The sequence below is a fragment of the Annulohypoxylon truncatum genome (genome assembly GCF_022578515.1).
Source record: "Annulohypoxylon truncatum strain CBS 140777 unplaced genomic scaffold F4807scaffold_14, whole genome shotgun sequence".
NCBI lineage: Eukaryota > Fungi > Ascomycota > Sordariomycetes > Xylariales > Hypoxylaceae > Annulohypoxylon > Annulohypoxylon truncatum.
This window is the reverse complement of record NW_025953800.1, coordinates 378234-439181: the sequence shown is the minus strand read 5'-3', so window position 1 is coordinate 439181 and position 60948 is coordinate 378234. Positions and strand designations below refer to the sequence as shown.

Genomic DNA, 60948 nt, shown 5'->3' with positions numbered 1-60948 from the left:
GATTGCTCCGCATAGAGACCATTAAGGGGCATTCCTCGGTCATCGCAACCCAGGCTCGCCCGAGAGTTGTCAAGCCGATGCTAGGGATATTAATATGATGTCGTCCGTGTTTGCCCAAAACTCCGTCGGTCACTCGTAATAAACGCATTCGAGACTTCGCGCTTACAATCTTGCTCCCTTGCTTCAACCTCTCTTAGCATTCTTGACTTATACCTCGGCCATCAACTCTCAGGCGGAGGTCCTATGGCCAATATAAAATTACCTTTTGGAGAACGCTTTGCCTATTTTTACTTTGACTTATAACGTCGTCTAACCTAAAAATGTATCAGCAGTACGAACACGTGCCAAAGCACTATGCGCTAGATGCTCAAAATGAGAGCAGCTCGACGCCTTCAGTAAGTCTCACTGCCGCCGGCAGAGACGATGATGAGAAATTCAATTTCGGCTTCGAGGCATTGCGTCCGAATTTGTTTCGCACCACTTTCACCACTGCTAAACACCCAGTGCCACTGCACCCTAGCGCCAAACGTCCGGAACCTGCTTTTGGGAGCACCAGTCCCGAAGTCAGCCTCGACAAGGATGGAAACTCTCAGACGATCAAGGTCGGGAACGTCAAAGCAGTTGTCGAGTGGAAAAATGGACCAGTGGTCACAATTTACTTAGACGGCCAGGAGAAACCACTCCACCAAGACTTGGAATTCCGATCATATGCTCTCGATGGTACAGGCATTGCACACTATACAAAGTATAAGCAAGATACCCTGCACGTTGGCCTCGGAGAGAAAGCCGCGCCGATGGACCTCAGCGGCCGTGGATTCAGCATAACCGCCAGTGATACCTTCGGATACGACGCTTACCGTACAGACCCCCTATATAAGCACATCCCCTTTTTGATCAACGCCACTCCTACGGGCTGCATCGGAATTTTCTCGACTTCTCATTCTCGAGCAATCTGGAATGTCGGATCCGAGCTTGATGGTATGTGGGGCCACTTCAAGGTGTACCGCCAAGCTCACGGGGGACTTGAGGAGTACCTCATTGTTGGAAAGACCGTGGCCGAGGTCGTACGGTCTTACGCGGAGCTAGTAGGTTTCCCGATACTTGCGCCTCGGTATATGATGGGCTACATCGGCGGCGGAATGATGTACAGCATGACAGACGATCCGCCTGGAGGTGAAAATGTTATCAACTTTTTCAAGAATTCTGAAAAGCATGGTATGCCGTGCTCGGCGTTCCAAATGAGTTCGGGTTACACCGTAGCCGAAGTCGAACCCAAGACCCGAAATGTCTTTACTTGGAACCGACACCGCTTTCCGGATCCGCGGGCGTTCACACGTGAGGCCCACAAGCACGGTGTCCGTTTGCTAGCAAACGTCAAACCGTACGTCTTGGCAAGCCACCCCGCATATAAGGAACTTGTGAAATCAGGAGCTTTCTTCAAAGACGCGAAGACTGGCGCTGCTGCGGTTGCGCGATTGTGGAGTGCCGGCGGAGGGACGAACGGAGAAGGTAGCCACCTTGACTTCACTTCTAAAGCAGGATACAACTGGTGGTACAAGGGGGTCAAAGATCTTAAGGAGGTTGGAATTGATGCCATGTGGAATGATAACAATGAGTACAACACTCCCGATGATGATTGGCAATGTGCGCTGGAGACCGTCACCGTACCGGAAGGCGAAACGCGCAAAAACATCGGTCTCTGGGGTAGAGCACTAAATACCGAGCTCAATGGAAAGAGTTCTCATGACGCGACGATTGAAGTTGAACCAGGGGTTCGGCCCTTCATCCTCACTCGCAGCGCGACAGCAGGAACTATGAGATACTGCGCCAGTTCATGGAGCGGAGATAACGTGACTAGCTGGGAAGGGATGAAAGGAGCGAACTCGTTGGCGCTAAACGCAGGTTTCTCTCTAATCCAGGTAAGCATTGATCGCACCCTTCTATATGTGAAGGCAATCAAGCTCACTCATACAGTGCTACGGTCATGACATTGGTGGTTTCGAAGGACCCCAGCCAACTCCGGAGCTTCTAGTTCGTTGGATCCAACTTGGCGTCCACTCGCCACGGTTCACCATCAACTGCTACAAGACTAGCCCCGACGACAATCTTATCGGAGAGGTCATCGAGCCATGGCAGTACCCCTCCGTATCACCCGTTATCCGCAAGACCATAGATCGTAGATACGAATTAGTGCCATACACGTACTCACTCATCCTCAAGTCCCACCGAGAGGCCATCCCTCCTCAGCGATGGACCGGCTGGGGCTACGAGTCGGACCCCACGGTCTGGACCAAGGAAATCATGAAAGGAGAGACGCAGTATTGGTTCGGAGACTCGCTCCTCATCTCAGGTGTCTACGAGCCCGGCGTCGAGACCGCGAAGGTCTACCTCCCAGACGCGAGCGGCAGCGACCCGGGCTTCCTGAACCTGAACGCGCCGTATCAGTTCCTCAAGGCGGGCGCGTGGCACGAGGTCTGGTCAACATGGCACACGTCGATTCCCGTGCTCGCGCGCATCGGCTCCGCCGTGCCGACCGGCAAGCCCAAGCCGACCACCAGCGTCGCCGCGGACGACCCGGAGTTCCCGAACCTGGCGAAGGATGACGTGCGCGCCGTCGAGATCTTCCCGCCGCCGCTGGAGCAGTACCCGCACTGGCCCAGGGAGTGGGGCCAGAAGAAGAAGGCGCCCGTCAGCACGGAGACCAAGTGGTTCAGCTACTCGTGGCTCGAGGACGACGGCCAGAGCCCCGAGGACAAGGCCGACGCGGTCGAGGTTACTGTTAAGTACGGCGTGTCTGGTACCGAGATCCGCGTCAAGGTGGAGTTGAAGAAGGAGGGGAAGTGGGAGCCGATGTGGCTAAAGGATAATATTACGGTGGTGCTGCCCGTTGGCGAGGAACGCGCTGTTAAGTCCGAGGATGGTAAGGATGCGCATGAGGATTTGGACCGTGATGAGAAAGGCCGGCGGATCTGGAAGGTTAAGGTTGATGTGAAGTGAGAGGTGGGAATAGCATCGACGGAATCAGCTTTGTAGGTACATAGGTAACTATGGATATTTATAGCAATCTGTAAATTGTTGCTGTTCGGGAAATAAATAATAGACGTTCTCCTTTCATTGGCCGGATTGTCGCGCGATGCAAATGGACTCGAATTCAATTCATTTTACTGGTTCGCATAGAATTACGGCTTAGCAAATCGTTGAAAGGTTCCGCTGGAAAAAAACCTTATAATTGCGAAGGCACAAGCTGCGTTCGGTATGATTGGTTGTGAATAATATGGGTCGTGGGGGAAGCAAATTTCTTATCACGGTCCTCACACCTACGCCTTATCTGAGCTGCTAGCCAATCAATTCACAGATCAAGCTTAGAGAATATATATCAAGATACCAAAGACCTTCAGTATAAGCATAAGGCAGCATCAGTGGTTTAGTGGTAAAATCCATCGTTGCCATCGATGGGCCCCGCGTTCGATTCGCGGCTGATGCATTTATTTTTGCAAATTTCTGAACTGATAGATAGCCTAGACTATTCTTTTTCTCATTAGTTTTGCCTTACTGTCTCCTTTTAGTAGGGCCTCCTATGAGTTAGCAGTGGCGATGACTACAGTTCTACTCGTTCAACGCAAGAGGCAGGGATATTCGGAATGCCGCAGCTGAAGTTGCACTACGGCGGTTTCAACCCCTGCCGCAGCTGATCCTTCGAAATGTTGCTCATGATATGATTTGACGATTGTAGGTTGCCTATAATGGTTCCCAAGTTGTCGTACACAGAGTATCCGAACTTCATATCTAGGCGTTCGAAAACAAATGGGTATTATAATGAGCTATGGTATTCCTTATATGCGTAGGTAGATGAAGACTCCGGGTTTCACGCACCGCCATCATGGATGAATTCGCCCAGCTCTCTCGCGAGAACTTCGAAGTCTTTCAGAGGTACGGCGACGCATCGCTTGGACCTGATCCCAAGCACCGGGCTATTGCTATTTATGTGTCTCCCAACGCGCCGACGACTTACATAGAAAAGGACCTAAACCTCGAAAGTCTGCCGAAGTTCTTCAAAGCTCGGCCTAGTAGCGGCAATATCGCGCCTCAGGGCACAAGAGCAACACCATCGGCGGCCTCCCTTAAGCTAATCGTGATCGATAGCAAGTTAGAGTCATGGTCCAGCTTCTCCTCCTCGCTATGGGTGACCAAGGACGTCTTCCTCAGTCTCGTCGACTCTATGAGAATGAACCCAGCAGCGCTATGGCTTCTCCGCAGCGAGTACGATGGCTTCCACCACTTCCCCTCTTCCAGTCCCTCCTCCTCCCCCGAATCAGAAGAAGGGGAAGAGAAAGGAAACGAGGCGGAAACGGCAGACATCGACACGTATTATATCGGTACGTCAAACTTCGTACTAACGTGGACCTTCGACCGGCGCCGGCGACACACGCACGCGCTGTGGATCCTGCGGCAGCAGCACGCGATCAGCAACCAGAGCGCGCCGGCGGCCTGGTTCGTCAACGTGCTGCGGCGGCACCAGGCGCACGTGTGCTCGCCCGGCCTGCTCGCGTACGCGGCCGCGCTGAGCGTCTGCTGCACCTTCGACGGCGAGATCTCGTACCGCGCGCACGTGGTCCGGCTCATCGAGCGGCAGACGGGGTACAGCACGCACTCGAGCAGCATCGAGGAGCGCATCGGCATGGAATCGCTAACGGTATCGATTAAGGAGGTCGGCGAGGTGCTGAACCATATCGCGAATAAACAACGCCATTTCCGGCTCGTGGGAGGGATTTTGGATTTTATCGCCGAGGATGCGGTGTTGGGGATGGGTGTGGGGGGAGCGGAAGCGGAAGGGAGGGAGGATAGCACGAGGAAATTGGTCGAGGCGATTCCGGCGCTGAGGAAGAGGGTGCATGCTTCGCAGGAGTATCTGATGTACTTGAAGGAGAGAGCTGAACGGTTGTCGACGGTGGTAAGATCCCATGATAGAAACGAGTGTGCATCCAACGTTTCCTTACCATCCCCCCTCCCCCTAACCCATATAAGACTCTTACGCGTACATTTGCAAAATGTTATTAGCAGAACCTTGGCGCTAACGAGAGTCCTAATTTCTAACGTAAAAGCTCTTCGCGCTTCTAACACACGAAGATTCGGCGATACACGCAGAGCTCGCAGACGCCAGTCGCAAGATAGCCGAGGCGTCCAAGCGCGACAGCTCAAGTATGAAGACCGTAGCTATCATGACGATGGCGTTCCTACCCGCAACCTTCTTCGCGGCTCTGTTCTCGGTACCTTCGCTCGATTGGCATGCCGATGCCGTTATCCAGCCCAACTTTTGGGTCTACTGGGCGTTCACGTTGCCCGCTACCGCTCTCGTCTTCGCGCTCTGGCTGCTCCTCGACCGTACGACGATCAGTAAGCGAGCCGGTATGGTGGTGACAGAGGGTAGACCCCGGGATGATGAGGAGAGGCCGCGTAGTAGTAGGAGTAAGTTTGAATAAAACTCAAGTTCTGACTATTGGATCAAATTGACCTTATACCCACTTGTATTCTCTAGTGACTTGTTGACTGAACGGATGTGCAGTAAGACTGTCCCTTGTGGTTAGTAGAAATACAGCTGAACGCCTCTCCATGTAGAAAATCACTAATATAGGGCTGAATCATTTCATCTGAATTTATAACACACCACACGCTATCTTGAGCGGATTCAAGGAAGCTTCCATTTCAGTCGAAGACAATCTCGTATAACTTAAGGAGGTTGTAAATCGACTGCATCTAGGGATCAGGTCAGTTGCCAGTCCTTATGCCGAGGAGCGGGTAGTGATAAGCTGTCAGTATGAACCTTCGAAGTGTGGTTCTCCTAATGCATTCTTTGTGGTTCATGCCCTGCAGCCCACAATAATTATCATTATTGAGTATTCTCCAACTAAATACAACAAGAGTATTTTCGCATTATAAAGGATACTAGAAATGAGAACTGCTGAGTCAGGTTAAACCCCGGTGATACCTAGGCCTCGACTCCTTCATCCCGTAGTTTCGCATAATAGACCTCAAATAGCGTGTTTTGAGAATATCATCGCAGTGCCGCTTAATGAACTGTCGATCTCTTTACCGCTGTCACCGAGTCGTGAACAGAGCATGATGCCTCCCCCGCATCACCATTCATCATCGCCCTCTTCATAAGAATCCCCCTCACCATTATCCAACATCTCATCTTCATTAACTTCATCGTCCAGAAACCTAGACTCACTGCCTTCGTCGAAATCTTCGTTGCCTATCGAATCAGAACCAGCGTCAGAACCAGCACCCGAATCCGGTGACACCGGGTTCTCGTCGCGAAATTGCCTTAGCTTCTCAAATAAAGACATAGGCTTCGTTTTTACGGGCTCAGGCTGCTCGGACTCGGACTCGGACTCGGACTCATCGGGTTCTTCCTCTTCAGACTCCTGGTTGTCCTCTGCACCTTCATCTCCCTCTTCGTCATCCTCATCTTCACTATCAGAGAGAATAACCCGGGAGCGCTTATTAGGTCGCGACGGCGCTTTAACCTCTCCACTGGGTTCGTCATCGTCGTCACGTTCATCATCTGAGGATATGATACGACGTTTGCGTCGATTAGTCTTCTGAATAGGTTCTTCGTCGGAAAGTGCATGTTCCGAACCATGATCCGATTCATGCATATGAGGATCAGCAGAGGCGTCAGGGCCAGGAGATTCAGGCTCGAGGCTAGAAAAATTACTAGCTCCTATTGCATCGCCGCCGTGTTCGGAGCTCGCGTTTTCAAGTGGAGAAAATCCATTGAACGTAGACGCAATGTCCTCTTCGGAATCAGACTGCACCACAACCAAGTCGTCTCCGTCCTCGCTGGGGTCCTCATCATCGTCGATAGTTGCATCATCTATTCCATCACTTTCGTATTCATCCTCTGTTTCGTGTTCCTCGGTGATAGATGATGTTTCACTCCATTTATCACGCCATTCGCCCTCGGTCGCCGCTGCGACCTGGAGTTTAGCATAGCGCTCGAGATCATGGAACTCAATCATAGGCAACCAATCAACACCCCATGGCTCGACGTTAGTTCCCGGAATATCTTTTCCCAGAAGGTCTTGAAACATTTCGAAATTTGGCCAGCAGTACATAATTTGCACATCATGAGGGATGCCCGAATGTTCCTCTGTCCATTTGACGAAATATCTGTTGGCGGTATCGTATACGCACCACTCCATCGCCTGTCCTGAAAATTCATATTCGTCGACACAACGAAGTATATTTCTCGGTCTACCCTCATATTCATGAAGTACCATAAAGTCTGGATCATTCTCTAAATCAAAGCCAGCCCCAAAAGCAACGATTTTGGGATATCCAAGGGCTGATAGGATATCTCGTATGTCATGCCTACTTGCCTGTTGAGTCTCGCCGTGGATAAGAACGACGTCTCTCTCCTTGTTATATGGAGTGCCACAACGTCCGTTCCGAATATAAAACATATCGGGGTAGAATCTTAAAGCTAGCTCACGGCTCTCACGATGCGTGGCTAACATTGCCCTGGCAGGTGCCGTTTGGTCTTCGAGAAATTCGCCTTCCCATATCGTAGACGCCGTTAAGGAGTGATTCGGTATTATGACTTTGAAAACTCGCGCCCTTTCCCTCGCATCCGGGTCGAAGAAATCCCAGACGCGAGCGCGAAGTTCAGGAGGTAATTGCATGAATTGATGAAAGGTAGCCGGTTCACCAACATCCGAGGATAAATCATCATCTTCTTCGGATTGGTTATCAGACTCGGAGGCTTCTATATCTAGGAACTCATTGGCTTCTTCCGAATCAGATTCCTCGGAGTCGATTTCATCGAGGTTGTCATCCTCCTCAGACGCGACGCGATCCTCAATATCAGACTCAGATTCGTCCGACATAGTGGCGTTCGATCTTATCAATTGCAAATGTAAAATCAAGTGTTCGGATACTCAAAGCTTATATGAGAATTAGATATCCAATGCTTTATCTGATGCGATGAAGATGCAGGATCGATGAATATATGAATAAAATTGAAGAGTTATGAGTTGATGACGAGAGAGAATGTGATAGATGAGAAGGTAGGATTGGCAATGTAACAGGGTAGGCATGGCCGCAAACGCTAATTGATGTGGCTTGACTGAGACAACTACGTGCGCATCGGGCAGGAACACGGTGTTCAGGTAGTGGAAGTGTCGTAGTGGAAAAAGCAATATTGCGCTATCGAGGTTCTGTTCGCACGGCCTTCATTTCCCCAAATCCAAGCTTCCATTGAACGTTCTTCCTCAATTTTATCTTATTATACATTTCTAAAGTTCGGTCTCCGTTTACGTGAGATGTCAAATGTTCCTTCCAGGTCATGATCTCACCTTCCGAATCCCTTCTCCCAAAATTGGGTATTCACAGAAGTGTAGACCGGACGCAATTGCGCGTTTCTATATCACATTGCTTCTTCCTTCGTCCTCCCGCCTAAATATCAGGTACATATCACAATAAAGACGCGTTGTCAGCTGGAAACTGCTAAGTAACCCCATAATCATGACCACAATCATCATCACTAATGTAGATTCACGCACACTGAAATAAATTCCGTAATCTGTCCATAGCATTGCTATGCTGGGTATCAATCCATAAGCTAAAACAAGACGTGTCTCTCATAATCACGCCAAGCAAAGTACCCATTTGCATTCCTTAACCATTGTGTCTTCCGAGCTCCCCTTTCAGCTCACAAACAGGACCTTAACGCCTCCTTGTTCCATGCTCCATGTTCCACCCAGTGTACAGTTGTCAATTTTGTTTCCCCCCCCCTAACTCTTGTTCGATCCTCCTCGGCTGCCGAGAGAGAATCTGCTACCGCGGGAGCCACTAGAGTTCTTCTTCTCCAGACCCTCCGCGTCCTTGTTCTGACCCTGGTTCTGCATCTGGTTGCGGATCGCGTCGCGACGCTCCTCTCGTTGCTTGGCGTCTCTCTTGATGAAGCATCGCAGCACGCGTAAGTAGAAGCGCACATTCGTCACAAAGTCGCCCGCCCAGACACTCCAATCCTCGCGCTCGACCGAGCGTCTGCGGAAGCCGTCGGCGACGAGGACGAAGCGCGCGATGTGGTCGGCGAGGTCCCACTCGGCCCTGCGCTCGGGGCGGGCCTGGGTCCAGCGCGAGGCGGGCGCGTCGCCCTGCTTCACGGCCTGCAGGTCGAAGAACAGGTCCTCGGCCGCCCAGTACGGCTTCTCGAGCGCGATGCCGCGCTTGTGATACGCGCGCACGAAGTCGGCACCCAGCTCCAGGATCTCGCGCGAGCCGATGAATTCGTTGAAGGCGGCGACCGAGAGTCCTGGGAACTGCTTCGCCACGTCCTCGAGCTCGCTGCTGAGCGTCGTCCAGATGCTGCCTGTTCGCGACCCCGCCCACTCCTTGCCCACGCTGCGGTTCTTGCCCCACTTCAGCGAGCTGCTCTTGTGCGTCGAGCCATCCGACGATGAGTTGTTGGATCCGTGGCGTTGCACTGAGGATGACGAGATAGTGCGGAGGAGTTCGGAGCTCTTGGGCCGGTCGGTCTTGAGGCGGAGTTGGTCAATGTGGTCCGCGAAGAGGGCGACCGTGTCTTTAGCGTTTCGTAGATCCTCCATTGGATTCTCTGGGCATAACTTTCTCGAGGCGTTTCTTGCGATATCGATTTGGCGATCGTATTCGTTGGGTTTGGTTTTGATAGGTGAGTGCGAACGTCTGGGACGCATGTGTAATGGGTGTGATGTTTTGAATGATTTTTGTTATTTGGGTATGTACGATGTACGAGAAAGGCAGTGCAAGTGCACGGTACGGAACTTGCGGAAGTTGATGCACTTGTGGTGCACTTGTGGGTTCGGATGGAAAAGAAAAGATAAAATAAGGAGAAATAGCAAACCACCAGTTCGCGCGGGTCAAACGAGAATTTCTGACTGGCCGGAGTTTAAAATCGTAAAAATAGTAAACAGTGGGAAAGTTATTTATCCTTCCAGAGGATATGGAAAATTCTCGAAGTTACGCAATGGCCAGCCAAAGATGGCGGAGATGATCGGATCTGGTGGTTTGTGAGGTGATATGTGGTGGTTCCAAGGTCGGTTCCAAGGTTGAAATCGGTCGTTACGGTGGTTATTATGACTCCCTGGGACACGTGTAGCTTTTGAAGCGCATCACTTTACTAACGTGTACCTAGGGAGATATGTTACGAGCTGTGAACAGCAAAGCGGTTGCCTAGGTACAAAATTGTGCAAATTGACAAACAATCGACAATCGACAATCGCCTTGTTCCTTGTCGCATTGTCAAATCATTGTCCAATTGTCACGTCGTCGTACCACATAAAAGACATTCATCTTGCATATCCTAACACACAATATCGAACATCGAATTACACAAATACACAATCGAGACATGACACGTGAATCCCGCTTTGTCGCCTATTAACGCTCCCTCCCCGCCAGTCTTGTGGGCTTTGTCCCACCGTCTGATGAACATCGAAGGAAAGTAGCAGGTAACATGAAACAACTATCTGCCTCGCGGTGAGCTTATTTTAAAGGGGGGGGGGGGGGGGGATGAAGCAAGGAGGACAATAAGCTTTCTCCTATTGTTTCCTAAGTTCCTGCTTTCTTTTGTTGCTCCGATATTCCCAACTTAATCCCCCCCTTTTTTCTTAGAGAGCCACAGACGCTAGCATTGATCGCGCAAAGCAAAATGCCTCTTCCTCGCCTCCCCTTCATCCGACGGCCGAAACCAGAGGGTGCAGTGGCAGCGAACGCGCTTAGCAGCCGACGTAGATGGCGTTGGCGAAGAGAGCATATGTGTCGGCGTGGTTCAGGTTCTGGGCCCCGCTGAGGCCGCGAACACCTTCGTAGCCGTAGGTCATGTAGTCGTCGGTGCCCTTGATCTGGGTCAAGTGGGTCGACTCGTGCAGGGTGCTCGTGGCCTGGTCCTGGCCGTGGCAGGTCCTGGTGAGGGGCGACAGCGCGGTGTAGTACAGGTTACAGTTAACCATGAGCGACTGCGAGGGCGACGTGTAGGCCAAGACACCGGACGAGCACGAGGCGTACACGTCGGAGCAGTACAGGTCGGAGACACCGGAGGAGGTGCTGCCGCACTCGGAGGCTACCTTCTGGAAGACGCCGGCGACGGTGCTGCGCACGGAGCTCGAGCTCGACTTGAAGTACTCGCTCAACTTGGTGGCGGAGCCGGACGAGGCCGCCGTCTGGGCGGCGGAAGCTAGGGAACGGCAGTTGTTGATGGCCGTGTTGGTCTGGCTGAGCTTGGTGCCGGTGCAGTCGGACTGCACGTCGATGCGCTTGGCGTGGAAGCGACGGCGGACTTCCTTTGCCGCGACGCCATCGACCTTAGCAGTAACGGTGCTGCCGGAGACAGGGAACACACCGGCAATATCGGTGGTGTTGGCCTCGGCGTAGGACATGGCGCCAGCGGACACGACGTCGTAGTCACCGCCGGCGCTGAGGTCATAAACCTGGCCGACGTCAAAGGTGGCCGTGACGGTCTCGCCCGCGGCGATGGTCTGGAAAGCCTCCTCGCCGAGTCCGGTGGTCATAACACGGAGCTTGATGCCATCGAACTGAAGCTTGTTGCCTGATATATATTAGTTATTCTCTTTGTTCTATTCCGAGCGCGTCTGCGAAAGACTTACCACCCTGGTAGATCGCAACCTTCTCGGTGGCAGCGTTCTCGTCGAGGAAAGTGCCCGTCTTGAAGACCTTCAGGTCCGAAGCACCGCTAGAAACTCATCGTCAGCATTGATTCTTCAGCTTTTTAATTGTGGTTAATTGCTTAAAGCGCGTTCTAGGTTTGTCTTCTACGAATCTTTCAGTTGTTTAGATTTCTCGACAAAAAATATACGCACGTGTTGGTAATGCTAGCCTTGACAGCAGTGTTGCCAATCATCTCGAGCTTGACATCGAGAGGAGTGTCGCGCTTGGCCAGGTCGACCGAGACAGCGCTGGCCAGAGCGGCGAGCAGGGAGATACCAGCGGTGAACTTCATTTTGAAGGAAGGCTGCGAGAATTGGTCGAATTGATAGTAGCTAAGGATCTTGCGAGCTACGCGTTGTCGATGAGGAGATTTCTCACAACTCAGCAGAGCAAACGGCGTCTCTTTATAGCCAGCGGACTTAGGGCTCCGATGACATTTCCCACAATGGAGACCTCGCCTCTGAATAAGGCATATTTCCAGAAATTTTCTATGTAGACGCGATCAGGAATTTGTAAACGGGGTAGGGCAGCATCATGCGCTCAAACGTTGGGTTTAGGCGCCAAGCAGATAGATCCCACTCTCAGCGGCGGTTTGACCCGTCCCGGTCATAGCAACTCGGTACTCAAAGGTAACCCCCTGTTGTCTAGTGGTCAAGATAGTCGATCTAACCAATAATTTTAATTCAGGCAAAGGCGCGTCGATGTAGCAGGCTGATGGTATGCTATGGAAGCGAGTCCGCCAGGAACATGCCCGGAGAGAATAGGTGATGCATAGGTGATTGCATGTTGTTTGCCAACTTCGGAAAGAGAGCAATCAAAGGCCCCGACGGGATGACAAGATAACGTTTCCTGCTCATTTCCTGTTTCCTCTCGTAACCATAGCCGCGGTCAACTTCGTCGGAATGCATAGCGGAGGAGCGGATTCCTGGAACCGGTTCTCGTATCTGCTCATTGTAACCCCTATTAACGTTGATTATGACTTCTCACAAAGGCGCGTCGACACTTGTCTCGCCGACGCATTGCGTTATCGAGCGACTCTCGAGAATATGTTGAGTAACGAGGACCCCAAAATCCGGAAGAAATCCAAAGCATTTTACCCGGCAACGAGGGGGCATTGGGGTCGCGATCTTGGGTATGATCAATTCTTGCACATTAGTAAATCTGAAAATAAGGACGCAGGGATCTGGACTGCCGATAATCTTGGCGGTCGATATGCTTATCTGCTTCTCTCGTCAGTCCTCTGGTGGCCGGATCTTCGACGAGCTGAATCGCAAATCGATGAGCTATGTGACGATTCGACATCATGCGACTGGCTAAGTCTGGTGATCTCCACGTCCTATAGAATTCGGGATTTTTTTCGACGCACAACTGCGATGCCTTCCCTAGCTCGTCGAACATCCGCCACAATATAGTCGAAGACTATCAACCTGTCGGGTTTCCGTCTATTGTTACCATCTCCTAGGCTGGCCTTCTTGTTTAGCCACCGGGTCCCTTGGCTCGTTGTCTTGGCCGAAGTGTCTTGGCTTTGAGGCTTGGAATCGAAATGGATCAACGAACGTTGGGGCGGCGGGGAAGCTCCTATTGAACTCTTATTTGGGGTCCAGGGGCTGTAAGGCATTCCATGTCCCCAGTTCCACTCAAAGGCCTGTTCTAAGCTCGAGCCTCATGTTCGATACGACGTTAGTCGATGCTACCACCTGCTTAATTCGACTAGCTTTTCCGCTCTCCCATTCCCCATGGCTAGGTAGGTACCGCTGACAAGCCGCTCAAGCTTTCTAGGCAGCCCACCTTAATTCAATGATTTCATATACTTCTTGTAGAACGATGTAGGCAATTAGTTATAGCTTCTAGAAGGACCATCCGTAGTAATTCGTGTGATCTGGAACCAATCTTCCAACGTCCTCGATCGGCAGGTACAAGAAAGCCTCATCTTCTCGACCTGCACTCAGCACTGCCCCCCTTCATCGTCTATCTTCAATTGAATACCCCTTTTGAACTCCGGAATTTCGGGCAGGATGACGGTCCATTTTGGAAGGTCATGCTATGGCAGATCAATCGAGAGGCCGCTGCCAAGACGCATCGAATATCCGGATTACTAGGTAATTTGGCTATTGAACCGGATTTGAAGAGGTTGAAGAAGCAGGAGATGCTGATAACCAATTACCGCGCAGACGAGTAGTGGCGCCCGCTGTAACTGAGAACTATAATTCATCGAAGCTGGATGTTAACTGGGAGAAGGATAAATACCTACTTAGCTAACCGCTGATTGCCGTGCGCTGTCGACTGTAACGGGAGCGGCTGAGTACCTAAGAAAGAGAAAGGCTGAAAACCCTCTCGTTTTATATAAACGAAGCACGTAGGAGTGTTGGTCCTCTTAGTTTAATACTGAAGTAAATATTCTATGAGGGGAGAAATAGGGATAAATGGTTTCAAGCGGATCCCCTTCATACATATATTCTCATAGAATGAGTACCCTGGTGGATGGGATCTATTTCCAAATAACGCCATGTCAATCCTATAAGGGCGTCCCACAGTCAATAGCGACATAAACCACTCAATCTGGGTTATACCCTGTTGATTCGTTTATCTGATAGCTTGTAAGATCTATAGTACGCTTGGTTGAGCGGATTACCTACCTCTTAACCATCAATACTCTAACTGAAGACCAGAATCATTACAAAACCAGTTCAGGAAACCACCAGCTTTTAGGATCTTCTATATGAAACTAAATTACATGAATGAAAAGTTGCCTGACTCGTTTTAAGCTAATCAAAGGCCAATCGTGATCATTTTACCAGTTTGTGTACCTCAGGCAGGGGCCCCTTTTCATACACACCTACCTAGGCAGAATATCCATTACATGTTCAATGCCCCTTTTTGCTCTCAGCCCTACCTAAGTATTACCCAACAAGCTCTCACGCAATTCCATGCAACGAATAAAACTGTTGCCTTACTTAACTCCTTCGTACACCTAGTAGTTACCAACAGTATCTATGTCGGAGGAACGTAGAACAAGCTAGGGCACCTGCACCATCTACATATCCACATACCCATACTTCTACGATCACACATCACACAGCAAATCGCCCGAGGTGAACAAACATCGCTTCATTCTCACCCAATTCCATTTCCCAAGACGCTTGCTCTGCACACTGGCACGTCACGTCACTACACCTAACCTAACCTAATCTACGTAGGTCCTCTCGTAATCGTACTCGACGGCATACATTTGTGCCTGCCTACCTACATACCTATGTAGCCCCACCAGCCAACCTCATCAACATTACCAATCCCCTACCCAACCTACACCTACTACTACTACTATACAAGGCTCGCACATCACCTTCATTTACACCCCATAACGCGTGACGCGACGCGAATTTCGTATCTCATGCCTAGCCAAGCCCCCCCTCCTTAGCCGCATCTTCGATCCCAATTCATTCATTCATTCATTCCAAGGGCATCCGCCTCCTCGCTCATCCCACTCTTACAAGTGCTGCTAGCTCTCGTTATGCAATAACCCTATACTTATACTTCAATCCCGCGCTCCCCCGACCCCAAATAATTCCTACTTCGACCAAGTCAAGTCGCGGTCTACGTCACCAATCAAAACACGCCAACAACACATATTAAATCCCAAGCTCAAGCCCAAGCTCAAGTTCGAAACGCGTACGCTCGCTAACCCGCGCCCTTCCCAACCTTCCCCATCAGAGCGTCAACCTCCCTCTGCAACGCGTCAAGATCCGCCAGGATCTCCGCCCCTTGCTTAGCCTCGCCTTCGGGCTGGGGGCCAGTCGTACCCGCTTTATCGGTTGGATTCCTCGGTCCCTCCGTTATCGTTGTAGCAGGAGCCTGCGTCTCCACGCTAGCACGGCTGCTACCGCGTTGCCTGGGCGGCGGCGGAGGCGGGGGTGGTGCCGCAGCTCCCTCTTTCTCCTTGCTCACGCGCCTCGTCATACCGGTACTAGTACCGGTGCCGAACCCGTTCCCCGCGTCCATACTCCTGACGCTAGGAGGGCGTCTGGTACTAGCTGACCTGGTAGGGGGTGGTGGCGGCGGAGAGAGTTTGGGTTGACCGTCTTTGGATGTGGTGAATGTAGCCAGAGCGCCCACGCCCGAGTCTTCTACCTGCCCGCTACTACTGCTTACGGTACCAAACCCCGTTCCGGCCGGACTACGTAGGCTTTCGCCAACGCCCGGCCCCGGTGCTGGTATCGGGGTGAAACTGGCTTGGCTTGGACTCGTGAATGAACTCCCCTGCCTGGCATGATTTGGCCGGCGGGGAGGTGGTGGTGCAGGCGCATTTGTGGTGCTTGTGCGGATACTGTCAGTCCGCGAGCGGTTCGAGTCCAACGATGACCTCGGAGGAGTGTCGTCGTCCGGGTTCCCGGCATGAATGGAAGGTGCTCTACTATCGCTTCTCCCGTGCCGACGTGGCGGGGGTGCTGCAGGCTTGCGAGTCTGCGTGCTGCTGCCGTTAGATGTAGAGCGATTCCGAGTGACAACTGGAGGTGTTGGAGGCCGAGGGTTAGGCTGTAGGTCAGCGAAAGGTTCGGGGACTTTGCCTATAGCTTCACGGTCGAAAGGAGAATCAACGGCCTCTTCCACGGAGGGGCGGAAAGGAGCAAGTGGAAGTGGCTTGTTCACGTCTGTTGGTAAGGGTGGAGATTGTAGTGGTACTGCTATGGACTGAGAATTAGATTTACGGGGTGGAGCTATAGAAGGAAGAGAGGTGGTGCTGATAGATATGGGAGCGGCGGAGGTTTTGGTAGTACGAGTATCCGAGTCTGTTCCTAATTCGATTTTTATGAGTTTGCCATGCCTTGAGCTAGGAGGTGGTGGTTTCTTCCTCGTGGAAGATGACGGGATAGACGCAAGGGGGGAGGTAGGAAGGATACTTCTTCGCTCCTCAGGATCTTCTGGCTCGGAAATTTCATGTGAAGTTCGAGGTGTATCTTGTATGGCATCAAAGATGGATTGGCGGGACACGGAGCTTGCATCCGTATTGCTCGCGCCGTCGTGTAGAGGTACTTGTAAACTTGTTGAAGGCCCAGAACCTCCTCCCGTACCGGATGCCGACTTAGATGATGGACCTGGAATATTCGCATAGCCAGTTAATAGCAACCTCTTGAACGAGTCTACGTCGAGTGCCCCTTTTGCTGCAGCGCTAGCTGCAAGGGCATTGGAATTTTGCCCTTCCCCAGCCTGTTCCAAGTCCTGCAGCGTTTTGGAAAATGGATTTGGCGGTGGTCCCGTTTGGGTATGTTCGGTATGCTCAGTACCATCGCTGTCATTGTCCCGGGTGGGGAAGGAAACGGTTTTGTATCGACCAACATGCTCCTCATAATCTTGTGAATCACTACTATTACTATCGTCGTCGTCATCCTCGTCTTCGTCGTCGCTTACGGGCGGGAATCGGGCTACAGGTACGGCATCCTCTTCGGGCGAAGACGGAGGTGGTGATTGGACCCGAACTCTTTTCACGACCTTCTTCGGCTTTGCCTGTACTGGCGCCAATTCTTCATTGTCCTCCATATTCTGGCCATCGGCTTTTGGATGGTCTGTCCTAAAGCTAGTGAATGGCACTCGTGGGATTGAATCGAAATGACCGTCGAAGTTCGTCACGGGAGTCGCGGCGGGGCTCTCGGTAGAGATCGTGGGTGTGCCCAGCTTCCGCCTAAAGGGATTGTTGGAACTGAAAGATTGGTCTTGAGAAGCCATGGTGAGATGGCGGGACTCTCGGCAAAAAGCACAATTTGGGCAGATTGTGCAAATGACCAAATGGAACTATATGAAGCTGGCCATGATACGATTCTGCGAGTGCTGCGAGTGCTGCGAGTCGTCGGTCGGGTTGACGTCGGTATCGGTGCTGTAGTATCGTGTGGTGCGTGTAGTGTAAGTAGATCCCCCTCTATTCGCAGGCTACGACATACAGTAAAAAGTAGCTTTCTTGACTGTACCTATTGTCAGCCTAGGCTTGGCTTGGATTCGGTTTTGGCTGGGGAGTTGGCCGGGGGTGGGATCTCGGAAGTTTCGGTAACTGAGCATCGGGTCAGGTCGCAACCTCTACCCTCTGATAGCGATAACAGCGCGGGTAACGGTGACGGTAACAGCCATTGTTACTTGCATACATACATGCTCGGGTTTCCGAGTCTAACCAGCAATTAACATCTACGTTCAGACATCTTAGTGTAGGCGTGGAAAGGAGTGGAAGGAAACAATACAATATATTGAATTGGAGATATTCTCACAAATTTACAAAGAATGAGTATTGAGTTGCTTCGCGACAAAAAGGAGTGATTCAAACAATTATGTCTGTTACGAAGATTTGGTTCAGACCCATGATAACGCGCGGTCCAACGTTTATACCGCTGTTTACTCTAAACTCTATAAGTCACATGGGAGTCAAGTAACATTGAAGAACGTGTGGGAAGCTTCAACGTCCGATCACCTTAATGCTTAATGTTTTATGTTGTTGACATGGATAACTCAAACTTTGGATTGGCAGGCTCTTCCGGATTCAAAGCGAGATGTACCGGAACTTTATATCCCTAGTAGGAGGTTAAGATGCATAAACTCATATCCAACAGTATAACAGCCCAAATTAGTCATCCACTAGTGGGTACCTAGGTAGGTTATGTGTTTCTATAATTGGTGAATAGTACCTACACAGTAAGGGTAGTCCTTTCTCAGATTCAATCAGTTCAATATGCCTTCGCGACTTGGTGCGCCTACCCATGAACTGAACCATTCCTACACGTTACCTCGGAGATCTTCATTTATCACATATCTCTTACATATCTAAGCCAGACGCAGCCTATTTATTGGAGAGACATGACCACTTATACCCACTCAAAAAAATTGAGCGTCTGGTATAGCTGATGACTTGTCCATGATCAAGATCAAGGCAGCAAGGGCTAGAAACTCATTAGTGGAGACCAACTTGTAATACCCCTGTTGGCACGTGATAACCATCACCAGCACCTAAACACGGATACTAGACTCCACAATCCGTTCTTGGAATATGTAAACAAAGCTGATACGCCTGATGACGAACAGACGCGTCAACCGCACATCTTACATCTCATCGTCGCAACTAGGCAGGCACCAAGATAAACGGCAAAATTGTAATATGGATTGAAACCCATGCAGGAGCCCACGTCATTGGTATAATTACAATTGTACTCATCACGTCGTCAATCCTTTTAACCCTCCCTATAACAGATGCCATTGACTGGGAATATGTGCAATCCAACCGAAACCGTGATTCCGCGGGGGGCCGTACAATATGCACACGAACGGCAGCTGGCATCGCGGAGGGTATGATGTTGGACAGCATTCGAAAACACAACAGGGCCATTACCGTCCCCTTCAAAGACCCTACCAAACCCTGCCGAAAGCATGACCGAAAAGCAAGACCTAATTCCACTGCGCGTTGAACAAGCGCACGCGTAACTCTGTACCTAGTTTCCCGAACGCCAGTAGACCCGCCAAACCCCAACACACAAGCCGAAGAACACACAAATTAGGAATTAAAATATTTACGAAGCTGCTTCAGCTTTCGCCTCCTTCTTTGGCGTCTTCTCCTTCTTGGGTGCCGCGGCCTTCTTCGGCGCTGCCTTCTTCGTAGCTGGTTTAGACGCAGTCTTCGCCACTCGTCCAGACTTGGTCTTCGTCAAAGCGGCAGGCTTCTCCTCAGCGGCGGGGGCCTGTAATTATTAGATATGACAAATGGATACTTTCGTAGAATAAAACTTACATCCTTCTTGGGTGCAGCCTTCTTAGTAGCAGGGGCTTTCTTAGGAGGAGCAGCAGCAGCCTTCTTTGCGGCAGGCTTCTTCTCGGTGGCCTCCTTCTTGGGCGCAGCTGCCTTCTTTGGTGCGGCAGGCTTCTTCGCAGTCTCCTTCTTGGGAGCAGCCTTCTTGGGGGCTTCCTTGTCGCCTTCCTTCTTGGCGGCGGGCTTGGTGGCAGCAGGCTTGGACTTCTTAGAGAGCTTGGTACCGCCAGAAGGTCCTACGATTACTTAGTATGACCATAAAAGAGTGACATGTGAGGTGGGAGATGCGACATACCCTTGGGCTGCTCGAAGATGCCCTTGTCGACACCAGCCTTCAAGGCCTTGTTGAACAATGAGTCGAACATCTTGTCTGAGACGTTGATAGTGTTGTTGGCCTTCACATATTTCTTCAATTGTTGACGACTATGAGATGGTTAGCACAGGTTAAGCGGTGAACGCGACAGCGAAAACAAGCGGGACAGATAGGTGCCTAAATAGGGAAATTAAATACATACCTAGAACCGTTTCTCTCCTTGAGCTGTACGATGGAAAAAGACGCGTCAGCAAGATGATCTGATGAATTTGAAGTGATTTTGGAGTAGGGTTAGGGCGTAATGCCGGTCAATGACGGGCTTGCACGTTGCCCAACCCACGACGCCAGTCAGGCGACGCATAATGCGCCGGAAGCGAAGGAATGGGAGTAATTACATGAACAATAGCATCAGTGATCATGTCCTATAGCTCGTTAGTATCAAATAAGCTCCAATGAAAAGCCGATGAGGCTCGTGGTAGAGCATACCTGGTAGGAAGCATGAGTGCTCTTGGGCTTGGGAGCTCCGTCTGCCTTCTTGGGACCCATTGCGAATGATGTTGGTTTGGTTTGATAACTTTAGATATCGGGCTTGGATAATGATGCAGGTGTTTGAATTGGAGTTTACCAATTAAGCTTTGAATGACTTTCGATGAATACGGACGTGACAAGAATGCTTTATCTTACGTGGGTTGAGAAATAACGAGAAGAAACGGGAGGGAGGGAGGCATTCGGTCGGGGCGCGACAGCGAGAAAGGTGAGTCCGTTTATATAATAGCGGGGGGGATGTGCACAATCAGTAAGGACATCCTTAGTTTGGTACGTTGATACAATCAGCTGTGCGGCAAGAGCCTTCCCCCTCCCCCTCCAGAAAAAAATACCCGTCCATCATTAAATTCTCTGGCACTAAAATAATAATAAAAATGGATTTGATGGGAGCAGGGCAGGCACAACACGACATTGGGACCCGATCGCACTCTACATACATGCCTACCTTAGCATTTAAGGTTGCATTATGTGTCTGAAACGTCTAAACTCTTTCCCGATTAAGTTTAACGTTAGTCCATGTGTGACCAATGGAGCCAAGCTGCACAGCCTGCCGCGAGCCAGTAAGATGGCTTGGAAGGACTGATTCGTTACTGATTTGGTTCTCTCAAGGTACCCAGAATATTTCCCCAGTTTGAGAGAGCAGATCGATTGCTGTCGAATTTTCTGATTGGTCGAAGCTCAACAACAGCTCATGCCCCAAGTACCTTTTCTTATTTTATTTTTATTTTATTTTTTACTTGTTGCTACCTTTTACACCTCAACTCGAATCAAATCATGCGCCTCTACTCGAGACTCGAGCCCTTTCTTGCACCCAACCCTCCTACCGTCCCCCCCTCTTCCATCTTCTTTTCGTTCTCCCCTTCTCTCTCTTCTTGATCTTTGATCCCACACTTTTTTCGATCAGGCGATCGATTGAGTCATTTTCTGCAATTCTATAATAGAAGCTAATTTAGCCAATGGAAGAAAAGTGATTAGTTTAATACCGATTGTATACCCATGACATCTAGCATCTTCCCAACCATATCTTGTGTGTTTTCGACTGTTTGATCTTTCGATACTTTCGGTCGCATTCGAATTGACGACTTCACAACCCTTGCATTGCCTTCAAATGTTCATCCAAAGTGATTCTTCAGTCATTCAGCTATCTTCCGAGATGTAATTGTAGTTTACTGCTTCTTGCAACCTCAACAAATTTGGATGTTGTTCTTGATCCAAGTCCTCCCCCTTTACTACCCGAGCTCACACCCATCACAACATGAAGCCATCCGCACATCTGCACTACCTCAACCTCCACAACATGCACTTCTCATTTCTTGTTAATCCATCTATTCCCAAGATTATTTGGCACTTCGGGAGGTGATGGCAATTATTTTCCCAATTTTTCATCTTCATTTCCACTCTTTTAAGGGGGTATAATTAACAATAGCTATCTTCATCGTGAGTCGCGTTCAGGAGTACGATTGATCGCGCTGCGTATCATAACAGCAGGCCCAAACCCAGGTTACAAAGTCATTCTCAGAACACCCAGCCCAATAAGCGAGGAACGAGATTCCACGTTTCGCCAGCTTTTAGGGATTTTCATTCAACAACCACGATTCAACGCCTCGGGACAGCTGTACATGCATCGCGGCGCGCGTCAGGCGAACCACATCCCCGCAGATGCCAGGAGGCTGCAGGTAGAATAACATGATATTCAAAACGCGAATAAGCACCAACGCTTTTTTCAACGTCATTCCAGATTTCACTCTGCGACACCGGGTTCAGCCGTCAGTTGTTTCGCCTGGTATTTTTTGGGTCAAGTGCGTACGACCTTGTTGCTAGGCTATGATTCGTGGTCACGATGTCCACGTCACCCATATAATCCGGAAACACGTTTTCATCCGCCCAGCATGACCACGACATCCTCTCAATGAGCGGATGATGAGTCGCAAAGCATTTCCACCGCAAAGAATTCTTAGGCCAAAACCACCATTACTCGTTTTACTGAGGACTGAGGACTCACTTGTTCAAGCACGGTTTTCGGAACTCCATTTGGATTCATCTTGGTGGGCTACGACGATCAAGTCGGACACAGATATGTCCAGGAAATGAACAGCTATGTCGCGAAGACGACACTGTCGCTAATGGGTATCTAACTCTGGGGTTAGGTGCCGCAAGTTCGCAGACTTCCAGATGTAGCGCGCAGGCTGGGTCAATGGCGATTTTGAATGGTTACAGTGCGGGACTCCCATGCGACGGTCATCTCAACATCTCAGCATCTTGGAATAATATTGTTCAATTTGGTCCGAAATGGCACGAAACGTCCAACACCGGAATCCTGGATCTTCAATCTGTCGGGAAAGTAAGGAGAGTGCAAGGTCCTGGGTGCGCGAATTTCGACCCAGGAAGCAATTTCCAGCTTATTTGTGGGCACCCCTTTCGCGGTGGGAGCGCGACGCGGGAAAACCAGTGGCACTACCAGATGCTGCTTCTGAGCAAATCAACTATGCACTTCGTCGAACATTTTTCCAGCATTTCCAAATTACGATCAAATTTGATGGATGCCTAGCGCCATAATTTCGCTGTGGGATTCTCTTCTTCAGTGCGCGTCCATTACGATGAGGGGCCCTACAAATACTCACCGCCGACGATTCATTAAAGGCCATCCGAGGTTTCATTTCAAGGGCGATGCTTCGATTGCGATTACAGTTAATTGCCTATCCGAAGCATGTACGGAAATTCAGGTAAAATCGCCTTTCTACCCTCAAATACGTCAAAGGATCTGCTTCGTTCTTGTGTCCAAGTCAATTCGCATTTTGGTCGGGTATTTTCAGACGAGTTTCTTTGGAGTTTCGCATCTTGGTTTCGGAGTGAACAACATGTTGAACCATAGAAACTTTGAATGCCTAGGTTTATTCCCGCTACTTATCGTATTGACTCCTCACATGAGCTCGATCAATTCTCTGTTCAAGAAAATATTCACTTCACTTCCAGATAATCCTAAGACTTTCATATCTTCAAGCGAGGGTTGATGTTTGGAATTTTATATTTCATGGACCGAAGATGGTGCTTCAAAGAAGTTTTTGAGGCGGTCGGCATCGCATCGGCTGCGTATGTGCTGGGAATTCATATTATTCGCAATTCACATGATTCTCAGCTATGCCGGTATGTAATATAGTTGGCTCGGCGATATCATCGGTGCTCTGTCTCCCACGCCAAGAAAACGAGCATATCGCATTACCTAACGATCAGATTTATGGGCATTCAACCGATTGAGGCAAGATATTCAGAGCACATAGCCTCGGCCCTATGTCCACCCGAGATCTTCGGAGATATATACCTACCTCGCAACAAGTGTTGAAGGTGGACCACCTTGATTATAAAGGGGTTCTCACCCTGCTTCTTGTGATGTCATTTATCTGCAGTTGGAAACATCTAGTGGGTTGAAATTTAATCTTGTAATGGGATTTCTTGTTTCGGTTTTTAGATGTCGCCTTTCAGCCGGTTCGCAGAAATTTGCAAATTCCAAGCATCGCTTGAGATTACCGACCCCGCATAGAAATACAAATAGAGCGCAGCATCGCGTGATTGACGAAGGCGACCCGAGAAAAATAGAAAAGCTAGAAGAAACGACAGGGAGCAGTTATTATCATTTTTTTAATATGCATTCGGGGAGAAGCTGTACATGATGGCGCTGCGATCGACCGAGCTCAATACAACCGATCATGATTCTGCCGATGCGCAATCATCTACGGACGAGAAGCAGCAAACAAGTCTTGGCATCACCGAGAGCTCGACGAGAGGTTCCGAATGTGAGAGTCGAGATTTCCGCCATCATCCCCTACTCTCGTACGAAGAAATTCCGGAATGGTACCAAGACAACCCATATGTTCGGAATGGCTACCGCCCCGTGTCGCACTCAGCGCGAGCATGTTTTGGTAGTTGGATATATGTGCACAATGAAACGATGAACATCTACACGCATCTAGTGCCAGCAGTAGCACTTCTTGTGATCGGTCTAGCGTACATTATTACGCGTCTGCGGCATCGTAATGGTGGAGATGCTGGTATCGTTGCAGTCCAGATGGTCTCTGCGGTGGCATGTCTCGGATTTTCAAGCGCATATCACACACTCATGTGCCATTCGCGTCAGGTCGAAGCGCTATGGCTGCGCTTCGATTTTGTGGGCATCATTCTCTTGATATTAGGTTCTTTTATCTCGGGTATCTACGTTGGCTTTTGGTGCGAGTTGCTAGAGAGGAAGATCTATTGGTCGATGGTAAGCGACAAGCTCTTTACCAATTCGTCGGATACCCTACTTGTCAATTATTCCACTAGAAATAATTCGGTCATCGACCTCCTATACAACTCAATCAGACCAAGCGTCATTTGAACTGACCATCCGTCTTGGCTTATATATAGATCGGGTCTCTGGCGACGATATCCATTGTCATCGTGCTGGCGCCAACATTCCAAGGACCCCGGTGGCGCACTTTACGTCTGCTGACGTTCGTCTCCACGGGATTATCGGGTCTAGCACCGATTATCCACGGGATCTGCATGTTCGGTTTCGCTCAAATGATGAAGCAATCCGGCCTGCCTTTTTACCTAGCCGAGGGAGGTCTATTCCTACTCGGGGCGGTTGTTTACGCTGTGAGCTATTCCCCGTTCCTTTTTAAACTATCATTACTACTACCTCTTTAGAATCCCACCACTCATCTACAACTACCTGCTCGACGGGAGGAGAGAAAGAGATAAGAATGTCCAGTTCACTAACCAGAAGATGGTCGACAACGCAGACTAGGTTCCCAGAGAGCGTCAGCCCGGGAAAGTTCGACATATACGGATCATCACACCAGATATTCCATATTCTCGTTGTGATAGCTACGGTGGTTCACCTAGCTGGCGTACTCGACGCGCTCGATTATAATTATTACAACCGGCAATGTATACCATAAATTTACATTTTACTCCGGTTTCTCTTGGGGGTTTTATGTCGGCGCATGGCTAGACAAATATGTATCTCTACAATTATAGATCAGCTTTCTGGAAGCAGTATCTGTCCGTGGGCATCCGGAGATATTCCGCAAGCTAGGACATACGCGTATACAGTATATAAATGTCAATACCGCTCAGGTAGAAGAGAGCTTGAGTCTTAGAAATATAGTCAAATCTTTATAAAACACTATGTGGTCTTGAAGAGTGACAGGATTGTCCTGATTGGTAAATTGCCTCCAAGACAGCTAAGAAATACTTCAGGTAATAATTTTGATATAGGCAACCATTCGCGCTCGCCAGATCACCTTAGATCTATAGAAGATATATTGATGCCTATTTTATCTCATTAGAGTACATACCTAGGTACCTACCTAGGTATTAGTTTCTGGAATATTGACTGAGACGCGAAGAGTTAACACGAAGGGATGACATTAAATCACGCCTAAGTTTAGATTTTCATGATTTAAGGGGCAACTGTAGTTTTTCTCCCGTTTCCATAACGCCTTGAACACAACATTTATTCTAGGAACCCCTAAGTAGAAATTATCTATGCGGAAAACTGTCGAAGCGAAGTAATTGTCATTGATTGCGTGGGAGTTCCCATTTGCTATACGATAAGGAATCAATAAATCACCAAAATAAGAAATTACTGCTTATAAGATTCGATCACTACAGTCATTTTAGAATATAAGATTATTTGCATAGGTAGGTACGAAATTGTATTGAAAATAGGTTCTATAGATAAGCTTGGGCTATGATTATCATAATCAACTTTACAGAAAGTGTGATCGTTTCCAAAATAACCTAAATACATCACGATTACCTACCTACCTCCTAGGATTACCATTTAGAATAAGGATGTTTATTCCCAATTATCTATTTATTGGTGAATCGTGTCTACGGATGTGAAGAGGAATAAATGTTTGTACATTGGTCTATTGAAAATTTTTCTGTTGGTTGGCACGGAAGCTAACTGTGCAATGATGATGTTGGTGCCATTATTTAAGCCCGTTAGTTGAAGGATCTGTCTAACATGCCAATGAATTCAAATGAGGTTATATTGTAAGGACTGGTATGGTTTTTGTTCCCAACTCCTAGGTTACTATAATTATTGAGACTCCATGTATGTGGGAAGTTTTAAAGCACGTTGGAAAGATAGTAAATTACTGGCTAGGTGAGATATGAGCATTTCCCCCATAAACTACCTGCCTAATCGGCATGCCTTCTATGCATAGAATCTATGATTACTATATAGTATAAACTATCTCCTAGGTATCAATTAGGTAGGTTTATAAACTGTCCTCTAAGTTCTCGTCGTCCCTATGTATCAGGTCAGATCCAAGATGCATTCATTGACAACGCACAGGTGTGAAGTGTAAACTATGTTTCAGCAAGTTTTAGCCATTCTCATCGTTTAATCGTATTATGAATAAGAACTAAACAAGAGAAAATCAAGGCTTTGACCTTGAATTGTCGTTTACCTACCGAATCCGGAACTAGCCTTGGACGCGCGTCTATTCCTATACCACCCTCTTTGGAATCTGCGGCTCTATTTAAGCTTTTTAGGAACGTGTTGGGGATCTAGATCCTGGCAGTTTATTCAGACCGCCTAGACGAGCCTTATTTTCATGGGACTTTCCTATTGTGGTATGGGAAGGATTTAAAGGAGGAGGCACAAAAAGCCATCCTTCACGCTTTAGTACCTTACCAGGTACCATGACGCGGGAGTTTCTGTATGCGCGTTGGTCATGGTGTATACGTCTCGGCAACACCCGCAATCCTAGCCACCTCAAGGCATAGTCTAGGTTGATATACGTGTCTACCATGCATAGCCATGTCACGTCTAATCCGGGATTGATGGACTGTTCCCGAGTAAAGCCTTACGGAGTTTCGGAAGCGGCTACACGGCGTGGGGGAGCATGGGATGCAACTCTTCCTCCGATAACCATTATCTTACCGCGTCGGGAAATAGGCGAAATCGAAAAACTGCTTTTTTACTAGGTGAAATTGATGTGATGATATCTTGGGTTCGGGGTCCCCTTTCTTCTGACATTCAGCTTCGACGTGAGAAGCCAACGATTCGCTGTCATACGATATGATACGCGAATAATTATGCAGGCTTACATCCTGGTGATGACAGTAAGAAACACTAGAAATGCTTCCGGAGTAGTATCGGAGACATGAGAACAGGGTTTGTCAATTCGAAGGTCACAAGGAACATGTTTCCCCCTTTCATAAGTCATATTGGGACTACCTAGATAATGTAAGGCACGATTACGATCGAGGGAATGTGAATTATAACACACTTGGGGATTAGACTGAGAAATAAACATGGCTTTGAAAGGCAGCCCGTTAAGAACCTAACAGCAGAAGATGATAATTATTCGTTACCTAAGTGATTGATCTAGGTTCCAGGCACTTATGTGAACCCCAATTTTGAAAATAACGTGTGATATATTAGACCCAGACGAGATGGAGCTTCGTCTACTAGCACTGGCTTATGACGCCTCATCGTGCCTTCGGCAGTGCGTTTTAATTAGGAGAACGGGCTGCGATTAAGATAATACTTCTCTTGTATAGAACGTCTCTTATATTATCATGTATCCCTTTAATAAGCGCACTAAAATTGAGGAAAGTAAGGATCTTTATAAGACAAAGACTACACCAAAAACCAGCCCGGTATATCTTAATCGCTATCCGTTTTCCTAGTTAAAACGCAGTGCCGAAAGCACGGGGAAGCGTCACAAGCCAGTGCTAGTAAGTGTAATAATTGTGACAGGCTATTAATTATAAACTTAACAAGAATATAATATGCGAGATTTGCTTCTATATGAAACTAATAAATCTTCGTATAACGTTAATGAATATTAACCTTCCCTCACATAAGAATATAAATCGTGGACGTCGAGTTTTTTTGATGATATGAAACTCGGTATAGGCAATTGGCAAGGAATGAGACGAGCTAAACTTAACAGCGATGCAAGGGAGATAAATCGCGACACAGTTGTGTACAGTGGGTTCGCTCAAATTCGTCTTCATCGTATCTCCTAGTCTGAGCTCCAAGTATCGCGTTTAAGACGGGTGGTATCCAATACTCGATTGATTAGGACTGTCTAGATCTAAGCAGGTAATTATTGACTTGATACCAACCTTGAGACCCCTAGATCTATAAGAAGTTCCTATAAGCCATCATTATACTTACCTAGGTAGATTTCCTTGTGATTCAGGTATTACGGTCGTACGTAGCCTATCGCGTTTCTCATGCGCATGTAAGGTGTAATTTTTATAGCATTTTGATTACTACATTCCATAGACGTCTTAGCATGAACGTTGACCTTGTGGAGTACCTAGTTCTAAAGTCCATACCACCTTTACTAAATAAATGCTGTCGATTGTTTAGAATCGAAGCTCTTGCTAAACCAGAATCTCTTAACAGCGAAACACATCGCCAATCACTCGTGGGCTGAACAGAAAACCAAGCCCTAACTCGCCTAACTACTAAATATAGGTAGTCACTTACCTATTCATAGTGATTAAACAAGTCACCGAAAATGGAAAAAGTTACCAAACGGACATTTATTCCTTCTCGCTACCAAGATGTCGAGCGCATAACTGCCAACTCTTAAACCAATGTATTGTAGTGTATCCATGTATTCAGTCTGTGCCGCCTCAGCGCACGACTCGGAACCGAAGAAGAGAAAAAGAGTGAGATGGGCAATAAAAAAAAAGAATTGTTTGGAAAATTTAAAACCAACTAATGGGCCATGCGGCGCGACCTATCACCAAACGAGGAAACAGTCGATTGAGGCGGTGTAGCTCGGTACTGGTACTAGTAAGTGTTGTTGGTCGAAGGAAGACTCCATTTCCAATACCACATTTCCATGTGCGTAGGGATACCATGCAAAGTGCTTATAATAGGATATCTTAGTAGGATATCTGTGTGCCTTGTTGGATTTAAAGCTTCTAAGGCTATACCTAGTAATCTCCCCGGCAGCGCTAATGCGGCGTATGTTTCTCCTAGGCGAACTAGGAGAGTAACCAAGTAACCAGGCAAGGTGGGATGAAGCAGCCGTTCGATCCACCGCGCGATGGATGACAAACCTTGATATACCTACTCACTGCATTGCACTTGTTTCCCGGCTCTATCCCGCCTGCTGACTAACCATTTCAAGATGAGTACGCACTAATAATAACTTCAAAGCCAAGGCTACCTTTTTCTTCCTCTCTAAATTCTGTTTTCGTCTTTCAATGTGCCGCAAGTTGTGTTGGTTAGTTGACATGAGAAGAATAAGAGCACGAGACTATGTTGAGAATTAAATCCAGAACCAAAGTAGTACCCTAGTATCGGCGTTCCCATTTAGTAAGTGAATAGACAATCACCTACCAGTGTTAGATTATATTCATTCTGCTTCTGTCCCACATGGTCTTTTATCAGACAGCGCCCAGATCCTCAGCTAGTGCGTACCTTGGTAGCGTACCGATCCCGTATATACAATGAGAAATCACACGTGGATGGAACCCTCGATGCGCTGTTGTATTCGAGCTGACGTAAGGCGGGTTCTAGATTTGCGATGGCGGGATAGTGTACTTAGATTGTACTCCGTTCTGGTATCCAATTAAACATAAGTTCCGGGTACCTTTTCCGTACCCCGACTTCGCTAGAAGAAGAAGATAATCACGTGGCGGGAAGTCCCAATCTCCCCTACCCATGCTCCCTTATCTAGGTCGTTAAATTTGTGGTGTGGAGAAAATCTAAATAAACAATAGAGTTTCTGGCCCTATGGAGGCTAAACCCAATTGTTTAGCCGCTGATTGGACCGCGCGCTAGGGTTCGCCGCGGATTTCGAAGCCAACCACGAGGTTGGACCGTCGGTTAAGTCGCACAAGGATAAACGTCATCGTAATTGATCTGCGGCGCTAACTTTAATCTTTAAAAATTTAAAGTTAAGGGGTAGGATCATCGCTCCATTAAACTCAAAAAGCCTATGCGAGTCCTACGTATGGATAGCTCTTAACTTTATCGTTGCCGGTTTCCCGGCAGTCAAGCTGCAATATTAGGTAAAGTGTTCTCATCCATACTTTTGTATGCTTGTACTATGTAGTGGTCTTTTATGATCCGCTTGATCGGGTTACTGAGCAATATTGACATAACGAGAGTTTCAGATTACGCTACGTAGGACCCGAAAAGGGGATGTGGTGGCCGAAGCCAAGAGAAATAGAGAAATAACCTTACCTAAGATAAGGTATTCTGGAACACCCCGGGACCACTACTGGACCATTACATCCATCACATACGACAGCTTACCCACATGTTGGTTTTGGCTTCTGTCTCGATTGTGGGGCGAAAACCCGCGCAAGCCAGCCCAGCGAATATTGGAACGTACGAAGAAGAAAATGAAACGAAACCTCCCCTTCGGAGATTATCTATGTTGGGAAAGCATCTTGCATAGCTCGCATAACTTGCATATGTTGCGACGGGAGGCCCTTCAGAGATTACTGCGTGTGCGTCGCAGATATCATACAATCACAGCACGAGATCGGACGATGACCGCACCATGATAATAGCGGTAAGACGCATCTAATTCTCTCCTCTTCTACACTTTCTCATATTCGGAGCCGGAGTCATTGTCGAAGCGTAGGTAAGTACCTAGGCAAGTATTAGGTACCCACCGCGTAGTACCTGGAAGTAAGCGTGCAGTATGATTTATGTACATAAGTGAGGCGTTCTAGCCCGGTAGTCGCCAACGACGACTATACTGGGGCGTCGGAACAAATGGTCTTTGCATTCCCAAGCATTCGTACGCCGCATACGTATGTACTATGTATGTACCAGCATGCTTAATTGGCACGCAAGAACATAAAGGGCAAATTCCGTTGGTAGCTGGGATAAAGGGCTAGGTAAGGTTAGATAGGATGCTTCCCATGCCGCAAAATTGGCGGTGGATCCAGATTTCTCATTCGTTCGGTTGCTCACGAGCGGTCGGGTTTGAGTTTGCAGAGATGGAGGCGACCCTTGGAAAACCTTGTTTAACTTCGTGGGAATCCCGACATGGATGTCGCAGATGGCCGGGCAAGAATAAACGGGATGCGTTGCAGGGGGGTATCGTGTTTGACTTCGCAATCCGCATGGTCCATCAGTGCGGATCATGAACCCCTGTAAACCTCCTTAGCCTCATATGCTCCTGTTATGATCTTATGCTCACCAAGGAATCGTAATTTCAATGCTATCCACGCCATGGGCTACTGGGAAATTGGCATACGAGACTGCGTAGCTATTCGGGAGGACAACGAAGTATAGTGAAGTATTGTGAATAATAATTCAGACGCTCTAAACTGGTATCGCAACGACCTATCTACCATCCGAACCGTAGTCTCCTCCTTTTACCTTGAGACCCCTTGGATATGCCGGCCCACGAGGGCGCCATAATCTGGTATTCACTCCTGAAATATTTACGGAGCACCCAGATCAATATGTGATTATCCACACCCCTTCGTGACCATTGTGAAAGGAATCCGTAACTCCGTCCCGCTGGGGATGCCTGTAGATTGTGGTGTAAAAACAGACGCTCGCAACTAAAGAGAAAAGAAGAAGAGGCCACCGTAAATTAGATATGCAATTTTTTAGACTCCTGATTGATGCAACTCCCCGCCTATGAATCCTCAAATGCAGAGATTTCGATCAAGTGATCGAATTGCTCTACTATCCTCCCTTCTAAACATATCAACGGGTTGTGGTGGCACACCTGCGGTCCCCGCCGAGAGAGCTCTGGGTGAACTATTAGCGCTGTTGTTGCTACCAGGATTCGCGCTATTCGGTTCCGAGTTTGCCGGGGTCATGTTTAGTAGCGCCGACAAGCTAGCCTTATTCGCATTGCCGTTCGCACTCTCAGGACCTGTTAGCCTCGGTGGCGATACAGAATGAGTTCTCGGGGGTGTTAATCCTCTAGATGCCGACGATATCGTAGGAAGTGGACCTTGAGGATTCCGTGCGCTTGTAGCAGATAGTCTAGGATCTATCACAGCTTGAACTGCCTGCGCAGCCTGTGCCGCTTGTGCAACCTGTGCTGCCTGGGCGGCTTGCACAGCTTGAAGTTGGAGGTGCTGTGATTGAGGAGATGTGCTCGGAGCACGTACGGGCATCGGGTAAGGTCTGTTAATAGTAGGCGGTGGTAGCCTATCGCTCTCATAACCACCAAGACTCTTAGGGTAAATGGGAGCCTGGGTGGATGGCGTAGAGGTCGGCGGTAGTGGAGGAAGTTGTGGAGGCCTTTGAACAGGCTGGTGCTGGTGCTGGTGCTGATGCTGATGCTGATGTGGTTGAGGGCGAACTTGAGGTTTCATCTCTGGCGTGAGCTTTCCCTGTGCCCAAGGTGGAGTTTGGTTTGGCGAAGGCGGCCACGGGCCTTGCCATGCCGGTGATCCCCAAGGAACTCCATACGCGTTGTACGATGGTTGCTCGAGCGCAGTATTATGGGTGGCGTAAGACTGCATGGGTGTTCTTGTTAAAGCAGGTGGGTTGGCGTCGTGTAGACTTGACTCGGGGTACATGCCCTTAGCAGGAACGATATGTCGAAGTTGGGGATCAGTGCTTGGTTGCGGTAGATCGGGAGCCCCGGCGTGGGGTCTAGAATAGTACGAGATGAGGTGAAGATGCTGGCCTTGTTGGGTTGCGATGCTAAAAGACTGCTTCATAAGCCCGTCTGCTTTATAGCGGTAACCTTCGGGCTCGCCGTCCGGGTCGTCGTCACTAAGCCGACCTGCGCTGTCCGGCGTCCTTCCGTTACTTCGTCGTGAAGCACCAAACGTAGTTCCTCGCTTGCCCTCCATTTCTCTGTATGTGAGAAAACTGCCGGAAACTCTGCTAGCACTCCAAGACTTTCCGTCTGTCCATCTGCGCATGCCGGCCTCCCTCTCATCCCACACGAAGACCGAACCCGATCTAATGGACTGCCGCTCCTTCTCTGATAATCGCCTCTGCACTCGAGGCAGTAAACCTAGTCTGCACGCCTCGAAGAGCTTGATGGCGTCTCCGGGTGTACGCACATAACCATGGTAGGTCTCCATTTCACCCATGGCTGTTGAAGATTGTCTGAATCTCGTGGTTGTCAAAAGTTCGTAAATTTAGAATCGAAGGAAAAACTGAGCGAAGCTCTCTTTATTCCCTGGAAAGTAATTAAGTCTTGTAATCCTACCGTTCCACCATATCAGCTCCGCACATTTAGCTTGAATGGTGGGTCATCCAGACTGTGGGCGGCTGAGGATACTTTCAAAGTGGGTAATGGAGAAGCTTGCGTGGTTGGAGCCGACCCTGGTCTCAGTAGCTGAGGATGTGAGATGCGCGTGCTGTCTTGGCGTTTCTGAATTGCGGGCAATTCGAGTCGATAGTCCGGCCCTTATACTGTTAATGGGCCAAGCGTTACGGGACTAGATCCGTGTCCAGACTCGTGGATACCTTACTCGTCTTCTATATCCTCTTTTGATCGAGGTACCCGAAGTTAGAATCGGTTGGTCCAAAATATCGAAACGCTTATCTGTGGTAGCATTGGAAGGTGGACTGAAAGTTGATGTGTGCGTTACGACAAGCCAACGACACGCGCAGGGTATGAGCAGTGATGTTTGGGCGGTACTTGACGTTCGGCAAATGCATTTGTAGTGAAAAACGAACTCAATAGAACGTAGTCGTCACTTGAGCGCTACTCAGACCAAAGATCGGGCTGTGCCAAGGGAAGGGGTTTCATAGGTGCAATAGGGCCCGGTATATTTAGACCGCAAACCTTTTTGTGAGGGTGAACAACTAATGCTATCCAACAACTTCATGATGACGATAACGGGGTTTGTTATATAGCCACTAGCTCGCCGCCTCACGCCAAGGACTGGATCTGGTGATATGTAACATGAAATATACTTGACCAAGGGCGAAGTGAGGAAAATAATAAGCATACCTGAGATAATAAGGATTCAACCCGAAACTGGATTGAGATTCAAGTGATTGAGGGTGTGAAGTAGATTCCCACGTTGAAATTTATACGTGGGCTCGCCTATTTTAATAGAAAATCCGGCTGAGAAGAAGCTTGACGATGGCGAGGTTGCTGTGAGATTTAAGGTTTCAATACTGTTGCTTCAAGTTAAATTGCCAACCAAGCAATAGTAACCTTTTCGAAATGCGGGCTTGCGTCCTTTCGGGGTAAATGTTTTAGAGTTAGACGTAACTGGTGGACTTCTTGGTGGCTCGGGTCAAGCAATTTGACTTTTGAGTTTGAACACTGGAAAATAGATAGAGAATACCTGGACCACTCTGCGGCTCTCGTAAGTGACGGGTTAGAGTATTGATAAGCGGGTGGCAGTCTAAAATAGCCCAAGGTTCAATAATTCTAGATCTTGTACGGCTGCAAAGACAGACTAGAGATTTGAGTGGCTGTCGATCTGAGTTTAGATACCCCGTCCTTTCTGAGATTTAAGTTGAAGTGGTTCTGTGGACGTTGGAAGCGTCGCGAACGCTATTGTTGGGTGGTGAGCTAACCGGTTAGTTGGTTGATGAGTGACGAGACCCGATCCTTCAGGTTCGAGTCAGCAATGGCGTTATTGCGCGGAAATAATTAAGCTTGGTTGGTCGTTGGACACGTGTGAAGTTAGAACTAATACAATAGTTCTAAAATCTCTCCTAAAAGGACCCTTGGCCGTTGGAAAGGGAAGGGAAAGGTAGGTCTAAAGAAGGCCGGCTAGATTTGGAATTGGCCAAATTGTATCGTTTTCCTTTTTTCTTTTTTTCCCACACGACGGCTCTTAGATCAACTAATAATTGTCCCCCTCTTCTTGCTACTGGCTAGCTAGTCCTTGTCTTCCCTCCAACGCACCTTAAGTTTTCGTGAAGATGCCGAAAAGACGCACTGCACCGTGGGTTTCCTGCTAATGCCGATCTAGTATTATCCTATGCTTGCGGCTGCAGGTAGATATTCAGCCTTCGGGTGGGATCGAGAAATGACCGGTAGTGGCGAGATATGAAACAAGCAGAGATTAACGCGAAGCCTCTCTCATTCAGTTGGATGGACGATTAATCAATCAATATCGATGTAGAGAGGCTTAGTGGAAAAGATGGTAAGGTAATAAGGCAGTAAGAATAGAGTGAACAGGTAGATAGAGAAGTGGTAGGGGTGGGAAAAGTATTAAATTATGACGAGATGATAGAGTTTTGAGGCAAGGGAAAGTGCGGGTAGGGAAGTAAGAAACGGATATTACGATAATAATAAGAATAATTAAGCTTCCCAATCAATTCAAGCTTATTACCTTATTTTGCAACGGTCTTTCCAGAATTTTTAGATTTTTTTTCGGCAAGGGCACGGTTGCACGATCCAGCATTCTTGCAGCTGCTCAAGTACCTAAGTACCTTGTACCCACCCAGTTGACCTTGCAGGGGCCTGTTAGCGCCCGCTGCCAAGACCTTAAGGCTCCAGTAGCCTGTACCAACATACAACCTTGGATTGTTTGGAACCCGTATTTCAGTACTTCCTTCCAATACTTGATACGCTGGGACTTTCAAGAAAACGATACCGAACATCACGCTAATCGCTACATGCATGAGCAACCATTTCATGTACCTATAATGCCTTGTCACCATAGTATAGGTACTTAGGCATGTATATGCGGGAAGTTCACAAAAGTACCACCTGTCCTTTTTATCATCTGGAAGCCACCAGTTGAACTGTGCAGTCATAATTTAGCATTGTACTACACAAATGTGCTGAATGTGCTGCTTGAACTTTGTAGCTAAACAAACGGCAGAAAGCGACAAATGCTCTCCTTTAGCAGTTACCGAAATAATGCGCACAGCAGTCTTCCCGAGGTTCCAGGTGAAGCACATGGGCATTGTTCATTGCTCATTCACAATTCTAGAACAGATCTTCTCTGCCTTATGTATCCTCATCTCGGACATGGTGCATATGTTATACCGAATAAGGAAATGAGAAATTCGCTTATCCGGTTGTTGGTTTACGCACAATTTCTCTACCAGCCCTGTCAACATCCCTCATCCTCTCAACTGTGGTTCGTAAGGGGTCTTGATATCTACTAATCAATACAAATAGGCAGAAGTTTAAAGTCCAGTCTATCATATCGTCTCCTTTTCTCTTGTCGTTCGAGATGATAGCAAGGACGTCCGACAGACGGAAAACTAGCCAAATTACGTGGCACCGAGAAGATCAAAGCAACACAGCCATAATTAATGGCACCATCACAAGCCTTCGGGACACATGGGAAGTTCGAATAACGCCGCTCAAGATTCTCCGCCATGGTCCATGCTCCAGACTCTACGCCAATGGATTGGCAACTCACGGTTCCTCCCAACCTTAGAAGCCAGGATGCACCTTACAGGAAATGCATTTGATGATCGGTATTTTACTGAGATACAATCCATAGCACCCTAACAACGGGGATCACCTCAGATCGGTCTAGGCTCGCTAGTGGCTAGGCGAGGCACAGCACGTGTGAACATGGAAGAGCTAGGTCATTGACGCTATCATTATCGACTAGCTACATAGGCAAGATCTGTCTATGTGTCCTGCGAGTGTCATTGGCAGCATATCCTCACAGCCAGTTGCCCATGCCAGGCTTAGGGGTGAGGGAAGCTCAGCAGCCTCAACGAACGACGGGCCAGTTCAAAACAGGATATGTCTCGATTGTCGAGCCGCCAATCCAAGCTCCGTCGAGCAAGGCCGTCTCGCCAACACTGAGACGCATCACAACAAGCCTTTGTGTCGCAGCAGTTTAATCACATCTCCTGTCCTACTATTCGGATCCCCTTTTGGGTTTCTGTACGCCAGTAGTGTTGTCGTTCTTGGACGAGACGCAACCGTTTTCGGGGGCCCATTGCCTCTTTTGTCATGCTGAGATGAGCACGGCATTTTGTATGACTCGAGTATAACCTTTACTCAAGTCCGTCTCATCTGTCATCTCCTAGTAACATTGCCTCGAGGGCCCAGGTTACACGACACAATCACGGACCTCACATCATCAGTTACTATGTTGTGAGTCCTTGGTGACTACTGGGTTCCTCATCCACGGATGATATTGGAACACTGCACCGGCTAAGCTTTCTCGACAGGACGGAGAAAGTCTTGTATTAGTTTCGTGTTGGCAGTATGTGCCATATTGCCAAATGATATGGGTAGTCGCCAAGGATATAAACCGAGTGACAAGACAGTTCGATCCGATATCGTTTTATGCGTTTTATTTCCCATTTACCGAGGTTTATGCGGGCACCGAGTAATCTGATTATTGCTTTTCGGCTCCATAAAACTTCTAAGATCCTTCCTCGGTCACAACAATGGACATACAAATACATATTAAATATACGGTATTGCTTGCTATCGTCAGACCACAAGTCAAAAATAGTATATTAGACAAACATTTAGATGCTGCTGACGAACGCGAAGCAAACCTCGGAGGCTCGTCTTTGTCACCAGGTACGTACGGAAAGGCGAAATAAGACAAGCTCGGAAATGTAGTTGCATCTCATTCCTTGGATACCAACTATGTTCGACTCCAGTGCCGGCGGCAATATGGCCGTCGCGGCCGATCATTGGCACTCAGCATAGTAACGAGTCCCGCTATTGGTAATGCCGTTTCTATTCACCCGTCGAAAAGAGGCCGACATGAGGCCATATGAACACCGAAGATCTTCGCTCCCCTTACTCACGTTTCATTACGACGCATGAGATCGTGAAACTGCCGACATACAGTTCTTCATTAAATCGCAGCTAGATAAAGCTTTGAAAAACGACGATCACGTCTAGCTTGTCGCGTACTCGGAAGTTTTGTCGGATCATTGAAATAAGGTCGTAGCCGTAATAGTTTATTATTCAACAACCATATTTGGTAACCTGCCAGAATCGCACATGGAAGACTTTCCGGACCATGGTATTCGCTCATCTGGATGTATCAATCCTTCGAAGCCGCATCTGGAACCTAGCACATGACGCTACACTCGCATGGATGCTTCTTGCTTGCGTGGCTAAGAATATACGAACGATACAAGCATGAATTTTCGACCATTCACAGGCCTCTAGCTCCTAGAGGATTCAAGGTTGTTTGTGGCCGTCCCGGGGTGCATACGCTTTCCGTATTAGTCTTCTTCTCGCTATAAGGAGATGCATCAAAGAGTCAATGCAACTGTCGGTGAGCTAAACTCTCGTATCATACATAGGTAGATACATAGCTTAAGCAGCTACCCATGAAGCAAACATATGTTGCCGCTACGTGCATATTCCACTCTGAGTTGTTGGTTCTCACTTGTGGGCTGCCGGAAGCCTGGTAACTAACACAATCAAATAAACAACCTCGTCCTAGGCTCGGGAACATCATCTTCAACGCGTTGGCCCGCGTCATAACACCACAAGCATCCATAACATTCTTACGGCCAAGTGTCGGTCACGCTGATAATCATGACAAACAGCCAGACTATGTACACTATACAGAGAATATGGTAAACTGTTGAAAGCTAAGGAAATAAAACCCGGTCGTTGATCTTACTCATTCGAGCATTGGCATTGGCTGATGCTTACTAGGGACCCGACCACGCGCTTGGCAGCTTGGCGACCACGAGGGATCTCGCCCCAGACCCTCTCCTCAAGGCCTGGTCCGTTCATTTTAAGCATGAATTTAAGCGTGCTGACAGCAACCTCACTAACAGATTAGCTGATTCAGGACGTGATGTTTTTAGCATGTACTCCGTACTCGTAATACCCACCTCTGTGGGTCGAGCAAAGCCAAGACACAACTCGACTTTCTTCATGCTATCCATGGATCTTCATAAGGCTATTTTCTTATACGCATGCAAAAAGTCATTGGCGATCTTGGCAGGCTTGTCGGAAAAGCCAAGCTCCTTTTGAATTTGGAGTTAAAAAGCTGGGCCTTTTAACAGATGAAAGGAGCCAAGCAGCTACGAAGATATTGAGACATGGCGTAGTTGACAAGTGAGAAATCCTTCGTTGATGGCGTCTAGGCGTTCGTACGCGAGCCCAACTTCTCCGCAAGGGGGATAAGCGTTTCGTCGACGATCCAATGACGTCGCTTAGCACGTTTGGAAAAGGATCATAGGGCTATTAAACAATACACAATGCTGCGTAGTATTATCAACGCCAAGATATGTCGAGAGAATCCCATGTAGACGGCCAAGCTGCCAACAAAAATGCCTAGCAGATCTGCAGTGAGCACCTTACTAGCTATGCTGACGCGAGGCACGGTGAAAGCCGTGGTGTTCTTTTGTCGTCAAATTCGGCCGGGGAGGCGGACGACACGGATATGAATTTTGAATGGTAGGATCGTATATCTTGACTACCTAGTTGGCGCCAGGTGCTTGGTTCGTGAAGAACGAGGAGCCAGGAGCCCCTCCCTCTCTCCACGGATGGGCGCACTGGCTCCTATCTTCAAGTGCAGAGATTGGGGCCGTAACACAGCTTCATGAGGGATGACAATCCTTCGGCACATCACCCTACTTCCTATTGCTGGAGAAATGGGTAACTCTGGCTGGTCGCACTTGATTGATATTGCCTACGGCAGACATATTCGAACCGTCAAGTTTAGACTTAGGGCCACATGCCTCGCGTATAGTCACACAGGAACTTGGAGATTGTCACATCAAGATTCCCCCCCATGAAGTTCGTGAAATATCACCTATTCTGTTCAAAAGTGCCGCATGCGCCACTACATCATTGGATATCGTAGGCAAGGTGCCATCTTTCTATCACATAGAACTAACTAAGAGCGGGCGCCCTGGTTACCTACCTGTTAGCTCGCAGTCTGTTGCAGGCTGGAACGTTGGGCATCAGGATTCGTGAGTAAGTCGACTACCTAGTCGCCTCTTGTTAGGGTTTACGTATATTAGGTCCACCAATATAACTACGTAAGTACTGTGTAGGTCACGCTACCGGGTCGAACCTCAAAAGGCGACAAGCTTTAATCGGCCGAGTGAGCCTATTTAGGGGTATACGGACACGCGGGAGCCACGGCCCTGGGCTCTCGCTACTCGCTATCGCATCTCGTGAATTTCGTTAGCACGCACGCAAGTCCCAGGCATGCATTATCTTTCCCGGTCCCCGGCCCACGGAGCTGGAACCCAATGGCGTGCGCTCGCTTGTCCGAAAAAAAGAGCATAATTCCCACCGCCACGTTGACAACCCCTCCTTTTCCCCCCTTCCCTTCTCCTACGCTCGGCCGCGTCGTCTTTTTCTAGCTCGTTCAGCCCTCTGCGCCACTCGGTGCACGCACGCGCAATTTTAACCAAGACCCTTGAACAGTTATATGGCGCGAAGCCGGTCTTTTGAGGTATGTATTATGCATGCTAAGCATACAGCTAGAGGTACGTACACCAGCCGTATCTAGTCACGGGCTCGAGAGCGTTTTATGACAGAGAGGAGTTTTGCTTATTATTTCCCCGGTGAACTATACGATATTATAGCCACCACGTCGCTGTGGCGTTTTGAACCGCTTTGACACGGGTTACGCAGCGAACTATTAGATGCTCAGGGGCGTGGGGGTTGACGGTCTTTTGACATGGTGGCGTTTTCGAGAACAGCTACGGGGCTACGACCGGTGAAAGTCCTTCAAAAAGCATAGTTCATCCCGCGCTCCCTACCAGAAGGAAGCGGAAAAATACCGTGTGCTGGCAGATCTGAGGCTTTATTTAAAGAGCTGACAAAAGGTTATTATGCAATGGTTACGACCAACCATGGCGCTGGTAATTCGATTAGGAATGAAAATCGAGATCATCGCGTTCTAGTCTGTCTCGGACCCGGGGTATCTCGATATAGGACATTACACTTTAAATTGTATAGCCTTATTGTGTGGAACCACACTCAACAGCTTGTATAGGACGGCGCGTTTCTGTCTACGCGAAACAGCCGCACAACCGTACGTAGTTATCTAGGTACCAAGGTAGGATTTCACGATGATGCCCAAGGCTTTGGCTGGATGGCCTCAGCAGGCAGTGACCTCAGCAGGCAGTGAAATATTGAAGTGCTTCTCTCGGGAAAGACGTGACACAGATGCCGAAAAGAGGAGGTAGTCAGTCAGCAGCATCGCGATTGGCCTCTCTCTCAGCCGCTATTATTTCATTTTTCCCTTTTTCCCATTCTCGCATAACACATTACTAAAACGTACGTTGCACCCAAGGTCGGCAAATAGAGGAGCTGTTAATATAACCAAGCTTTCTCATCACGCCTCAAGCGCTACCTATATTAGGTACAAGAAAAGAATACTCTAAAGTAAATGAACCTCCCCACCCATCTCCGGACATGTCAGCATGAGTAAGGGTGGTTACACTAAACCGCCCAACCTGCAGCGACAGCAAGCAAGATAGATTACAGTCGAACGAAGCTTAAAAGTCAAAAGAAACCTCCGATCTCCCTCCTCGATACCCCCATGCTACCCTACCTGCCTACCTACCCTACCTTATACCCTACCTTATTTTCTCCTCCCACCTTCTCCATTAGGCTCGTTTCTTCTTTCGCTTTCACACGTAATATTTTATTCCCGCCAGACGGACAGGGTAATATGTTGGTCGCTATTTAGGCAGTACCTTTCCCTCGGGTTCCGGATCTATTCCCAATCTGAGTCAAAGCCGCCAAGTTTGCCAGCCCACCACCAGCAGGGCTAGGCTTTTGTGAAACACGTTCCTAGTTTAGGCAACTTATCCGATCGATTTAACACCGCGTGAATGAGTTAAATTCTGTTGGTACTGACGATGTGATGTGCCCCTCCCGCTCGTATGTGTATATGTCGTATGTGTATATGTGTATCACATACGCATGCACGATTACTTATACACGATATACGCAGTACATACATACGGCAATACACAAGATATAATGTAGACTCTTACGATGCCCCGTTTAGGCTTAGCCGCCGCATCTGAGTCTATCTAGCAATGACGTTAATAAACAGTCAGCTTACTAGCGCCTCCGTCCGGGTTCGGCGTCCTTGCCTTATTGAATATGGATGTTACCTGATTTTACCTATTCTACCCTTCTATCGTCAGCTAGTTTCTCCTTCGGTAAGCCTGATATGTTCACGGACCATCATATCTTAAAGCCGAAGATCTTCGCCGGCAGGATACTAGAGGGTATAATACGGATTAAACTTCGGTCATCATATCATGGAGCCCAAACTCGCCGATGTGAACAAGCTACTGGAGATTTCTCGGTAACAACATGGCAATATGTGAGTTATGCATATCTTGGCCCGTGATCTGATTCATCTATCCTCTCACTAGACCACGCATGCGATGACGATAATGGCACCTGCAAGTGGCCAGATGCAACAACTTTGCGTCTGGAGTGCATTAGCCTCGAAGCCTAGAAAACGAATCACGCATATCCTCGCACAAAAGAACATCAAAAGCAAGATGTAACACACACGCAATAAGGCTCCGGTTTTATAGCGCGACAGCAAACCTGGTGTTGTTATACAAGAAGAAAAGACATAGGATTACCCGAGCGCGTAATCCTAAAAGAAAAAGACTACCCTCCAACAAGCCCTTTCATATATGCATACCATGTGTAACTGAGGCTCGCCAGTTAATACCTAACGCGGGAAGCGAGGTAGATCGGAGGAGTTTTCAACCCAGGGCTCCGGGATTCTCGAATCAATCGTTAGGATTCGATTCGGGTCGCCCAGCCGTCCGTAGTGTACCCAAGCGGGAGGAGACCCGAAGGAACGTAAACCTAGAATTTTTCTTTTCTTCCAGTCAGCTTCTAATCGCTGGCATGGCAAGCTGACGATGCAAATTTCGTCACAGGACCTATGCGATCCTGAATGGAAGCCCTAGCTCGTATGACCTATATGACCCTATCGTGAGTCAGCAATGGCTCTATCGAGCAACTTATGCCCGGGTTCGAACGTCAAGCTTCGGCGGCTCTCTCCCGAACGCTGGCAGATAATCGCATCCGCTTCGTGCTGGGGCGTGTAATCATTAATAAGACTGAAACCCGGCAGCGGTGAGGAATGGCGGGTAGACGAAACAAGGTCGGCCGAAAGACATGGAATATGCCGTCAATCCCACATGGAGGTCCAGGAGCCTCCCGGGCAAAAGCACCAAGATTCGAAGGTTGACAGCAAAGAATCCCGGCTTCTAGCAGGGTGAAGAAACATCAACACGTTCAGCGTACCAACGGCCGGGATGTTTTGGATAAGCCCCGGCACAAATCATATTTCCACTTGGACCGGGGTACGACAAAGTAGGTAGATACTCGAGGCAAGGTCTAATAGTTTAATTTAACTATCCAGCTATCGCGAGAACTCATATTCAGCTGCGCGATAGACTACTGAACCCTACCATAAAATCCTTTGATATGTCATATATGGGTACGCATTGGGGGCGTACGAAGACAGCATAGGCGGCTTGTTCTTACCGCAACTCGTCCCAGGGTCTAGTATACGACCAGACGACTTACCGACCGCTGAATAGATCCTCCCCTTATTGAGGAACATTACACAGAGCGGCACGGACCTGCAATCTGTAAGCTCTGTGTAACAGGATGTAACCATTGGTAAGTCTCCTTGAGTTCTGATTGGCGCGGCATTTTGCGCTGTGTACTTAATATTGCATACATATATGTAAACGTTCGGTGACAAGAGTCGACGTGTATGTAACTCCGTATCATCAGAACTTCTCCATCTTCCTGTCCGGTTCGGGCTCCCAAGCCTTGCGGAGACCAGTAGTATGTAATTTGAAAAGCACTCGTATGCGAATATATGTACGTTTATACGCATGTATCGGACGGATGTACCTATATCGTATGTAGGTATGTAGGCATGTACCGTGTACTATGTATGTTGATCTTAGCCCCCTTCTCATCTCTATCCTGCGGTTGGTAAAGATGCTGATTCGCACCCCACACCGATAGTTCGCAATCTTATTCAGACGCCTGCTTCGCCGCCGCTCGCTACTGACCACTAGTAATGCCCTCGCCCTCGTAAGTAGCCGGCTGACCGCTGACTGACTTGACTGACGTTTGTCTACGCAGTACGGTCCACCGCTAAGGTCTTTTCGCATCTCGCAACTCGCATTTCCCTTTCATTTCATAAGTCCATTCTAGGTATCGCTTTGCGGTACGGCGGCATGCTTCGTATGGCTTAGCCTATAGGGTATACCGGGCATATATTCTCGGAATCACGAGAACCAAGAAAGAACGGTCGTTGGTCGCCGGCAAGTTGCGCTGTGCCTATTCCTACCCAATTCTTATGTTCGCCTCTCTTGGAGATGGCATGGCGAGTCAAAAGAAGAGTAGGTATACTATCACATGTGAATGAAGTCAACATGATGTTTGAATATTTTCCTGATAGGCAAAATGCATCCCAGCCAGCCATATAGAGCGAGGATGCCTCTGGGACAGATGACGTGATGTCAATATCATGAAGTTAATTATTATTATTTCGCCGTCATTCCCGTTTATTGTTACCGTCACCCATCTCAGCCCGTTTTGGGTGGGCGAGTTGGAGATTGCCGGAATTAAGGTGTTCTTTCGGAAGGCTAGGAAGACGCAAATGGACAGCGAACCCTTCGATATTGTGACATGCTGTCGGGGGTGGATGACAAACGGGATCTACTTTCCTACATAGTACATAACACTTCTTTTTTTTCTTTTTCTTTTTTTTTCTGCCCCCAAGCCGATGCCATGTTCCGAAGGCCATGCAACCCACCCTCGAACGATGGAGAAGCTTAAGCTTAATTCAAGGACAGGGAGTCTAATCAAATCAGAAACGTCGACGGGGGTGCCACTCACGTTGTATTTATCCTAGCGCGGCCCCCCTTAAATAGTAAAACAACGAAAGGGGGGCCACGCCGAGCCCTTGGTCAGCGAGCTTGGCGCGTTCTTGGATTTCCCTTGCCCACGCTTGGCTCTGGGAAAAGAAGCTCGAGAATCTCGGCAGAGCCAAGCTACAAACAACCCGCAGATATGCAAAATTCGATGGCCCCCTCTCATTGGCTCGAACGCCGTGTTCCCCACTAAGCCCACCTTATTCTAACAGCAGAACTCCCTGTGTCATGTGCTGACGCGGCCCCTTCGGTGATACTCGCCCAGCAGCTGTTGGTGATTGTCGGCCGGCCGGTAGATAATACAGTAGGTGGTAGCTGGGCTTGTGGTAGTGGCTTATTGCACTGTTCGACCTGTTCCTGGGCGATCATCGGCACGCTTCGGAACCTTGAGCCTAAAACTAATGCTTTGTAGGCCCATAGCTCCGCGATGTGGAACATCGTCTACCACCATCAGAAACTCGCCTCCGAGATTCTTACAGCAAAATGGCCGTGAAATGGAGACATTCCCACCGGCGATCCTCTTCAACACCTGTTCTGGGTCACGGGGGTTAAATGCGTAGGAGTAGTAACGACGGCAAAAGCCGCAGAGATCGCGATAGGCAGAGATGGAAAAGAGGCTAGCTGGACTAGCCAGCAGGTAGGTACCGTGTTTCTCGAATGGCATTGCACGATATATTATGTACCTACCTATGATGCCTACCTAGCAATTATGCCCGGTATCAAACCCGTGCCGCGAGGTTGGGGTACCCTTTTTTTTTTTAATAATAAATTCGTAACTAACATTCCAATACTCCAATATTGCGCCCAACAACATATTAAAGTGAAGCCAAGAAATGTCAAGAAAATGCCAAGCTTCTGAGCGTGTCACGAAGAAACGGTGTTTTTTCAACCAAGCCCAGAAGCTGAAATATGTATATTCGCGACCCCCCATACTCCAATCTTCGGACGGGCTGTTATTTGCCAAAGAGCAAGCCCAGGCCCTAAGGGTGGACACATGGGCTGATCAGGATCTGGGTTCAAATCGCATCAGTGATCATTGATCAAGGTAGGTAATCCTGCACCCCGGATACACGTGAATCATCTCGGGAGCACAGAGATTTCGTGTATAAGCCCGTCCTTCATTCGGCCAAGCGCATATTCATCCCCTTCCCTTTCCTTTCCTTCCCTTCCCGATGACGAATCGACAAACTCGATAGCGGCTTTGTTACCCAATGCAGCGGCTTGGCGACGTCCTTTGCGTTGTCTCCAGAAACTACCCCACTGTTGCAGAGTTTAGATAGCACGACGTAGCGTGTGCATGTCCACAGCTAAACCTAGGACGAGATGGTGATAATGGATGTTACGAGGGAAACGGGTAGATCGCCCCAAAGCTTGACGAGGGGGGAATCTGCCGATGGTAAACCCTTTCTTTTCTTTGCGCCGGGAATTACACCGCAGCCCAATGCCACCCCTATCTGGTCCAAATAACGCTCGTTCTTGGCAGGCGGTTAAGGCTGCCTACATGCATATCCTGCACTCTATCGCGATGAAACCAACGAAGCTAAGGGCAAATTTGGGGGGGGAACATTGCATAGTAGTCCAAGGCCAACTGCATCATGACAGCCTTGGGCCGCGCTTTCAATGGATAACCACCTCAACATTCCTTGCATTAAATGAAACGTCAATATAGCCCAAAAGATTGATCGTTCGGTCATATGGCCCTAATCCATCCTTACCGGCATAACGTGGGCGTAAGCTTGCGAGCCGAAGCGATGAGGAATTGCGTAGTAATAAACCGAATGCTATGCCGTACAAACGGCCGAGCCGCGAGGCGAAATCCGTCGCTGGGCCGGTCAGGCTTGCGGGAAGCATGTTTACGGCTTGGGTGTTCGCAGGCATGTCGGAGCCTACCTCCTATTTCGTGTTAAGAGACCTAGTTGTGCAAAGCAAGTCGACTACGGAAAATGCTTTTCACTTTCGGACACTGGATGACTACCCCCCTTTCGGCCGTACAAATGATGGTCTCGTGAATATGGTTTGTACCCACCAAGATAGAGGATTGAGGTTATATCAGGCTCTAAGGTTCCTTGCTAGCAGAATAGGGTTGTAGGTGTTCACACCGAATGTCAGTCTATAGGGGCAAATGTAGGACCAATTTTTATGCTTGTGGATTCTCCACAGGGAAAACCTCTCATATGCTGTACTTCTTCGGAGCCCCTTCCAATATTCACCGGTCGGAATTGAAGGTGGTGGGTTTGTGATGCGATGAGCCAATGTTCCAACTGCCGAGTCAGGGGAAATTTTTCATGAGCAGGCTTGTCGATCTACTGCCGACAATAAAGTCATAGGAATATTGGAAAACATGAAGGCGAGAGAGGAATGAAGTTACCTTATGAGAGGTTTCTTTGTATTGTACAAGGCTTCTATCTTGGTTTACACTCAGGTATGCAATTGCGATGCAGCAATAGCTGAGAGCTTATTGCCCCTAAGCATTTGGTCCTCCTATCATAATCAAGTAGGACTGTCCAAGTTACTCTAAGTTTCGTAGTGCACTAGGGCCGAGCCTGCAGGTGGATGATGAATGCTCTCCTTGCAATATGCAACGACTCTATTCAAATGCAAGTGAAGTCTGGGTGAAGCAACACAAGAATAAGATGCTGTGTCTGGGACCTGTCAAAACTAGCCTCAGACTTTGATTCTGTCCTCGTGAGGTCCGAATCAACGCACAACAGACGCCACAAAGCTTGTTCGGCAGTCAAGTCTGGATCAAATCGCGTTGTGCGAGGGTTGTACGAGACACTCCCCACGTCCCAGAGAAGTAAGCATTAACGAGCACGGCATGTCCGCCATCCATATTGTGTTCAGCAATCACATCGGCCGTACCAGCGGGGGAACGCGGAAGTGTCGTGTATTGTTTGGATGCCGGAGAGATAGCATATCAGCCGATCAAATCCCACGCCGAAGCCGCCGTGAGGAGGACAACCCCAACGGCGTAGGTCGACATACCAATTAAGGTTATTCTCAGTCGATTGCGGCGACTCTGACTTGATAGCACCATCTGAGGAGGTTGGGGCTATCCCGTGGGCGCGCATAGACTCTAGCAGGTTGTCCAGTCGATGCTCACGCATAGACCCGCCGGCAATTTCGCAGAAATCTGGTACGAGGAGGTCGAAGCATTCGACTGTCGCACTAGGTGGGGATTTATCACAATCTCCCACATTAGCCTTCATGTAGAAAGCCTTGATATCACGTGGATAGTTCGTGACAAATACCGGGCTACCATTACCCACCTTCATCGCAATGTATTTCTCGTGCTGGGTGTTAAGATCCTTCCCCCAGACGGGGTTATGGACGAAAGCCGTATCGGAGCTTTTCAATATTTCGATGGCCTCGGTATAGGTAATGCGAGGCCAGCTTGGCAGTAAAATACCCGCCCAACGTTGCTCGACCTGTTCTGCTGGAGCCAAATCTGACGGTCGGTCGCCTGCTCGTACCAAAAGCTCATCTTTGACCCTTGACGTACTCAGATCGGTGCAGATATGTTTCAACATACCTTCTGCGAGGTCCATTACAGAGTTCAGATCATCAGTAAAGCTCATTTCTGCCTCCAACATATAGAACTCGCTAAGATGGCGCGGAGTATCACTTTGCTCTGCACGGAAAGTCGGAGACAGCGTCCATACATTACCGAGAGCCTGAGCCAGAGCCTCCAAATGCAACTGAGCTGATACAGTCGTATAGACGGGACGGCGGAAGAAGGATTTAAGTTTGTCTGTCTTAGATTTTGAAGGCAACGGACTAGGATCGCCAGCCGACACGTGAAAGACCTCACCGGCACCTTCACAATCTGCGGATGTGAGAATAGGAGTGTGAGTCTGTACGAAATGGTGGGTTGCGAAAAACCTAGTTAATGATGCCATTATCTCAGAGCGAAATCGAAGAACGGTAGTATTAAACGGGATCCTAGGACGAAGATGCGGCAAGGTCCTTAGATATTCGGGAGTCTGATATTTCTTCTGGATCGGAAACGTCTATGGAGATGTAAGTCACACCACATAGGCGCTTAAAGCGAGTAGGCTAGACATTAAGCTTAAACAGACCTTGGCGTCAGACGGTCCCAGCACTGTGGCTCGTTCAACTTGTAGCTCATGGCTCTGTCCGCGGCCTAAGGATGGAATCCAAGACCCATGTAGTCGGACAGCGGCCCCGACAGTCAGACTATCGATAGTACGATTAGCGAGAGAGAATGCCACGGGAGGTTTCTAGTCAAACCTGGATGTCCTACCCTTCGGCCTGGTCAGAAGGCACTACGGCCTGGAGTGATTCAAGGGAAGAACCATCCCCAAGAGCTACAAAAGACTGTCGCTTTTGTGCACGGACGGACCGAACGAAACCGTCGATCTTCACATCTGAGACAGCATCTTGCGGCTTAAAATGGAGGAAACCGGCGATAGATGTTGGGACCGTGGTGGATATGAAAGCTCGTGATACTACACTTGATGAGAGTCTCAAGGGGTAGGGGTATCTCGGCGACGCTCCTCTCAGAAGCGGCAGGATAGAATTCATCTCATACGGTAAATCATAAGATGCCCAAAAGAATCAGGTGACTGAGAACCTCTCTTGAACATTACGGACGCATGTTGATTAATTAAAGGTTCAATGTTGTATATTGTGGTTCACTTTTCAGTTACAAGGGTGAATGAGGTTTGGTGTTGACGAGAAAATATGGAGAATATTGATTACTTTTCTCGGATATACTTCGGTCAAAGCTTAGTCGTCGACTCTCGGAAGACCCAGTTTATCCTACCTCCTAGCGCCTAAAGACGACCCACACATGCCATAATAGGAAAGAAGCTATCCATGGTATCGAGGTACCCGTATTAGTCATCGCCAACTTCGACGTTTCTATCATCCAGCCGAAGCACTCAACCCGTCAGCCCGTCAACTCAAAAACTTTTTTTTCCACCATTCCACAAACAACAACACAAATTTGCGCTATCCGTCTCATATTCCGAGGTGATCGTTTCTATCATACTTCGAAGGCTTGCCTATCGCTAGGCTGTGAAACAATCTAAGACTTATCTTAGGCATTTGGTGTGTCATGACCTCTCGACATGGACATGGGATGGATATGAAGATGGGATGAGAAAAAGAAAATCCATACGTAGGTGTACAATAAATCAATGGCAAACATGCCGTATTAATACCGGAGTGATCAACGTCGATGTTTGTTAGATACTCCTTCGACCGGATAACCCTTAATGATCCTGAGTAGGTAGGTACGTCATGAGATATACATCTCTCGCTTCATGAGTCACGAGTAAAACTTAGTAAGGCCGAGTGAAGCTCGCCTACTTCCCACGATACTATCGAGGATGCCTGCAAGCGACTGTTCCTACAGTTATGGGTTTCACTTATCATCCTAGTTACCTACCTAGTTTCTCCGGAATTGTGACAACCACCCCAAGTCCTCCAGCAATGCAACTATTCCCATTCCTCGAGGCATCACAGTCTAAAGATGCCACAGATGGCCCTAAATATAACGGCATCTATCCTAGAACTCCCCCTAAGCTAGAGTGTGACAACTCGTAAACTCAGTCGTTAGCCCGCAGGTGCTTTACGATGCTGCACTCGTAGGAGTACCAGATCTGTCCGACTTCGGTTATCTGCAGTGTAGCCTGATCTTCAACTGGAACAGCTATCCCGTCTACCTGGGAACCGAGCTGTATCACAGAGACAGATGTCTAATTCTCCCAGGTTCCTAGGCTAGCAGACGTAAAGGCGGTGCGGAAGCTCTTTTGTGGGTTATACTATGGGAAAAAAGCGAGCCACTTAACCTATGGTCTGAAGTCTTCTCATCTCAATGTCTAGGACATAGTGGACTCGATAGGAGCAATCATCCTATATTGGTAACACAATCTCTCCCGGGCGCTGACTGTGCCTACCAGGAAGGAAGTTGCTAATACCTGAGTGAACATAATTCTACGTCTACGTCTCCCTAGGGCTATCATTATCATTATAGGTGGCTAACGTAGCCGCATTCTGGCCCAAGTTGGATTTTTTTATAAGATCATATCAAGATCCGGATCTCTTGGGTTGCAATTTGATCATCAATCGATCAGACAGATCAGCCAGCCACTCGATCGTTCGGAGATCTCTATATGACCTATCAGAAAACATCAGCCTATCCTTGTGGAGCTACGCTTGTCTAAGATGCCTTCCTCGAAACCCAAGCCATCTGAAGTTGCCGCCGAGACGAAGCGTCACTACATACCGATCATAAAATCAGAATATGCACAAGCATGGCCAACGCACTCTTACCTTTTCCAGCAGCCCCTTCAACAGATTCCCATGCAGAATTCCGTCAGTGGCGTTGCTCCATCACCACCCGAGTTTTGTAAGTACCAAGTATACTTGGTATCTGTCACACTCTGACAGGTTATACAGATATCGCCTCTGGAGACCCAGTCGATTTTACGATCAACTGGAAGCTCAAAGTCGACCTTAGGATACCGTTTATATGTGCGGCAAACGACAAGAGGCCCGGCGGAGATTGGGAGACCGGAGTAGTAAGTTCTTGCCCCTTTTTTTATTTCGCTTCTTTTCCCCCTTTTTTCCTTTCGTCTAATAAAAGAAAATCTTGGAAATTTACGATATACTTATTCTCAACTTCAACCTATCTAGGTCGGCTACGAAGAGCGCCTCTGCCGGCGCAGCACCCTCTCCGCCACCCTCAGCACGCCGGGCCCGGGCTCGCAAGTCGACAACAACTACCCGATCCCGTCGGAAGGGGGCATCTACTCGGAGGCCGTCGTCGTCTTCCGGGGGCCGCACGACCAATATAAAAAGCTCGAGCAGTGGCACGACCTGCCGGTCGTCAGCATGCCGGCGGCGCGGTGGCCGAAGCTGTCGCACGGCGGGGCCAAGTACGCGTTCCCGCTGGAGCGCGAGATGGTGCGGAACAAGATCCGCGCGGCGCTGCGCATCTGCGCCTTCTACGAGCACCGCGCCGTCGTCATCGGCGACTTCGGCCTGGGAAACGGCCACCGCAACCCGCCCCAGGAGCTCGCCGAGCTGTGGCGCGACGTCTTCCTCTACGACCCGGACATCCGCGGCCGTTTCGACTACGTCGCCTTCGTCTTCGAGGACCAGTACCAGAGCACCGCCCGGCTGATCCTCGACGACATCGCCAAGAAGAGCAAGGGGAGCAGTAGCGGTAGCAGCAGCGGCCACCATCACGGCTCCAAGGGAAAGTCCCGCGCCTCTGCGAGCTCGAGCTCGGGATCTGGGAGCGGCTCGGGAGCCCCGCCGACCGACTTCGAGATATTCTCGCGCGTCTTCGATGCCGGCGAGATCCAGAGCGTGCTGAGCCGGCCTGATCCCAGGTACGACATCTCCATGCTGACGTCGTGATGGGTCCGAGGTGGACCTAGGTAGGGGTTCGCGGTGCCGAGAAACGTTGGGTTCTCGTACGCCATTACACAGCGTCGAGTCGTCATACGGTCCCATGTGGGCGGAATCGACCCGGCGATCCGGTCGGGTATGGGGGTGGGTAGCAGTGTTGTCTTCTCCTTTCTTCGTTCCTAGATTGATTACATCCTATAGGCTAAAGGGTTCGTCGAGGGTTCGTCAAGGTTTCAGGGGTGAGGTGCGTGGTAGAAAAAAATTCGGACAAAGGGTTGGGAGACGCGTTGCTTTCCCGTGTACTCTAATAACTCAGTTTATATTGATTTATTGATCACGCAATAACATAGGTACCACCTCATGATATTTGCTTGTACTGTAGCCATTACATGACTGAGCATATCGTAAGTTGATGTATTTCTTTCTACAAGGCGACTGTAGTGTTACGAAGCCTCCAAGGATATCAGCCGATTTGGTAGTTTATCACGCGAATCATTGCCACTGTCACATTTGAGTTGTCAGGGTTTGACAGGGCGATGAGCACTTAAGCATCTACTCGATCAACCGGCTTCGATCCAGTCTACGATCTCAGTCCCCTTGCGTCATCTTAAAGCTTGGCTACCTTTGAGTGGTGAATTGTGAGGCGAGCTCCGGCTTGAGAAAGCTATGAGTGTCGATGTGCCATTCGTTTTTTCCCAGGACTGGGTCACATGAACCTACAACGATGCAAGATGCAGTTGGGAGCCGTGTCAAGAACTGGGGCCAACGCCTTTGGCTTAATGACTCGGGATAACTAGGTGAAATAATGGGAACCTTTAGGGACGGCTCGGTCACAGAATCAGTAATATCTTGCCATCACATGCCCTATCCCCGGGGCATATTGTATGGACGATCCTGATATCTAGCGGTGAGGCTCCCTCGACGGGGAGCCGGTATTGACAGCGCATAACATTGATTGTCTTTGTCCTTACTTTTTGCCGATTTGATGTCGTCGTAATGTTGTCGTAAGGGTGATGCTGTATATCGCTTATTGCTTTAATGGCTTGATCGTAGTAAGGACAAACCAGACCGGTCACTGGGAATATTCTCAGGACATACCTGCATATGCATATATGAGCAAACTAAAACCTCCGGGTAGGAATACGTGTGATCTAGCCACCCGAAATGAGCCTACCTGAGCCCCGAGAAGCCAAAGAATCGAAATAGTATATGATTTGCACGGAAATGGCTGGCGTCTGACCCAGGATCACGCAGGCGTAAAACGAATGCATGTAAGCATCAAGGGTTTCGGGGCGTTGCGATAGGAGAACACGACGTTAATTCCAATGTACGGAGTATACCTACCCAATGCCTTAGTTCACATGTCTACCCCTGAATTGACCCAAACAGAATCTATGTTAACGCTTTGGAGTCTCAGATAGGCGAGCCCGATAGCCTTCAAGATTCTGATTTAACCATGTGGATTAAGCCTCTTCCATGCAAATCTGACTCTCCTGGAGGTGTGTTTCAGCCACCTGGGAGGGTAGAGACTGCTACGAGTTTATCAGTGGTAGGGCCAACGCCTTCTCAATTAGGGGTAACACAACTAGCCATGTTGCCCAGGATTGACTGATGGGTTGTGTTTATAAGAAGGTATATACGTACTCGAAGAGAAGGCTCACGATACGGAGGCCCCGAGATCTTAGGTACATGAGAAAGCTAACATTGTCTAGTGTAGATTGAAATTGGTGGCTTATACTTGTTATCTTGCTCACATCATCGCACAGTGTTATTGGAGGATCGAATCCCATCAGTTGTAGGTACTACGGTTTGTACTCCTGTAGACTACCGAGTCACAATACGACCCAAAATTGTAGCGCAAGATTCCGAGACTCTGAATTTCGCCGGTCACTCATATAAAAGAGAGAAAGAAACTGGAGCCTGAGTATATTTAAATTGTAGGATAACCGTTGGAAGATAAGGCTCAAGTACGCCATCTGATTCTCAGTGGCGTCTACGTTCCGCAAGCAACCGATTCTTATACGGGTTGATTCAAACTAGAAGGAAGAGCCGCGACATGCATATGACAAGTTGAGCGAGTTTGTTTTCTACAATCATATCGTAAGGAGAAGAATTTTTTAAGTAGGGCGATCTCTAGAAAACGTGCTCTATAGTTCCATGAGAATTTGACGCACGCGGTCTACCAATAGTTATTGCTCACGGGACGGCTCGAAGCATTGGTCCGGTCATGGCGTCTCGTAAAGTACGGAGCTATGAATTTCAGATTCTCTCATTGGTCTGGGAGTTGCAAGACTTTCTTATGATAGGTTCGAGTTACCAGCACGGCTTACAGCAGTCCCGTCTGGTATCACCAGTGGCCCAAGCTTGGTTTGTGAAATGACTTTAATTGACATAGCTGAAGTATACTCTTGTATGAGAGATTTACATGGTGAAAGATTTGTCCATGTTATGATAATCGGGATCCTCTAAGTAGAAATTGTTGAGGCTGACTGAGGTTATTAATTAGATCAGTGGATTCATTAGCGTTGCTGACTACACGTATAGTACGGCCCGGAAGTTTTTAGCATCATGTGGTTGACGTCTGAAATTATGATATTCGCTGCACGGGTCCCCAAGTGTAAGTCTACAATGCCAGGAGGTATGGGTATAGGAGCCTCGCTTATCCGTCAACTAGCACCGGTGCTTGACCAAGGACGATGGGCTGAAAATATATAATATCCTTAAAAATTTCAGGTTGATACGTATATTCGATATAAGTCATGCAGGCTTGACATGCACTTAGTCATTTAAAGACGTAGGGCTGTCTGAAGCGATATCAATACGAAATTTTTAATACTGAGCGCAAACGCCCTGGACCGATGAGTCCTACAGAAAAGATGGGGCTCACGGCCGTTACTAGTTATTGGTGCGGAAGAAGGCAGTCGGCCTATTTTGGATGTCTCGGGCTTCATTTCCGTTGCGTTGTTTGCTTCGCTGCAGTCACAGGCGAGATGCAGGGTCTTTCGGCCGAAAAGAGATCTTCCTCACCCCTATTAGAATAAACAGGAAGGTGATCTATCATAGTATCAATGAGTCAGTTCTGCCGGAGAAAAATAGTAATCCATGATTGACATGACTCAATTTGGAAGGCTGGGCGACACAAATTTGCATTGGAATCACCAAACATCAAGGCGGGACGGGGTTGATCCTTTGGTGTGGAGGTACAATGCAGTACCACTTGTTTTGAAAGATATGATCTGACATCGAGGTAGTGAAACCGAGGGGCAGAATAACCATATCCATGTATCCTTAAATCTAGAGTCGCTTCTTCCTGAGGCTCTCGGATAAAAAGATCTAGAACGTTTCCCAATTGCCGGGGCCTTGGGTCCAAGGTTAATTGTATGTGTCTCCAGGATTGTCCCTGTGAATAGCATGTTACCAGTATTGAGGCCTTAATCCCTGAAACGTGGATGCCAGGGAACTGTGCTCATCGCCATCCTTTCGTCTTTGCCCAGCCAACTGCATTGACCAATGTTAGCAGCTGTCTTTTATGTATTCCTTGCGCAACTAGGGTGACCCTATATAATTTTCGGCATATCGCAATGAGAAGTAATAAGAAATCAACCTACCTCAAGTTGTACGCCCTTATGTAAGTGTACTAACCAGTCCACATAACTCTGGGCTTCGTTGTTGCGATCTTCAATTAACATTCTTGCGAACTCATATTCGGCTCCGTCAATTGCTTGTCTAGCCAGCTGGATTGTCAACGCCTTGGAACCGCGCATGGTCTTGAGGAACTCAATTATGTTCCGGACCTGCGCGTTAAGGTGCGTTTGTAGAACCGGTAAGGAGGAGCTGTACGGGTCAAGCGAGCTGAGGCTATCCTTGCCTTCACCAAATAGATCGACTAATAGATTGGGCGAAGTTTGGGAATGGAACCACAGTAAGCATTGTTGCCCGTTGTCTACGAGATATACTCCTCCTGGTTCGACACGGCTGAACGATGTACGAATAGCCGGTGGCACCCTCAAGTAGCCAGTGTCCTTGTCGGGGAATCCGTCTTCGGGATTCAGGTTGTGTATTGGTATCATTCTGGGATAGAGGTAGAGACTGAGTTCCGGCGCGCCCATTGAATTGATCATGCGCATTTCGTGTACCCTGCGATCGGAGGTCTCGTTTCCTCCCTTGAAAGCTCGAGATTTGATAAGGCCAAGCATATACATCGAGAACTCTTTGAGCTTCTCTGGCATGACAAGCTGTCCTGGTGGGTGCGACTGAGAAGAGAAGTTCTTACGATATCCAGCCAGAACATCAATTGTTTTTTCTGTCAGGCCCAGCCTTATGTCTTTAAGACTCGTGGAAGTCGAAGCAAGTTTGGAAGCGGCGTCCTTAGCAATGATCGTATAGACGGCGTCTTGGTCAACAAACTTCATGCATTCCCGCGCGTTGTCGCTGACGCTTGCAATGACATTACAACATCTTACTCGTCGTTCACCGGAGGCGGTTGTATATAACAAGGCAGACTGGAAATGAGCGTCAAGCTTTGAATCGAGCTTTCCATCATAACCAAACGTAACGCCCACAGCCTTGTCGGCATCTATGACTCCTATCTCAAGATCGGCTCCAAAGGTATGTTGTATGAAGTTGCCGTGGTATGCTGATATTTGAAGGCCATTGGAACATCGAACTTTCATCAAGGCCTGATAACCTGTTTCTCTCGTGACCGTGTGCTTGATCTCTAAAGAGAGCTTCGCATTGTCGCGGCCAGCCACGAAATTGGGGTAGTAAAATGTTTCTCCGCCGGTTGTGGACGCGACATGGCCTTTGAATCGTTAGTTATGATGACGATGGTACTATGTTCTGCTTATATGCTTACCAATAGTAGCCACATCCAGATATCCACCAGATGGTGCGGCTAAAAAGAAGTCAATACCAACGCCGGCCGCAACCATCTTCTCGGCGGTCTTTCTCCACGCGGGATGATCTGTCGTGAACAGTTTCTTGTCGATTTCACCGCCTGAATACTTCCCGTCGTCTCTCATAAAAAGTCGGTTAGGGCCCCAGGTGGGTAATGCAGACAACGAGCACACCATCTTCCCTCCAGTTTTTTCTAACGCGGACAAACATGAGATCAACGTAGGTAATAAGGCAGGCTCCGGATTTTTGATGTCGGCGAAGAGTGTCGGCAATCGCGCAAGTAATGATGTGATGACGGCCTTTGACTCGTATGGGTCAACGAAAAGACCGTCACTAAGTGGTACAAAGGGGTCCTCCAGGTCGGACATTATCAACATTTGCGCTTGCTCCAGAGCGGGATTGCAATTGTAAAAATGTATGTCCTTGTCGTACGTGACGAACCCAACTTTAGCGCCGGGCGGAATTCGTCGTTTCGGCTCGCCATTCTCATCTAACTCGTCGCCGCCTTCCGGAGCATAGAGCGCGGCAAGTATGCCTTCGCAGAACGCTTCTAAAAATCCCTTATTATAAGATTCTTGGGTGACGTCAATGACAAATAACCAGTGAAGACCCGTCGGCTCTTTCGTCCAGTACTCCTTAGGGACTGTGAATTCGACGGTACCCCTCGTCAACTCCGGCCGCTGATCCCGATCGACTCTTACGCCTTGCGGAGTTGTCGCGCAAAAATATTCCGAAGGAGTATCGTTAGGATAGGTGCACAGGTTACACACGAATTTGCTTCCTCCTGATCGGAACATCATGAAGGGGTTGATGTAAGCACGGCATCTCCGACATCTCGGCGGACCAACGTCTCCGAAATCAAGTACGGGAACCTCCATCTCACCAGATTGAAGGCGGGCCAAAGGTTGTAAGACGAGGCCTAAAGGCAGACCGGTGCTATTTAAGCCTTCCGAGTTGGATGGGATATTATTCATGGTCAACCTAGTGAACTTAGGCGAGGAATTGCCTTGGTCGTAGGCGACAAAAGAGACGGTGGCCGGAGGAGGAACATGACGCTCGAAAGTTGGATATACATTGCTTAGATAGTACTGTTGTGGTACATCCCTGGACACTGGCACACTGGGAATATCATCTGGTGAGACCTGTTGTCCCCCCGAAGTTGGCACAAACGCAGGCGCATAACCTTGATCTACTTGACCGCTTCTCGCGGCAAACTCAGCCGGACTCGCTGGCACGGCGGGGTTGAATGGTGAGTTGACGGGAGCTGGAAATTGGTTTGGCATGGCTGGTTGACCGATAAACTGGCTCCCTGGTTGTACAGAGGGATCCGCGTTTAAGAAAGCCGTAGCAGGCGTTCCCACCGGTGGTATGCCATTATATGCTTGCGAAGAACCAGCTGGTGCTTCTACGGCATGGAACACATGTCTATCTTTCTTCTTCCTCCTCACCGAATGTTGGCCGTCTCCTACAGACATTCCTGCCATCTGCGCGGAAAGGCCTCCATCCTGCGGAGGTGAAGCTATAGGCGAAGGGCCACCGGGAGGCGGAGGAGCGTTTCCATAGTATTGTTGACCTGGGGGAGGGGCAGGAGAGCCATAGCCAGCAGTTTGCTGATAGGGATTTTGAGCAACGGGGGGTTGAAATTGCGGAGGGGCAGGTTGAGTCGTTCGGTTGGGATTATTGGGATCAAGTTGTTCGCCTTGCCCCAAAGCGTGATACATAGAGTAGTCCGCCATCGTAAAGGACTACCTCTTCGTAGATTGAGTTCGAATTCGCCAAATATCGTTTTATTACTGTGTACCTTCTTGTGTACGTCGTAGACCTCGGATACCTCAAGGCGTAGTCTTGTTTCGGCTCGCGATTCGGCAAATCATCAAAATCTTGAATGTTCCATGGTATCCCGTATTTACAAGATGACGATTAGACCAACATTTAGAGGCGATTTTACCTACTAGGTGAGTAGAGAAAGGTAAGAGGACAAGCTGTCAGTTTAGTCACTCCGTTAGTCACTTCAGCTAGAAGACCTGTGGCGTCACGTCGTGTCAAGTTTCGTCTTTGGGGTCGCGGCTTCGATATTAACACCTGAAATCATAGCCAAGATGCCAGGGGTCAATTAAAACGGACAATTGGTGATGAATTATGGAATTGATGGAATTGACACGATAACATTCCGGGGATTTTCCGACAATATTTTCAGTCGCGGTATGCTAATCGATGTACTTTGTAGCAGGCAGTGGGCACCTTCCAACTTCCAACCGACAGCCAACTTTGAGTTCTTACCCATCAATTAGCGACCCACTGACAGGGCTGCTACCGAATTAGCTCGGTGGCTCATGCTTGCTCGCCATAGCTCCTTCAGCTTTGAAACCCACAGCAGCTGTTTAGATATGTACCTAGGTACCTACTCACTAAGTGGGTCGTGCCAAACCCGTCTTTGATACGCGACGAAGTTGGAGAGATCTTATTCTTTTACAACCACTTACAACAATACCATCTTCAACTTTTAGTATCGCAAATACTTGATCGCGAATTTATATCGCAAAGGGTAAATCAACTCACGCGATTCAGATAGTGCCCCAAAACCCTTTCTAGATGACTTTCTAGTACGATGACGCAGCGATGTTTACCTTCAGCTCACTACAAGGAGCGCTCTCTGAATCGGCTTCGTCGCAATCTATCCTCGAGCTAGATGGAGGAATCAAGGTCTTGGTCGACGTTGGCTGGGACGAGTCTTTCGATGTCGCAAAGCTCAAGGAGCTGGAGAAGTACGTTTGAGCAGCATAATCCTCGTTCCTAGGATGTTCTCACGTGAAAAGTAACCACTAACCTTCATTGCTTATAGACAAGTGCCAACACTCTCTCTCATCCTCCTCACACATGCTACTACGAACCATATAGCCGCCTATGCTCATTGCTGTAAACACTTTCCTCTTTTCACTCGTATCCCGGTCTATGCGACCTCTCCCGTCATCGCACTCGGCCGGACTCTACTTCAGGATCTATACGCCTCTACTCCGCTCGCCGCCACAACAATTCCGTCCAGTTCTCTCGACGAGGTCACATATACATCGCAACAGTCCTCATCCTCCGATATCCTGTTACAGGCCCCTACCCCCGAAGAAATCGCGACATATTTCTCCATAATCCATCCTCTAAAATACTCTCAACCACATCAGCCGCTCGGCTCCCCATTCTCCCCTCCCTTAAACGGCCTTACCATAACAGCATACAACTCAGGCCGTACTTTAGGTGGTACCATATGGCATATACAACATGGATTAGAGTCTATAGTATATGCTGTCGACTGGAATCAAGGACGTGAAAATGTGTACGCAGGAGCGGCTTGGCTGGGTGGTGCCGGGGGAGGGGGTGCCGAGATTATTGAGCAGTTGCGAAAGCCAACAGCCCTAGTCTGTAGCAGTAGGGGCGGCGAAAAGACCGCCATCTCCGGCAGCCGGAGCAAGCGAGACGAACAGCTACTAAGTAAGGTGAAGTCTTGCATTACACGGGGAGGCACCGTCTTGATTCCTATTG

At 48.6% G+C, this 60948-nt stretch overlaps 13 protein-coding genes and 1 non-coding gene across 14 annotated transcripts in view; 6 read left to right on the top strand and 8 right to left on the bottom strand.

Annotated features, from left to right (window-relative positions):
* Positions 1-209: 209 nt before the first annotated feature.
* Positions 210-3240, top strand: F4807DRAFT_72155 (glycoside hydrolase family 31 protein). Its single transcript, XM_048003398.1, has 2 exons — positions 210-1919; positions 1975-3240. Exons 1-2 carry the CDS (start codon positions 321-323, stop codon positions 2995-2997), a joined length of 2622 nt encoding a protein of 873 aa, XP_047854694.1. The 5' UTR covers positions 210-320; the 3' UTR covers positions 2998-3240.
* A 173-nt stretch (positions 3241-3413) lies between these two features.
* On the top strand, positions 3414-3484 carry F4807DRAFT_t74. The gene has a single exon. It is a non-coding gene; the product is annotated as a tRNA-Gly (tRNA).
* Positions 3485-3880: 396 nt separating this feature from the next.
* On the top strand, positions 3881-5480 carry F4807DRAFT_460005 (uncharacterized protein; the record flags this gene model as incomplete). Its single annotated transcript, XM_048001455.1, has 2 exons — positions 3881-4951; positions 5103-5480. The coding sequence occupies 2 exons, from the start codon at positions 3881-3883 to the stop codon at positions 5478-5480; spliced, it is 1449 nt and encodes a 482-aa protein (XP_047854693.1).
* Positions 5481-5640: 160 nt separating this feature from the next.
* F4807DRAFT_424105 (uncharacterized protein) lies at positions 5641-8059 on the bottom strand. The gene has a single exon (XM_047997840.1). The coding sequence runs from the start codon at positions 7887-7889 to the stop codon at positions 6135-6137; it is 1755 nt and encodes a 584-aa protein (XP_047854692.1). The 5' UTR covers positions 7890-8059; the 3' UTR covers positions 5641-6134.
* A 229-nt stretch (positions 8060-8288) lies between these two features.
* F4807DRAFT_424104 (uncharacterized protein) lies at positions 8289-10201 on the bottom strand. The gene is made up of 2 exons (XM_047997839.1): positions 10181-10201; positions 8289-10081 (listed from the first exon to the last, which is right to left on the bottom strand). The coding sequence occupies exon 2, from the start codon at positions 9720-9722 to the stop codon at positions 8796-8798; it is 927 nt and encodes a 308-aa protein (XP_047854691.1). The 5' UTR covers positions 9723-10081; positions 10181-10201; the 3' UTR covers positions 8289-8795.
* Positions 10202-10242: 41 nt separating this feature from the next.
* Positions 10243-12309, bottom strand: F4807DRAFT_72106 (Deuterolysin metalloprotease family-domain-containing protein). The gene is made up of 3 exons (XM_048003397.1): positions 11865-12309; positions 11652-11737; positions 10243-11593 (listed from the first exon to the last, which is right to left on the bottom strand). Exons 1-3 carry the CDS (start codon positions 12002-12004, stop codon positions 10764-10766), a joined length of 1056 nt encoding a protein of 351 aa, XP_047854690.1. The 5' UTR covers positions 12005-12309; the 3' UTR covers positions 10243-10763.
* Positions 12310-14760: 2451 nt separating this feature from the next.
* F4807DRAFT_424099 (uncharacterized protein) lies at positions 14761-17733 on the bottom strand. Its single transcript, XM_047997838.1, has one exon. It carries the CDS (start codon positions 17431-17433, stop codon positions 15391-15393), a length of 2043 nt encoding a protein of 680 aa, XP_047854689.1. The 5' UTR covers positions 17434-17733; the 3' UTR covers positions 14761-15390.
* A 1520-nt stretch (positions 17734-19253) lies between these two features.
* F4807DRAFT_460000 (linker histone H1 and H5 family-domain-containing protein) lies at positions 19254-20348 on the bottom strand (the record flags this gene model as incomplete). The annotated part of the gene is made up of 6 exons (XM_048001454.1): positions 19254-19421; positions 19472-19725; positions 19785-19912; positions 20005-20062; positions 20143-20224; positions 20289-20348. 6 exons carry the CDS (start codon positions 20346-20348, stop codon positions 19254-19256), a joined length of 750 nt encoding a protein of 249 aa, XP_047854688.1.
* Positions 20349-23686: 3338 nt separating this feature from the next.
* On the top strand, positions 23687-25512 carry F4807DRAFT_71907 (mPR-like GPCR protein). Its single transcript, XM_048003395.1, has 3 exons — positions 23687-24606; positions 24750-24980; positions 25127-25512. The coding sequence occupies exons 1-3, from the start codon at positions 24013-24015 to the stop codon at positions 25283-25285; spliced, it is 984 nt and encodes a 327-aa protein (XP_047854687.1). The 5' UTR covers positions 23687-24012; the 3' UTR covers positions 25286-25512.
* Positions 25513-31985: 6473 nt separating this feature from the next.
* On the bottom strand, positions 31986-33398 carry F4807DRAFT_459998 (Gti1/Pac2 family-domain-containing protein; the record flags this gene model as incomplete). The annotated part of the gene is made up of 1 exon (XM_048001453.1): positions 31986-33398. The coding sequence occupies one exon, from the start codon at positions 33396-33398 to the stop codon at positions 31986-31988; it is 1413 nt and encodes a 470-aa protein (XP_047854686.1).
* A 14201-nt stretch (positions 33399-47599) lies between these two features.
* Positions 47600-49808, bottom strand: F4807DRAFT_71755 (asparaginyl-tRNA synthetase). The gene is made up of 3 exons (XM_048003394.1): positions 49400-49808; positions 49215-49332; positions 47600-49145 (listed from the first exon to the last, which is right to left on the bottom strand). The coding sequence occupies exons 1-3, from the start codon at positions 49678-49680 to the stop codon at positions 47976-47978; spliced, it is 1569 nt and encodes a 522-aa protein (XP_047854685.1). The 5' UTR covers positions 49681-49808; the 3' UTR covers positions 47600-47975.
* An 882-nt stretch (positions 49809-50690) lies between these two features.
* On the top strand, positions 50691-52875 carry F4807DRAFT_71731 (uncharacterized protein). The gene is made up of 3 exons (XM_048003393.1): positions 50691-51511; positions 51562-51683; positions 51799-52875. Exons 1-3 carry the CDS (start codon positions 51328-51330, stop codon positions 52525-52527), a joined length of 1035 nt encoding a protein of 344 aa, XP_047854684.1. The 5' UTR covers positions 50691-51327; the 3' UTR covers positions 52528-52875.
* A 3149-nt stretch (positions 52876-56024) lies between these two features.
* Positions 56025-59348, bottom strand: F4807DRAFT_71708 (beta-sandwich domain of Sec23/24). The gene is made up of 2 exons (XM_048003391.1): positions 57374-59348; positions 56025-57319 (listed from the first exon to the last, which is right to left on the bottom strand). Exons 1-2 carry the CDS (start codon positions 59148-59150, stop codon positions 56118-56120), a joined length of 2979 nt encoding a protein of 992 aa, XP_047854683.1. The 5' UTR covers positions 59151-59348; the 3' UTR covers positions 56025-56117.
* Positions 59349-59831: 483 nt separating this feature from the next.
* The window catches only part of F4807DRAFT_71717 (beta-lactamase-like protein), a 3165-nt gene continuing 2048 nt past the window's right edge, over positions 59832-60948 (top strand). Inside the window, exons 1-2 of the mRNA XM_048003392.1 lie at positions 59832-60179; positions 60257-60948. The exon at positions 60257-60948 is cut by the window's right edge and continues 2048 nt beyond it. Of these exons, the coding sequence (XP_047854682.1) occupies positions 60034-60179; positions 60257-60948 (838 nt within the window). The 5' untranslated portion in view covers positions 59832-60033. The remainder of the gene's footprint in view (positions 60180-60256) is intronic.

What these genes read in the sequence shown, in the direction of transcription:
- F4807DRAFT_72155 (XM_048003398.1), top strand. Translation starts at nt 321, where the DNA reads ATGTATCAGCAGTACGAACACGTGCCAAAGCACTATGCGCTAGATGCT. An exon ending in CAGGTTTCTCTCTAATCCAG is followed by an intron (nt 1,920 to 1,974) that starts GTAAGCATTGAT and finishes TCACTCATACAG; the next exon opens with TGCTACGGTCATGACATTGG.
- F4807DRAFT_424105 (XM_047997840.1), bottom strand. Translation starts at nt 7,889, where the DNA reads ATGTCGGACGAATCTGAGTCTGATATTGAGGATCGCGTCGCGTCTGAG.
- F4807DRAFT_424104 (XM_047997839.1), bottom strand. Translation starts at nt 9,722, where the DNA reads ATGCGTCCCAGACGTTCGCACTCACCTATCAAAACCAAACCCAACGAA.
- F4807DRAFT_72106 (XM_048003397.1), bottom strand. Translation starts at nt 12,004, where the DNA reads ATGAAGTTCACCGCTGGTATCTCCCTGCTCGCCGCTCTGGCCAGCGCT. An exon ending in AAGGCTAGCATTACCAACAC is followed by an intron (nt 11,738 to 11,864) that starts GTGCGTATATTT and finishes ATGAGTTTCTAG; the next exon opens with CGGTGCTTCGGACCTGAAGG. An exon ending in GGTTGCGATCTACCAGGGTG is followed by an intron (nt 11,594 to 11,651) that starts GTAAGTCTTTCG and finishes AATATATATCAG; the next exon opens with GCAACAAGCTTCAGTTCGAT.
- F4807DRAFT_424099 (XM_047997838.1), bottom strand. Translation starts at nt 17,433, where the DNA reads ATGGCTTCTCAAGACCAATCTTTCAGTTCCAACAATCCCTTTAGGCGG.
- F4807DRAFT_71907 (XM_048003395.1), top strand. Translation starts at nt 24,013, where the DNA reads ATGATGGCGCTGCGATCGACCGAGCTCAATACAACCGATCATGATTCT. An exon ending in GGAAGATCTATTGGTCGATG is followed by an intron (nt 24,607 to 24,749) that starts GTAAGCGACAAG and finishes GCTTATATATAG; the next exon opens with ATCGGGTCTCTGGCGACGAT. An exon ending in TCGGGGCGGTTGTTTACGCT is followed by an intron (nt 24,981 to 25,126) that starts GTGAGCTATTCC and finishes TCGACAACGCAG; the next exon opens with ACTAGGTTCCCAGAGAGCGT.
- F4807DRAFT_71755 (XM_048003394.1), bottom strand. Translation starts at nt 49,680, where the DNA reads ATGAATTCTATCCTGCCGCTTCTGAGAGGAGCGTCGCCGAGATACCCC. An exon ending in CCTTCTGACCAGGCCGAAGG is followed by an intron (nt 49,333 to 49,399) that starts GTAGGACATCCA and finishes TACTATCGATAG; the next exon opens with TCTGACTGTCGGGGCCGCTG. An exon ending in TGGGACCGTCTGACGCCAAG is followed by an intron (nt 49,146 to 49,214) that starts GTCTGTTTAAGC and finishes ACATCTCCATAG; the next exon opens with ACGTTTCCGATCCAGAAGAA.
- F4807DRAFT_71731 (XM_048003393.1), top strand. Translation starts at nt 51,328, where the DNA reads ATGCCTTCCTCGAAACCCAAGCCATCTGAAGTTGCCGCCGAGACGAAG. An exon ending in TCCATCACCACCCGAGTTTT is followed by an intron (nt 51,512 to 51,561) that starts GTAAGTACCAAG and finishes CAGGTTATACAG; the next exon opens with ATATCGCCTCTGGAGACCCA. An exon ending in GAGATTGGGAGACCGGAGTA is followed by an intron (nt 51,684 to 51,798) that starts GTAAGTTCTTGC and finishes CAACCTATCTAG; the next exon opens with GTCGGCTACGAAGAGCGCCT.
- F4807DRAFT_71708 (XM_048003391.1), bottom strand. Translation starts at nt 59,150, where the DNA reads ATGGCGGACTACTCTATGTATCACGCTTTGGGGCAAGGCGAACAACTT. An exon ending in TCTGGATGTGGCTACTATTG is followed by an intron (nt 57,320 to 57,373) that starts GTAAGCATATAA and finishes AACGATTCAAAG; the next exon opens with GCCATGTCGCGTCCACAACC.